Consider the following 65161-nt stretch of genomic DNA (forward strand, 5'->3'; position numbering starts at 1 on the left):
TTTCCAAAAGATTTTCGACACATAAAAATATATTTGGGGGCCCCTCTATTAGTTTATATTAGTTTATGGATTGTTTAACTTTAAAAATCAATTAAAAATAGTCTTGAGTCCTAAAAACTAGTAGGGTCACATTCAAAGGTCTTGCATCATTTTCCTTAGCTCCTATGCAAAATATTTTAAAAAACAAAAAATTTCATTTTTTTTTTCACAAAAATTGTGAGTAATAACCCATGTTTTCAAATCCATTTTGAAAATGTTTACAAGATTTATTATAAGCCAAAATTCAAGTCATTCTCAACGCACCACGTGTTTTCTAAAATTAAGTTAGGATATTCTTAAGATTTTCAACACAAAAATATATTTGGGCCCTCTATTAGTTTATTTTATTTTTCTATATATTTTCAACTTTAAAAATCAATAAAGAATAATCTCGGGATCAAATAAAAAGTAGGGTCACAACCAAACGTCTTGCAACATTTTCAAAAACTAAAACTCTCATTTTTTTTTCACAAAACTATGATTTATAACCCACGTTTTCAGATCGATTTTTGGAATTTTTACATGATTTATCATAAGCCAAAATTCGGATCATTCTCATCACACCACATCTTTCCTAAAATTAAGTTAGGACACTCCGAAGATTTTGGACACATAAAAATATATTTGGAGGGCATTAATATTATTTTCTCTATTTTTTAAATTTAAGAATTAATAAAAAAATAGTCTCGAGAACAAATAATTAGTAGGATCACCTCCAAAGGTCTTGCAACATTTTCCTTAGCTCCCATGCAAAATATTTCCAAAAACTAAAAATTTCAATTTTTTTTCACAAAAACTGTGAGTTATATGTTATAACCCATGTTTTCCAATCAATTTTGGGAATATTTACAAGATTATTATAAGCCCAAACTTGAGCAATTGTGGTTGCACCACATGTTTCCTAAAATCAATAGAGGATATTTTGAAGAACTTTGACACATAAAAATATTTTATATATATTAGTTTATATTATTTTTCTATTTTCAACTTAAAATCAATTAAAAATAAGGCTTTTTAGCCAAAATGGTCTCTGAGATTTACAGAACATATAACGTTGGTCCTTGAGATTGAAATCAATAGAAATGGTCCCTGAGATTGTCCACCATCTATTATTTTGGTAATTCTGTTAAAAACTCCGTTAAGTGTCCCGAAACTCTTGGCCGAAAGTTTGAGCAATTTTCAAAGCTTCGTAACTCAATCGTTTCTTAATCAATTTCAACCCATAATATATCAAAATGAAGATAAGAAAGGGTAGAACAAGATTATACCTATTTGGAAGTCCAATGCTTACTAGAGATGGCCAAAAAATAGCCTGAAAGGTGATTGGTCCGTGGGAAAACTAGAAAACTCGCCGGAAACTAGGTAAATTTTAAACTTTCATAACTTCTTCAATATTCAACAAAATCGAGTAATTCAAAAATAAAAATCATACTTCTTAATGAGATGAAGAGAATAGTACATTTCTCGATGGCTAACTCACCCTTTTTTGGGCGTAAAATTGCTCGAAAGTGACTGTTTTGGTTTTGAGTTAGCCAATTTTGAGCCGTTTTCAGGCCAAACCATTGCGAATTATCCATTGAGAAAGGTACCATTCTCTTCATCTCATTGAGAAGTATGATTTTTGTTTTGAATCACTCGATTGCGTTGAGTATTGAAGAAGTTATCGATGTTTAAAGTTTACCCTGTTTCCGGCGAGTTTTCCAATTTTCCCTCGGACCAGTCACCTTTCAGGTTAGTTTTTGGCCATAGCCGGCAACCATTGGGCCTCCAAATAGGTAAAATCTTGTTCTACACTTTTCTATCTTCATTTTGATATATTATGGGTCGAATTTGGTTGATAAACGATTGAGTTACGAAGCTTTGAAAATTGCCCAAACTTCCGGCCAAGAGCTCTGGGACACTTAATGAAGTTTTTAATGGAATGACCAAAATAATGGATGGTGGACAATCTCAAAGACCATTTCTATTGATTTTCAATCTTAGGGACTAAAGTGATGTGTTATGCAAAATCAGGGACTATTTTGGCTATAAGTTACGTGACCTAATAAATTGTAGGATAGTATCCAAAGATCATTTAACATTTTCCTTAGCTCCCATGTAAAATATTTTGTAAAACTAAATTTCAATTTTTTCACGCTAACTATGAGTTACAACCCATGTTTTTAAATCAGTTTTGGAAATTTTTACAAGATTCATTATAAGCCAAAAATCGAGTAATTCTTCTCACACCACATGTTTTTTAATATGAATTTAGGTCATTTTGAAGATTTCGAAGATTTTTTGACACACAAAAATATATTTAGGGGTTTTCAAATTTCAATTTTAAAAATCAATAAAAAAATTGTTTCTAGACCTAATAAATTGTAGGATGTCACGGCCCCTCCCGAATAATTAATTTTCGATGACGTGAAATGACAATTTTTGCCCTTGGACGTTAAAGTGTATCGTGTGATTTAAGTTGGATTTGGACCCATTTATTATTTTCCCTAAGTTTTTGGACCCAATTGGAAGTAAGGGAATGGTTGGTTTTGATTGGTGGCTTTTGGACCACACACATACCTTTTCTCTCTCTCTCACGTGGACTTCACTCTCTCTCCCTCTCGGCATTTTCGTACAGGCAATCCAGAAACCATCCCAAACCTTGCAGATCGAAACCAAGGTAAGCATTTTTGTGTTCCTTGAAACCTCAAGAATCCATTGGTACAAGTTTTAGAACCTAAAACCTTCGAAAACCCCGTGAAACCTAACCCTCGATTTGTGCACTGTTCATGCACACATAAATATGTTGTTTTCAGGGAATTCTAAGCTCATAGTGAGCTTTAGGAGGTCCTAAGGAAACTTGGGGTAGTTTGTTGGAAGAATTTGGACGTCCGGATCGCGAGAAACGAAGAGTTACAGGTTTGGTCAGAATTTCGAAGCTTCCCCGACTTGATTTCGTGAGATTTGAAGCTTCAAATAGGTATAACGCCATTCTTCTCACTCTAAGCTTTCATTTGGTTCAAATTTCGAAGAAAATGGTTGAAAAACGAGTGAGAATAGACAATTAGAAATTTTCCCAGCTTTTCGGCGACCAGCGACTCGCCGGAGACGAAGACAAAATATTTCGTCAGTTTGGACGGAATATTCTGATGCCGCCAGTTAGGAATGACGGTTACCGTTAGGATTTAACGGAATATTCCAAAAAATATTCTTGACGCCGTTTGTAGAATCCGTCAGGATCCCATGCGCGTGGCGGCGCGTATTGCCGTGCCTTGGCCGGCGCGTGCGGGGTCAAAAAATTATTTTGAAAATTTGGGGATGATCCTGAGGTTGTGTAGATCACTGTGGTATATTCATATACCCAAATTGAGCATTGTATAAGAAGTTATTAGCTAGTTTTTGCCTATGTGCTTTAAAATAACGTTTTTATAGTTAATTTGCATATAGGTGAGGCTTATCCCGAGGACGAGCGTATCCACGGACGACTCGGAGGCTACGACCCTTTGACATAACAGTGAGTGGACTTTTGTTTTCACTATACACTTATATACTTGATATAATTCCCAGAAATGCATTTTTTTAAGGAAAGTATGCTTTGAAATAATATGGCAAATGCTTTTATATTATGAATATGCATTTCATGGTTGCATATATATATATATATATATATATATATATATATATATATATAAATGTGGTGCTGTGGAGGCACATGTAAGTTCAGGTAAGTTATGTTTGGTTATGTAAATCATCGATGATGTGATATGTGATTGAATAATGTTGAGCTCATAAAACTGCATCTAGGGTGATTGTGATTTAACCAGGATATGAAGTACATGCCTGTTTATTTACGTCACCTCCCGCCCTATATGCTCATATTGGATCCAACTTAAGTGCACAGTCTTGTCGTACAAACCTTATTTATGGTTCCGACTCGTAGATGACTAGCGATTTATCGCCCGACTATTATGAGAGAGTAAAATTGAGCATTGTCATACATACCCCTTTTTAGTGGTTCCAACTTATATGCAGTATATTGCCGTATAGGTCATTGTAGTGACTCCGGCTAGATTGATTTTTGAGCTATGAATTCAGCCGTACAGACTACCACAGGGGTTTCGGCTAACATATCATATTTCTACGAATTTATTCTTACCTGAATTGTTTACTCAGTTATATCTTGGCATGTCATACATTTGAGTATAATTATGTGAAGCATGAATTGAATTGATATGATTTCATATATATATATATTATGTATATATATATATTATGTATATGCTTATATCTTGATTTTGGGAAGACTTATACATGTTTAGTACATTGATAAATGAAATGGTTTTGTAAAGCATTTGTTTTTGCCCACTCACGTTTTCTGTTTTGCGCCCCTCCATGTTTTAAGTAAGTTTGTTGTTGGTGGCTTGAGGACGTCGGCAGTTCTGACCTATCTAAATAATAGTAAGACATTCCTGGTACTATATAACTAGTACTTGTCTTACTGGATTGTACCTAGACTTATTATGCTCTAATTATGAGTGTTTACATTTGTAACTAACTCCTATCACTTCCTGTTTAGTAGTGCACTCTAGTAATTTGATTTTTGATTATTCGTATATTTCTTTTTATTATTGCTTCCGCACTATGCACATGGCTACGTCACTCGCACGTGACGGCTAGCATGCCTTGATCTTGGTCGGGGTGTGTCATAGGATCCATTAAAAGGTCTTTGTAATATTTTTCTAAACTGCCCCATTAAATATTTCGTAAAAATAAAAATTTCTAAACTCACGTTTTTAAATCGATGTTGAGAATTTTTACAAGAATCATTATAAGTAAAAATTCGAGTTATTCTTGTTGCACCACATGTTTCCTAAAACTAATTTAGGACATTCCATAGAATTTTGACGCCTTTAAATCACTTTGGGGGCCTAAATTAGTTTATATTATTTTCTCTATTTTCTAACTCTTAAAATCAATAAAAAATAGTCTAGGGACCTAATAAATGGTAGGATCACATCCAAAAGTCTTGCAACATTTTCCTTAGGTCCCACGCAAAATATTTCAAAAACTAAAAATTTCAATTTTTCTTCCTTCACAAAAATGCGAGTTAAAACCACTTCAAATCGATGTAGGGAATTTTACAAGATTCATTATAAGCCAAATTCGATTCATTCTCGTCTCATCACATGTTTAATAAAATTAATTTAGAACATTCCGAAGATTTTTTACACATAAAAATATATTTGGGGGACAGTCTATTACTTTTTTTTTTCCTCTCTCTCTCTCTCTCTCTTTTTCAACTCTAAAAATCAATAAAAAATGATTTCTGGACCTAATAAATTGTTGAATCGCATCCAAAGGTCTTTGTAACATTTTTGTTTATTTATTTTTAACTCGCACTTCGGATTTGAGGTTTTCTACTGACCCCGGGTCCGGGGCGTGATAAATTAAGCTCACAATTCTCACTATTCTTATGGAGCCCTCTTCCCAGATTAGATGGTCTCCGCCTAATGGTGCGTCTCTCAAGCTTGACTTTAATGGGTCTGTTATCCTCAATTGCCAAGCTGCCAGTGCTTTTGTTATCCGTGATGCGTCCGGTTCCCCTCTGTTGAATTGTAATATTGTCTTGGCCCAAGATAATTGATCCAGTCTATATACAAAGAAATATCCATGCGCATGCTAGAGAGTTCTAGCAAAGTTCAAGTTTGTGGGATTCATGCATAAATATCGGTTTTTTGTAGAAATATCTAAAATCTTGTAAAAATGTGTGGTTGTTAAGCATTAGCTAGAAAGTTCTAGCAATGCCAAAGTTGGCAAACCTTGCCTATAAATAGGTGAGGTGCTAAGCTATGTGATGTAACAACCAAGATAGCAAGTAGTGAGAAGTGAGAATGCCAAGTGAGAAGTGAGAATAAGTAACAAAGCTTCCAAGAGTGTTTGAGTGTTTCCTCTTGTACTAAGTTTGTGTGAGAATAAAAAGTTTGTGTAATACTTTGAGTGTTCTTTCTTTTTCTTGCCTATCAATTTCACTGCATTACATTCTTTTTTGTGAGATAAACATTCCAAAGTAGTGAAGTTTTTTTTTAAGCCCCAACACCCTCTACTTGCTGGAGCTCAAAACGTTGGTACGGCTAATTAATGTGTTGATTGCGTAGGGTCAAGCTTTGCTAGACGGGCTGCATGCAGCCCTTATTACTGCAGGCTGAGGTACATGAAAGTTGATTCTAAAATCCTGTCCCCTGGAGGCTTCGTACTATTATTTGGAACATCCAGAGTCTTGGTTGTCGTTTCGTTGCTATTGATTTCCATCATGTGTTCCGTGAGGCCAATTTAATTTGTTGCCCATGCCCTTGCTGCTGTGGGTCAAGCTTCTCTTCTGAGTCCGGTATTTGGTTGAATTCTCTCCCACCTGAAGCCAGGGCTGCTTGAGTTGAGACTTTGTTGGTGTTGGCTGCCCGAGGAGAGAAATTTTTTTTGTAATTTCTTTGTTCTTTTTAGAAAAAAAAAACTTTATGTTGCATGTTTAACTGATGTTGCGCGTAAACAATTATCGCAACACAACCAACCTAAAACTATTGGCAACATTACAACGATTCACAATGTTAGTTGAATATCAGAGTGCGTAACAAACAATACTAACAAAGTAAAAGAAATATTATTGATATCAAACGAGAATGCCGAAACGGCTACAAAACCCTAAGAGACTACATTGTGAATGACTTGATTTCTAATGAATAACAAAACACTCTATTTATAATAAACTAACCCTAAACCCTAATGCTAACGGGCTAAGCCCAGAAAACCAAACATTAAAGTAAACCTAAATACTAATATTTTCCAACACCCCCCGTCAAACTCATGGCGGTATACAACATGAGTTTGCAAACAAGCAGATGTGGATGCAAGCTCCATTAGGCGGACAAGACAAGACAAAGCGAACAAGCGAGCAAACAAACGAACGAACAAACGAGCAAACAAACGAACGAACAAACGAGTAAGCAATTTCCATACTACCAACTCCAATCCTCGCGGGCATCTTCTTCAAACGTTGAAGAAGCGGGTGGATGCAATTCAACAAATTCCAGTGCTAATGCCAATGCCGATTCTGATGCCGAACAAACAAACAAAAAATTCAACCAAATATACCATATTTCTTTCTTTCTTCTCTTTTCTTCTGGGCGAAACCGATTGCAGCAAACAAGGCTTGCAAAACCAATTGCAGCAAGCTTCAAAACTTCTAGTGCAAAGTCAACTTGCAGAAGGGGACTTCATTGGGTTGTGACAGATCCGACTGGTAGGAGTCGGTGCGGGTACCGTGAACAGGTGGTAGCAGCGGAGATGGTGGTGCGGGTTATCTGGACATATTGCAGTGCGGTGGTGGTGACAAGAACGGCTTCGACTACGGATGAGCGGAAGACGACGGACGAAACTAATACCCAGTAAACTGACAAACAAAACTGATACAAACAAATTGACACTAATCAAGAACAGATTAAATCCCAAAGGATCAAACCTGCTCTGATACCAAGTTGAATATCAGAGTGCGTAACAAACAATACTAACAAAGTAAAAGAAATATTATTGATATCAAACGAGAATGCCGAAACGGCTACAAAACCCTAAGAGACTACATTGTGAATGACTTGATTTCTAATGAATAACAAAACACTCTATTTATAATAAACTAACCCTAAACCCTAATGCTAACGGGCTAAGCCCAGAAAACCAAACATTAAAGTAAACCTAAATACTAATATTTTCCAACAAAATAATTATTACAGTTGCCAATAATGATTCAAATTGTTAAAGAATTATCGCAGCGCTGCCAACATAAAATGATTCAAATGTTAAACATTTATCTTAACGCCGCAAACTTAAAACGATTCACAATGTTAAACAATTATCACGGCACCGTCAACTTAAAATGATTCGCAACATTATACAATTATTACAAGACGTGAACTTAAAATGACTCGCAAAATATAATTGTCACAATGAAGGTACAAGAGAAATTTATTGATATGAAAAAAGTAGTTACATCTAGTTAGGGAAGACATAAACCTTTACCCCTTTTGAAAGTAAATATCCTATAGAAATGCAATTAGTGGACTCGAATACGTATATAGTGATAGTCACATTACCTTCCTTCCCAAAGTTAAGTACCATAGGGAAGATAATTCTATTCTTGGCAAAAAAAAAAAAAAAAAAAACTAATAAAAAAAAGTTTGAAAACTTTGAGTTTTAACGATCAGGACAAAATAAATGGTTAAGTGAATAGTACCATGATTGACTTTTTAGTGTACAAATATGGTTTTTCATTATAAAGTGAACAGTACTGAGAGTTTTTCATTAAAGTTCCAATAAAAAAAGTACCATAGGAAAGATAATAAATCGATGCTTGTTTATTATCGATTAGCAACAGGAAAAGAAACAGATTTGGAAAATGGTTCTGGAAAAAATCATGACCTAATTGTGGTTTTGCATTGAAAATTGTTAAGAAATTTAAAATTTCTGTAACTAAGGTTTCTTCTTGCACATTGTCATATGACTTTACGCAAGTACGTAGTTTTTTTCGTTGTACTAGTTTTTCGATCATAAAGTTGTAAATCTGTGCGGGAGCTTTAATTAAGATGTCATCTAAATGATCTGCAGTCCAGACCATATTTTGCAAAATATTACAGCCAAGATATATTTCCCGTTAAAAGGAAGAAATCGATGCACCGGAAGTTAGGGAGCACGAAGCTAATAATCCTGATGTTACACCTTCATCATTAGGAGGATGCCGTTTTTCTGCTGAAGAACCTCTGGAAATAGATGATTCTACAGAAGATTATCCAGTGAGCTCCTGCGCATCCAATGACCTCTCAAAATAAGTTGCTAGTAAACAGGGGTTGGGTTTTGATTAATTATGTGTGCCTTATCTTAGCTTTTATGGCTTCTAGATTAAGCACTTTTTTGCTAAAAGTAATTAGTCCGATTGATGAACAGATGGATGACTGGATTGAAGAGTAGCTCAAGAAGTGCAAAGCAGGCAACATGATCCAAGGATTGCAAATTAGGGTTTTGGCGTCGGAATTAGGGTTATAATATGTCATTTTCAAAAGAACGGTGCGTAGGTAGATTTGCTTTTGACATAGGGATAACTTTGGCAGTTTGTTAATTGTTTATTTTGTTTTCTCCTTAACTTTTTGTTATGGGTTTGGTTTTATGTTTTGGATGTATAAAAACACCTCTTGGGTGTTAGAATTGTCATCTTTTTCGACTATTATTCAATAAACTTGAATTTACTCAATTTCCTTGTGGATTCTAACTTTGGAATATCGTTCGATTTCTCTTTCTTATAAATCTCACTGCATCACCAACATTCAACAGGGTTGAAAAGCCTTCCCTGACCTTATCTTCAAAGTCATCTTACATTTCCAACGTATTCAAGGCTATATATAGCAATTCCTTGATAATCTATTCACAAAATGGCCGGGAAGTTCAGACGATGATCTGTGTTTTGGCCATGGCGGGCAGTGCATGGGGACAAAGTGGGACGAATGTGAGAGCGACAAGTTTAATTTCCTAATAATCCACAGCAAAACAACTACGACTTGTGGGCGGTATTATACAATCTTAGGTAATGTATGTATGCATCTGTATGTATATATATATATATATATATATATATATATATGTGTGTGTGTGTGTGTGTGTGTGTGTGTAGGTGACAAGCGCCGGGACTGGAGCTCAAGCAACAGTGAGGAGTGTTGATCAGTGCAGCACCAACGGAAATGGCAATGCCAATGCCACCTTAATACCTTATCGTTAAAACGATTCACACAAAATTAGCATGTTATAATGAATAGAGTCACTTTTGTTTGCGGAAATAAACTTCTTCTTTGAATAAGCATGCAATAAAAAATGTTTAACAACATTAAACAATTATTATATCGTCGCTAATTTAAAATAATTCAGAACGTTAAAAACTTATTAAAACGACTCCAACGTAAAACGATTCAAAAGATTAACAAATCACATGGTATTACTGTAACAAAGAACAGAGTCACCATTATATGTTGGATAAGCATGCCACCTAAAATGGCAACAAATCCGTCATTTTCCCAAAAAAACAAAAAAAACCACCTTATCCTAGAAGAAAATGTTTGAACCTAGACCTATTGGGTGCAGGGCCTACTCACTGCTACGTGTAACGTGTATACAAGAGAGTTGGTAAAACCAAAATCACAGGCAAAACTCTCTCTGTCCTCTCACAGATCACAGACACACACACACTCTCTCTCTCTCTCTCACTCATGTTTTTTCATCGAAGCTCGACTTTGTCCAAAAATCCCCAACAAACCGAACGTGTTTTTCCCGCAAGCAATCACAACCCTTCTCTCAATTTCGCCCCAAAAGCCCGCCACTTTCTTCACTCACCTCAGATCCGACACCTCCAACCATCCGACACGTCCGATGAAACCCAAGACAAAGCCCCACCCTTTCCTTAGTTTCCTCACATAATCATACGAAAACCACTGCGTCTCTGTCGGGTCGGGCGTTGAATGTGGTTTGGGGGGGTGGGGGAGGGGAGCGTAGACACAGAGGTTCGGAGATTATAAGGACTGAGGAGGTGGAGGAAGAGATGGCGGCTGGTGATGGTGGTGGTCAGGTGGTGAAAGTTAAGAGGGAGAAACTGGAGGCATGCATGACGTGCCCTCTTTGTAATAAGCTGTTGAAGGAGGCTACAACTATTTCACTCTGCCTCCACACGTGTGAGTTTCCTTTTTAATCTCCTCTTCCCTTAATTGTTTCATAATTTTCTGCTAATTTTATGATCTGGGTCTGTTCTTGTTTTTCCATTTCTGCATAATTTGTGTTTTGGTTGCAAATTTTCGATTTTTCTGCAATTTGGACACTAAAATGTGTGATTTTCTTGTTTGTGTTGATCAACACCTGAGCACGTCGTGAAATTTTCGTGTCATTCCTTGAATTTTTGTTTAATTTGCTTCTATCGCCATGCCTTTCCATAGAACTGAATAAGAAGGTTTTGTTTTCGTTGAATTTTCTCGATTATTTCGGTAATTCAATGCTTACTTTTGTAAAATGTTGAATTCGAAACCAGTTTGCAGGGTGTGCATTTACGAAAAGTTATCTGATGAGGAGGGGGACTGCTGTCCCGTCTGTGAAATTGATCTCGGAATTTTACCTGTCGAAAAACTCAGGTAAATGTACCTATGTTCTGAACCGATGATGCTTCATCTTCCCCTGAATTACAATTTCACATATTGGTTAGCCGGTTTTAGGTAAATGCATGGTGTTGCTGGTAACTTATAGAAGTGAAGTTAGTGGACTCCTATACATATGTAGTGTTAGTCGCATTGCCCTGCTTCCCAACCTACCATAGGGGAGATATTAAATCGACGCTTGTTTATTATCGTTTAGCAATAGGGAAAGAAAGTAGATTTGGTAAATGGTTCTAAAAAAATTAACGACGTAACTGTGGTTTTGCTTAGAAAGTTGATGTTTTATCAATCATCAGAATAATTTGAAACTTTCCAGAAGGCTGATTTTTTTTTTTAACTCATGATTAATGCTTTATCGAGATACCAATATCTGTGATTAGGGTGCCTACTTGCACGCTGTCATGTGATTTTATACAAGTCAATAGTTTTTTTTGTTGTACTAAATTTCCAATCACAACATCGTAAATGTGCGCTGGAGCTTTACGTTAAAATGTTTCACACATGCTTAGGATGTCGTTTGATGATCTGCAGGCCAGACCATAATTTGCACGATATTATAGCCAAGATATTTCCCGTTAAAGGAAAGAAAGTTGATACACCTGAAGCTAACAAGCCCGAAGCTAATGATCCTGATGTTACGCCATCTTCGTTGCCAGTGAAAAGGAAGGAGAGATCATTATCTTCATTGGTAGTCAGTGCCCCCAAAGTTCCAGTGCAGTCAGGTATGACTGGAAAGAGGTCAAGAGCTTTGTCAAGAAAGGGTGCTGCTTTACGAGGATGCAGTTTTTCTGCTGAAGAACCTGCGAAGAAGGATGATTCTACAGAAGACCATCCAATGAGCTCTAACTCAACTGGTAATCTTGTTGAATTCGCACGAAATAAGAGCCAGGTAAAGGGGGGCAGGATTTTGGTTATTTGCACGAAACAATAGCATTTATGTTTAGTTTTATTGCAAAACCAAACAAGTCCAATGCTTAATGTTGAGACAATAGTTAGAAAATACTATACATCCATCATAACTCTAACACAAGTAATTCACTTCGGAAATCAGGTCACACTCGTACACGAACTAGGAAACCCTGTAAAAAGAAAGGAAAACCAATATTCTTTTATGCTAGGAAATAAGATTTTCTAGCTGGTTTTAGTTACTTTATTCTTCAACATTCTCTCTCAAGCTTGAATGAAAATGATCACGCTCAACCTTTTTCAAGTAAAAAAAACACCGAAGATCTTGCCAGGTGCCTTTGCATTTATCAGTTGGTTTATCTAACTGTTGCATCATTCTGTCTTCCATGCGGATTTGGGTTTCTCATATTAATTGGAAGGTAGTCAGGTAGCTGATTGCTTATCAAACTTTGGTGTTGATCATACTAGGGTTTGTTGGTGGGATTCTTGTCCTCTGTGTGTTGGTGCAGTTTTTGGTCATGATCTTTTGGGGCCCAAACGTTCACTTCTTTTAGGAGTTGTTTCAAGTGATTTCTCATCCTCTAGATTTGACTTTCGCTGTTGGTTTGAGCAGGGGTCCTCTTTTCCCACTCTCCCATTTCCATTCTCTGTTTCTAATTGGCTTTCCGACACTGTTTTAGGGTTTTGCTTCATGTTCCCCCTAACTTATTGCACCTTGAATTTTACTTTATTGATATATTCACAACATCTTTACATGATAGCAATGTTGGAGTGGATTTGACACTGTTGTTTAATAGAAATAAGAAAAAGTAAAAAACACCATAGAATGATGAGACACCTGCACAGTTAAGGTAGATGATGTGAGATGGTGATCCATGGCCTACAGTCACAACATGAGTAATGAACTACAATTGTTCCGACCAATGAGGCAACATACATACAATGTGAAGTAGTGTCTGAAGCAATTTGTTGTCTGGTAGTATAAATGGTTTTGGGGGACCTGATTACATTTGAAACCTGTTAACGATATATATTTTTGCATGTTTATTCATTTATGCAGGATTTGCTTGAGCATTCATATGAGCAAAATCCTAACAAAGTTATGAACAGTGACGTTGAAATAACAGAAGGGAAAGCTGACCTGTGGACGCCCTTAAACTGTCTTGTAGAGGCTGCTAATCGAACCAAGTCCTCAAAGTCAAATTCACAAGGGTTGCATGCCACGTCAGATCCAATCAATTCCATTGATAATGAACTTTATATGTCTCAAAATAAGGCTGAAGGAGAATCACCAAATGCTCTGGACTGCATCAGGAATGCATATACGCCCAAAACCAAAAAAAAGGAGGCCAACCAGAATGCAAGAGGAAAAAATAATAGTAACGGAGCAGGGGCATCAGGACCGGTGAAACGTAAAAGGGTGCGCGCAGCTAATCAGAAGAGGGTAGCAGCATCTGGGGAAGCAAGTGCCTCAACTCAACCTATGCTGGATATATGTGGGGCTAAGTATAGAAATGTTCCTGTTTGGTTCTCCTTGGTAGCATCTGAAGACTGGTGAGATGTTCAATTGATTATAAAATTCATATGGTTTTTTATATTTTGGGAGCTCAATTTTGATTCTTTCATGCCGATCCCTGATTTTGATGGTAAATTTCTTCAGGAAAGGAGAAATTTCATTGCCACAGATATCAGCATGTTGCTTGAAAATAAAGTTAGTTTCTGTATTCCTTTTACTTCCCTTGATGTTATGGTAACGTTGTTTTACACTGATCCGTTGTCATATCTTAGTGATTTAATCATCTGAAACATGTATAGGATAGAGCAACGAGTACCAAAATGTGTGTTCAGCTTTGTGTGTGTCTGTCTATGATTTTTTTAGGGTTCTAGGTTACAATTTCTTAATCTTTTACCGTGTGTAAACTTGTCACATGATTTAAATATATCATCATCGGGTAAGAATGGTATACACCAATGTAAACAGAACAGTGTTGAGTCAGTCAACTGCCCTTCCCAAATATATATTTGAACCACATATTTTCCCCAAGTCTTTCCAAATCCATTCCAATTTGTGAATTTAAAAGAATCACGATTGTGAAGCGAGATTGAAAATACTTCATGATACTTTCCTGTTGGTGAGGACAATAACTAACTGGTTCAAGATTTAGATTTAAGAAGTATTTGAGAACTTATTTCAATAAATCTTCATCGATCCATGATAAAATATGGTTTTGGTTGACACAAGTATTAAATCTTGCAATATTTCTATTTTTGAGTGGTTCATACTTGTTATTCTGGATTCCTGCAGTTATCTAGCTTGTTATTACAGCGTGGTTCGTACTTGTTATTACTTCTGGTTTCGTAATAATAAAAAAAATTGGGACTTACTTGTATTGACTCTTCTTTTTCTTTAATTTGCAGGGATGGTAAAATGCCCGTATCAATAATCCAGAAGTACCTTGCAATGAAACTTGAACTTAGCAGTGAAAATGAGGTGAGTATATTTTTATTGTCTTCCTACAAAGCTGAGAAGATTTCGAACTTTTGACATTACTATGGCTGCTCATGAATACCTAGAAATTCATTTTCGCTTTCGATATATCAAACCATAGTTTGACACCGCAACCTGAGCTCTCTTCTGTTTCCTGTTAAACACAAAGCCAGCATTTTCCCTGACATGGATGCTATGAGTTAAGTGCCATAGCATTTTTCTACGCGATGCATCGGAACACTTTGATGTTTATTGCATGCATTTTGAAACGAATATTTCTCTTAATTTTCAATAAAAGAAGCAATAGGGCGTGATTTCATTTCCACTTACGCTTCAAGCCTTCAAGTTTTAACCTTTTTCCTTGTAGGTAGAGATACTGTGTCGGGGTCAGCCGGTGCTTCCAACATGCCATCTAGAAACCCTAGTTGAGATGTGGTGCCGAACAGCACCAACAACGAAAAAGGTACCGGCAACAGTTGGCTCCTCGGCTAAAGATTTTGTGATGGTCCTCAATTATTGTCGTAGGGTTCAAAATCCCTGAAAGAACCAATAAAACTTTCGTTTTCTTGGTAAAACAATGAAAGTTTCTCTTTTGTTGTTGATCCTAGGGTTCGAAATCTCTGAAAGAACAATTAAAATTTTCATCTCATGTTGTCTTCCTCGTTTACCAGTTCAATATGTATAGTACCTGTTGTCAGATTTTACTGGTATTTTAACTAAGTTTATCTGCTAGATCATATGTTCGTTCTATATATTAAATTCTTTGTTTTTTTTTTCATATTCATATTCTTTCAGGAAGTAATTTCCGCTCATCTTGTTTTTCCAGGTGCACACTTCCTGTTTATTTCTAATTTTTGGATTAAATAAGTCAAAAAGAGAATCAATGTGGTGTAGATCATGAAAAGAGCGTGTGGAAATTATTTTCCTTCTTTTGAACGATTTTCTACAATGAGAAAATGAAAATTAAAAGAAAATTAAAAAGGCAAGTGTAAAAATAGGAAAAGTGAATGACAGTAGAACTACTCTTTCCATCGCCAGTACTCTTTCCATCGCCACCACTCCTGCAATCGGTTGGCTTGAAGGAGACCATCATTCTTTCAAGGTCGAAACCGACCCAGAAATTCGACTGAGCGTTGCTTCCATAAATAGCAACATTAACGTCTTCACTTGCAACTTCGGTGGCATTCATCAACATAGAACACAACAGCTTATATCCATCATCTTCGGTATGGAAGAAGGCTTGTTCCGGTGTTAATTTCACTTTACCACCGCCTTCAAAATGCACTGTCAATGTCGCTCCTTTGAGATGATCCAACGTGCTTGTATTGTAGCAAAACCGAGTTCCGTTTTTCGGGTCACCCACTAGAACCGGTTTCAGATCAACTGCCTTCTTTACTTGTTCCATCAATTGGCCATAGAAATCCTGTGGTAGCACTGTCACTTGTGTTCCAGAGTCAAGAAACATGTTCCCTTTCGAAACCGACCCCGATGAGTCAAAAGGCACAAATGTGGTTCCAACACTGATTCCTTCAACTGTCACATGATATTGGTACGCGTACCTGTCGTTTTGATCTTTAATGATCAAAGGCGTCGAAACCGCTCCTTCACCAGTAACCTCACTTCCGTTCCCAAAGCTCAACGTGCCTGCAGCATTCGGGTGATCAGGATCGAATGGCACGAGACAATGGGAGAACTTTCTGCCTCCGACGTAGGGAGCGATTTGAGAAACAAGTGATGTGTTCCCAAGGCCAAGCCCTACCATTCCCATAAGATTTTCAGAAAAATTCTCCCCGGTGTTGTTATGTCCACAACCAAACACAACCTCTTTGAACGAAACCGGCTTCCCTGATCCGGACTCCAACGTAATCGTGTCTTTTGCGACTACTCCTTGTGTCTTCGACTGGTCCATGTAAACGTAATTGTAACTGCAAACATTTTGATCACCACTTCTTGAGCACGAGAAATCATCAATTGTAGCATTATATTCTGGCGCATAACATGGGATGATATGATACGTGGAGGATTTCCGCGGGTCGAACATGGGTTTTTTCTGCTTGTAGCATCCTGGGCACGGCTCGCATTGCGTCCATATGAGCGAGCTGCCAGTATCAGCCACGGTGTAAATATCAAATGGCGGAGTTCCAATTGAGAGTTTCATAACGTGTGCACCCTCACCGTCTATGGTGTCCCGTGTTACTTCTGATTGTGGGGTGTTTTGGTCACCGGATGGCCCCATGAGACGCCGAAAAACTTTGTTACGATTGTATAATGACGAATTTGGGGAGTTTCGGCGAGTAAGTGGTACGCTAAACCCGCCATTAGTACTAATACCACTGCATGCTGCTACTCTAGATGTAGCTGAATTATGGCATAGATAAATTAGAAAAGTGATCAAAATCATATGATTGTATAAAGTAGTAGTGCCTGCAGCTGCCATAAGAGAGATTAGGAAAGGGATTTAGATTGAAGAAGAAAAGTACTGCAAATTAAGATGGGTTTAAATTTTTTAATAAGAAAGTAGCTGCCAATGCTTGTTCTTAGAAAATTTGCATGGGAGAGGTTTTCAGGCCACGCTTTTCTGGTCAAACCATGCATGCGCAAGAACCTCATTTCTTTGGTTTCAAGTTCTTTTTTTGGTAATCAATTTTTTTTTTCTTAATATCACAGTAATAATAATATCCATATTAATTACATTTTACATGAGTAAATACTTGGCTCCTGGCTTGGAATATTACTGGGTCTTCTGCCATCACCACCACTTGATAAAACCAATAAGATCTAATCTTAGTCCTATGTGGCATAGAAATTGCACTTGAGATATTTTTCAGTGTGTCCAGAACACGGCCGTGTACACTAAGTGTCATTATAAAGTGGTCAGATACTTAACAAAAAATTTCAACCACTTGTAATATAACATTTGATGTAACAGACCGTGTTCCAAACACACTGAAAATTTTCCCTTCAAAAGGAATTGAATGAGGATAGAAAATAGTGCAAGAGTGCATATGTAAGAGAATATGGCTAAGAATACAAAATACAACAGGACATAACTTAAGTGATTAAGAACATTAATTTATCCATGCATCCGATCAAGGTCCTAAGTTGACTCCCCACTTACACACTATCGATGTCTTGCATGAAAAGAGGAAAGGAAATAGTAAATTTTTTGCATGAAAAAGAGGATATAGGAACATTGAAAGTTCAAAACTACGCATGAACTATTTTGGCCATACTACACAAAGTTATATCTTACCAATTACAGACTTGGTAGCGTGCTCCTTTACTTATGTAAAAAATGCACTCTTTGAATGGTACTTTATGTTGGAAGTATGCCCACAAAGCCACTCATTAGATGTAATAGCTTTTTGGAATACTTAATGTATTAAACTTTTATATGTTTAATGAAGGGCAAAGCTTATTGTTAATCACTATTTATTGTATCATGTGTTTAAGCAATAAGAGAATCCTAGGGATGTATTTGATCTAAGAGACAAGTGATCTAAGTGAGTTAGATTATCGAGACCATTCTCTTATGTTCATTCCTAAAACGTTCCTAGCCATAGGATTGCCAATTGGGCATTGACAATCCGCTAAGGTTAGTATGTGTTATGTTGACTCAAGCGTGAGTATGACTAGTCTCAAGTCATTTGGTGTTGGACACTAAGACAAACACATAGGTGCTCGAAAGAGTAATCGAGTACACTGAACAACGATCAAAAGAGAGTTCGAACATACATGTCATGTAAGAACTCGAAAGTTGCAATATGCAAAGTAGTCATTTGACCTGAGGCATCATAGATGTCTAATGGTTAGGTCCTTGATCTTTGATCATGTCAACGGCATTCCATCGGAGTGTCCACGACATTGTTGGGGTCAAGCTATCTAGTCATGTAGGCATATGAATGCACAACAAGGGATCTCTAACCTTCCATGGTGGAAGGAGAATACTCTAAGATATGATTCTAAAGTCTTTGGCCAAAGCATATGAATATGACTTAGGAAGAATGTTCCAAATCATATTCAAGGGAATCATATAGATAAGTATCACATTGGATAGTAGACATGAAACAAACTATCGCTTAAACAATGTGATTAAGAGTATTGTATTAGAGAATGACCGTATTGCATTGTAGTTGTAACTGGATAGGTTCTCCAACCACTTCTACTTAGCTTGGGTAACCATGACATACTGCTAGGTGTCACTCATGGTTTGTGGAAGCCCTAAATGATTAGCAAACACTAATCATTAAGGGAGAATTGAAATGTGGTTTCAATTCACAATCGATCGTTAAGAGTAACAATCGCCCACTACCTCGCTAATTGGAACCTAATGGATCGTACACCGAGTAAAGGCGATAGTGAAGAAATTAAATGAAATGGATATGCAATTAAATGGTTTAATTGAAGAATGGTCAAGATTAATTAATTAGTTAATTAATTTTACGAAAGGTTCGTATTGGGCTTTTAAGTTGGTTTTGGGCTTCGGGGCTCAAAAGCGTTTTGGTCCACAAGGCCCATTATGTTTAAGTTGTATGACAACTAAAACAAAATGGGCAATTAGCCCAATAACAAAGGTAAGGCCGGCCATAAGGGTGAGGGTAGCAAACTTGGATTAATTACAAGTTTGCCACTCACTTGAAATGAAGTATAAAATTAACTTTATAGCTTTATTTCTCATTAGGGTTTTTCTTGGTGAAATGAGGTGAAACACTTTATCTCATTTTCTCTAAAGAGGCCGGCCACTTAGAGAGATTAATCTAGCAATCTTTTCTTCTCTAAGTCATCCATTTCATCTTCACACTTAACCCTTGGTGTGGAGACTTAGAGACACCAAATCTTTGGTGTTTTTGGAGATCCTTTCCTTACATCCTCAAGGACCAAAGGAGCACAAAAGGAGAAGGAAATCACAAGCAATATCCAAGGAGCTTGGAGGTGACTTGAAGGCCCTCCACTTGGGTGAATCCCTTGTGTAAACAAGGATGAGCTTCAAGGGTAAAGAAACTCTAAATCTTTACTTCTCTTTAATGTTGTTAAAGAGTTTATTGGTTCACCATATACTAGGCTTTGAAAGTCATGAGTTTTATGAATTGTTTTTTAATGCATGCCTACTTTAAAGTGTTAATAGTTTGCATATGTATTCAAATGTTCTTACTTGTTCTTAGTTAGGACAAAATTTTTCCTTCACTTTATTCATAAGAATTAATTTTTTTTTAGAAGTTATACAAACTTTATAAAAGTAAATACCACGTTTCATATGTCACAAGATATAGGATGTTCTACCTCTTCAAGAACGAAAAAGCCGACCACCCTACTATATTCCAAAGAGCAGAGACTAGCCGCGGAGCTTGTAGTTTCTCGATTGGAGATCCATAAGGGCGAGTAAAAAAAAGAATTTATGGAGTACATCTGCAAGCCTTTATTCAATCAAGCTTTTGTAGTTTTTTATTTTCCTTCCAAATATTGGGAGAGCTTCGAAGTTCAACTCAGCCCGGTCTCGTTATTAAAAAGCACAAAAAACTAGTTATATTTTGGTTTTGCTGTTGTACGTCTTATATTTTTGGTTGGTACATTAAGTTGCGACTTAATATTTTTCTTGAAACATTATATCTGTAAAGGTGAAATGTTTCTTCGTCATGGGATGCCTTTTTTGGTCTCCAACACCCAGGAGGCTGGAAGGCTGACTTAGGATGCTAGTTCAAGTACGTTTTAGCAATAATCATAAAAATTTGGAAAAGAAATGCTTATATGCTCCTTCAACTAATTAATTCTCAAAATTACAATCAAAATAAAACTGAAAACTTGGTTGAAGAAATAAGAAATATGAATAGCAAAAGCACTATTAGGACTAGCTAGAACTATTAGTACTGCTAGTTTTTCTGCAATCAGCTGCCTTGAAGGAAACCAACATCTTTTCAAGATCAAAACCGATCAAAAAATTTGACTGAGCATAGCTTCCAAAGAGACCAATTCCTTCACCTATGGTATGACTCGAGTTAAGCGTTCCAAAGCAGTGTAGTTTATGTTGTTTGTTTTGATAGAAAGTTTGTGCCAGTGACAGCTGCAATTTAGCACCGCCTTCGAATGAACCATGAATCATGGTGCTTTGAGATTCTCCGTGGTGTTGTAGCACAGCAAAGTTCCAGACTCGTCATTTACTTCGACTGGTTTTACTGACGAATTCATCGTCTTCTTTACTTGTTCTACCAATCTGCCGTAAAAATCTTGTGGCAGCATTGTCACTTGTGTACCCGAGTCGAGATACATGTTCCCCTTTGAAACCGAACCTGATGAGTTAAATGGCACAAACTGTTCTCCGACGCTGATTCCTTCAACCGTGAAAAAATATTGGTTTTTGCCATGTTTGGTGATTAATGGAGTCGATACTACACCTTCACCCGAAACCTCACTTCCCTTTCCGAAACTCATGATGCTTGCATCATTGGGATGATCCGGATCAAAGGGCACGAGACAATGTGAGAATTTCTTGCCTCCAACGTAAGGAGCAAGTTGAGAAATAATCGATAAATTCCCAGCTCCAACCCCTACTATCCCCATTTCGTTTTCGCCGAAGGTTTTCCCAGTATTGTTGTGTCCACAACCTATCACAACATCTTTGAACGAAACTGGCTTCCCGGAGCTGGATCCGAATGTGATTGTCTCTTTTGACATCACCCCCTGCGTTATTGAATCATCCATGTAAGTGTAATTGTAGTTGCAGACCTTTTGATCATCCTTTGAGCAAGAGGTGTAGCCAGTGTCATTAGTATGACTACATTCTTGTGCAGTACATGGAAGGGTTGCATATGGTGAGGACTTTTTCGGATCAAACTTGGGATTTTTCTGCTTGTCGCAATTCGGACACGGCTCACGTTGCGTCCACAACATCGTACTTCTGCATAAATCTCATAGGGTGGAGTTCCAAGAGAGAGCTTCATAAGTTGTGCACCCTCACCGCTCTCCTTGTCATACCTTAGTTCTGATTGTGGGGTACTTTCGTCCATAAGACGTTGAGACATTTTATGATTTTGATTGTAAAGTGGTGAATTTAGAGAGTTTTAGCGAATAAATTTGATACTAAATCCGTCATAATTAACATCAGAATTCATCACTTCTGTAGCTGAACTATGACGTAGGATTAGATAAATGATCAAAATCATTGTCACTACATCTGCAGATGCCATATATTACATGCAATTTCAGGAAAGAAGATGTAAGAGAACAGAGAAGGTGTGGAATTAGTGCTAAAATAGAAGGTGCCTAGGGGTTGTGTTAATGGCTAAAAATGCATTAGTAACACATGGAGTTCTTATTCTAATCTTAGAAAGAGGTGATATTTTCAATTTTAGAAAATTTGGAAGAGGACACAGAGGCCACGTTTTTGTGTGAAAAGCTCCATGCCACTTGTTTTATTAGGTTCTGTTGTTACTGTCGACCCTGGTCAAAGCTTGAACCTCATTTTTTGGGTTTTCAAACTTTTGACTTCTCCAGGTCTTATGCCATATGGAAAAATTCTATTTGAACTTAAAACTTTAATCTGTGCACTAAAATATTAAACAAAATTTACAAAAACTTAAAACTTTGAACACGTTTATGATTTCATTTGTATGAATTTCTGATACATCTGCGATGGATTTCAAACACGTGCGTGTTAATTTGTGTCTATTTTTAAGAATTTCATCGATCCATAAGTTGTAGGCTTTTTAGCTAAAATGATCTTTGATATTTGCATAGTTTCTTACTTTAATCCTTGAAATTTAAAATCGATACAAGTGGGTCTAAGATTGTACACCGTCAATCATTTTGATCATTCCGTGAGAAGTCTCCTTTAAATTAAGGATATTTTTGTCAAATCAATCATTTCACTTAAACTGGTGGTTTCTTCAATTTAACATAGATTTGTGATAAAATGACTAAAATGATTGATGATGGACAATCTCAATGATCAATTCTATATATCGATTTTAAATCGCTGAAACTAAAGTGAAGAATTACGAAAATCTCAAAGATTAAAAGCCTAAATTGCAATGCACTTACTTAAATATGACTTGTCTAACATGCATGCACTTGAAATGTTAAAAGAGTGGAGAAATACACAAAGTTAGTTGAAAAAGGTAAATAGAGAAAATATTCACAATACACCATTTTTTCTAATTTTCTAGAAGGTCAAAATTACAAATAAGAGAAAATTCAAAACATAAGTGGAGGATAAGGAAAAGGGAGTAGCAATAACACTGCTACTACTATTTGTACAATCAGTTGGCTTAAACGAAACCACCATTCTTTCTAGGTCGAAACCAATCCAGAAATTAGACTGAACATAATTCCCATAAACAATAAAATCATCACGAGTGACATAACTTGAATTCTGCATTGCAAAACAGAAATTCTGAAACTCTTGGTGGTAGAAAAAGATCTGATTTGGTGTCAACTGCAACTTAGCACCACCTTCAAAATGCACGGTAATTTTTTTCCCTTTGAAAATGTTCTTGTTGTTGTAACAAACAAGTGTCCCAAAAGTTGGGTCCATTATTTCACTGGGGCTCATCGCAATCTGCTTCTTCAACTCCGCCACCAAAGGATCATAAAATTGTTGAGGCAAGTACGTGTTTGGTGTTCCGGAATCGAGAATAGTATTCCCTGGCGAAGCCCCATTACCGGATGAATTGAAAGGCACAAACTTGTCTCCAACGCTCATGCCTTCGAGCGTGACGCGATAAGCGTTATTGTCAAGCTCGGAGATCAACCGCGTTGAGACCACCCCTTCACCCAAAACCTCACTCCCATTCCCGAAACTCATCTTGCTTGTGGACGTGGGATTTGCATGGGATGGAACCAAACAGTAGGAGAACTTTTTGCCTCCAACTGCAGGGGAAATTTGGGAAATAAACGACATGTTTCCGATTCCAAGCCCTACTACTCCCATTTGGTTCTCCTGAAACGTTTCTCCTGTATTATTATGTCCACAACCAAACACAATATTTTGTAAGGGAATCGGTTTCCCGGATGCGGCCTTCAACGTGATTGTTTCTTTCGCAAGTAATCCAATGGTAGTTGCACCGTCTACGTAACTGTAATTGTAATTGCAGAGCTCTTGACGATGATCAGAAGATGATGAGCAAGAGTTAGGGCCAGAATCTATGAGTAAATTACATTCTTGTGCATCACATGAAACGTTCCTATACGTTGACGATTTTCTCGGGTCGAACTTGGGATTTTTCTGCTTGTAGCAATCAATACACGGCTCACATTGCGTCCATATTAATGTGCTGCCTGTGTCTGCAACCCCATAAATATCCACAGGTGGAGTTCCGATTGAAAACTTCATGAGATGCTCGCCATCAAAGTCGCGTCTCACTTCTGATTGCGGTATGTTTGGATTGGACGGCTCCAAAAGATGTCGAAAACGATTGCTTAAGCTCTTTGGACGAGATGTATTATGATTGTAGAATGGTGAATTTGGTGAGTTTCGGCGAATGAGTTCGACGCTGAATCCGCCACCATTTACATTGTTTGCTGATGAAGAAGAAACTACAAGATAAAAGAAAAGATTAACAGTCACTAGATGGGTAGTCTGATGTGCAGCTGCCATGAGTTTTTGCTAGCATGCATGCAATTTTGAGGCAAAATTAGGTCATGAAGTGGAGAACTCTTTCCAGAAACAGAAGGTGGTAAATTTGCAAGAATGGCTAAAATTAGATGATGTTATACAGAGTTTTATGTGATTATTTTACTGGTGGCATTTTTGTTACCACTTGTTTTCTAATTGGATGCAGTTCTTCAGGTCAAACCCTGAATTCTAGGGTCTTGTTTTATTGCCCACCAGATTAAGTGAAAAGAGATCCTCTCTGGATCTCTCCCTTCAAAGCCTAGGAGTTAATCAAATGATTCGAACCTTTAAAATTTGATTCAACGGTTAAAAATTATTATAACATTTAAAAGTTTTTACTAACCTCTCTGTTTTTAACCATTGGATCAAATTTTAAAGGTCCGGATCACTTGATCTCTGAGCTTTGGAGGGAGAGATTTAAGGAGGATCTCGTTCCTAATTAGGTCATGCATTGGCATTGGAATGGGCTTCTTAAAGCTCTAACATAGTTTGCTCAAATGAGGCCTAAGAAAAAGATCACTCTAAAGTTAGAACTATCAGGTCACGTGATAAGTGTTATATAAAAACTTCACTGGTCAAACTACAAAAAGAGTATTAAAGAGATGGGCATTTGGGCTATATTTGGGGAACAACTCTTTCAATACACGAGGTCATGGGATAGGCGTTGCAGGAAGATTTGAGAAGAAATTTGGAGAAAAAACTTTTTTATCACGTAAGTCGTTTAATGAGTGTTCTAAGAAGAAATATTGAAGTTATATTTGGATTAAGACACATTAAGACACATAATGAGTGTTTGTAAATAAACATTGATGCGATATTTAGAGGAAAATAATTCGTTACGGAAAATCACATGATAAGTGTTGTAGAACGATATATGTAAATTGTCAATTCATCACTAAAAGTCCCAAATTATATTTCCTCTTTTTACTTGGAAGGCCCACAACTGTAGTTGTGTTGTTAACAGCCCAATTCGTTTACTAATCAGGTATAAGTACGGAAATGCCCACAGTACCCGTTTGAGTTCTTGACTGACTTTACTCTTCACCGTTCACTGAGCTTCTTCTTCGTGTTCGTTCAACGCTTTGAATCAAATATGCAGCAGGTGAATTCGAACCCTAATATTTAATTCGAAAAATTAATTTCTCTGTACTTAATTACTTCAATTTTCCGTGCAAAAAGTTTCGTAATTTATATTATTTTACTTATGAGTTTTTTGTATTGGGGCAAAAGGGTGGAGGATCTGAGACGGAGGTGACATGGGAGGACCAGCAGAACATCAACAAATTTGGCAGATTGAATAACCGGTTTCACGAGCTCGAGGACGAGATCAAATTTGCCAAGGTAATTAATTTTTGGCTTTTTTATTTTGTTTTATATTTAATGGGATTTTGTTTTGATTTGTTGCATTTCTTGAGATGGGGTTCGAAAATTCGTCCAACCAAGTTGTGATTTTGGCTCAAATTTCATGGGTTTGGGGTTGCTTAGTTTTTTTCTTCTTATTTTTGTTTAAAGATCAAGTCTTTTGTTCCTATACTTGATGTGATTGCCAAAATTTGTAGAATGCATATTCTGTTTGTGTCTTGAATCTAATAAAATCAGAATGGCACTTGTTTAAATGGATTCATGTCGACGGTATATAGAACTTGTACCGTGTTTTGAATTAAGGGTGCGGGAAGAGAGGGCGATTGCAATCTGAAAGTGCTAAACAGTGAAGAGAGAAGCTAACTGGCTGTTTATTGATTAAAACGAAAAGAAAAGAGATGGTACCGATTGCCTCACTGCTGCTAAGCTAAAGACGGATTGATTTGTTCGTTAGTCTTCTAGGTTTTGCAGGATTGGTTTATCAAATGATTTCTTAAACTACCTTGAAAGCAACCAATTTTATGTTGTACAACCGGCAGTAAGTTCAGAAAGTCGCCTCGAAGAAGGTTGATAGTGGAATTGCATATGATTCTATGGTTTTAGTGGGTGGTTTAACATGAAAAAACTTGTTGGTCAGCGTGGAATAGGGTTCCTGATATGTGCCAACTTACTATTCATCAACTTTCTTCAGTAAGCCTCCATGCCGGGATTTTGTGTTATGATAATTTTGCGTGTTTCTTTATGTCAAAGTTTACTTTGGCACGATTGATTTTCCATGGGAGGATAAAGGCATATACCTGACTGTTCCATTGCCCCGAGTCTTGTGAACTTGGTGTACTTTTTCTATTTTCCTTGGGAGTCTTATTGTAGATCTCTAGTCCATTGAGTAGTCGGTCATCACTTTGCGACATTGATTGTTTTTGGATATTGCCTTTCTCCTCTTAAACTTTTAACGTGTAAATTTTTTTTTAAGAATTTGTATCAGGTTGGCTCTCAACACTCAGCCATAGGTTTTACTGTTAACAGTTGGACTTGAACGTCATTTCTATTGACCAGCGCATTTATTTATTTGTTATCCTGGTATTTTGTAAGATGTGCCTTCTTCTTGATCCAATGTTTCCGTCCAGGAATCAAAGGATAATCTGGAGGATGCTTGCAACGAGTTGATTCTGACTGACGAGGAGGTGGTCCGGTTCCAGATTGGTGAAGTCTTCGCCCACGTGCCAAAAGAAGAAGTGGAGAGCAGGATCGAAGAGATGCAAGAGGCGACGAGCAAAAGTTTAGAGAAACTTGAAGAAGAGAAGGAATCTATTCTTGCACAGATGGCCGAGTTGAAGAAAATTCTGTATGGAAAGTTCAAGGACTCCATCAATCTAGAGGAGGATTAAAAGCTTGACTCTTGTTTCCGTAGTTCTGTATCCTGAATGATTTGTTGTTGATACGAATTGCGATGTTGAATGTTGTTATGAGAAGGAATTGTTCGCTTATATGTTTAATACATGAAGAAACTTGTTCCTACCATCTGGATGGTCTCTCTGTCTTCATCATCTTCTTTATTTCAGAAAATCGATTAAGATTTTGCAGTAAAATCTTGAAATTCGGCAGACGTGAGTTAGGTCTGTTGGCTGATGTAATTCGCCCGCTTCTTGAATCACCCTCCATATGGTGGCCAAGGTTTGACCAACTTTCAATTTTTGGGCAATGAACTTGTAGCTCAAATGGTCGAAGTTCTAACATGCTTAAATCAAGGACTCAAGAACACAAATAATGTTTCACTTGTCTTGAAAACTTTGAATCAAAGTTGTGGTAGTCCAAATGCCAGAATCATAATTTAACTGCAAAAGCTGTTATAATCAGGATAGTTTGGTATTGCTGTGTTTTGCTTAAAAAAAACTGCTGGTTTGGTATTGCTGTGTTTTGAAAAAAAACTGTTTCTGCTGTGCTATAAGAATAAGCTCATTATAAGAATAAGCTCATTTTGCTGCTTCATGTTTTCAGCTTTTTTTGTTACAACTTTTTATAAAAGCATCTCAGTATCAAACCAGTCCTTATTAAGGTTTCTCATCCGATGTAAGAGAGGCTAAATATACCCCTTCAAGTTCTGGAACCGTACAACATCGGCACAACATTTTATCTTTGATCAAACAACAATTCAAATGAAAATTCTACGGTACTCCAGAGTATTCTCGAAGTATAAAATACTCCGAACATACACTAGAAAATACACCATAAACTGTTACATAAGTAGTAATGAAACTCTACCAACCATTTGATATCAAAGAAAAAACAAAAAATCCAAACACCTTTCCCACTGCAATCGCTACATTTTCCCTCTGCGATTTGCATAAAAGCCCTCCAAAAACCGAAAATTTCCCAAAAATCCATTTTCTCGGAAAAAAAATATCCAAACCCCTACTGTAAATCCAAATTTATCCCGGAAACCCGATTTAACCGGGTTCAAATCAAATCCGGGTGTAAGAAGTCGGCAGGCGTAGGGACTGCTGGCTGGCAACAACCGAGGCCAACCCGTTTTCCGCGGCGGTCTCCTCGTCGAGAAACAAATCTTCCGTGACTCGAAACGCCGCGTGGAGCCCCATAATCACGACGGCGACGATCAGCGCCACCAGCACATTCAAACCCACGTGAGTGAATACCAGCGCCACGACAGTGACCAATCCCAGCGCGATGGCAACGACCCTGTCGTCGAGGCTCTGGTTGTACAGAGCGACGGGGGTGGTGCGGAAGAAGTAGAGGGCGAGCCAGGCGACGAGGACGATGAGGAAGACGATCATGGAGATCGGGTGCCAGAGGAGGCTGAGGAAGACGATGAAGAGCGCCGCCATGGTGTAGTTGACGCGGAAGTAGGCGGTGTTGAGCTTGATTCGCGCCATGGCGTCGGCGTAGTTGGATGGGACGGAGAAGGAGGTGAGAGAAAAGAGCTCGGGCCATGGGCGGCGCGTCGGGTACACGGATTGGGAGGTGATAGTGGGGTACAGGGGTTGGAAGGAGGTCTGGGGTTTGGGGCGGGAGGTAAAGGTGAGGTCTTTGGTCGTTTGGGGGTCGATTTGGGCGGCGGTGATGGTGGTGGTGCCGTAACTCGACTGTGGTTTTAGCGGCATGTTGGTGGAAATCGGGGAAATTTGGGCGGCGGAGGGAGATTTTGACCTCGATCGATAGAAAGTTCGAAAATGTTAGAGAAAGCTCGGAAATTTAGTTTATTTTAATTGTTTGTAGCCTTTCTGTTTTTTAAGTGAGAATATTGTAGTTTTTGTTGAAATACAACTGGAATTTTGCTTAACAGTGGTACCCTTCTGTATACAGTCAAGGTTTCAGGTTTTTATTTGTTTTATTTTCAAGATTTTTTTTAAAATTTATTATTATTAAGAGAATGGAAAGCGTTCCAGAGGAAAGCAAGGAGTTTCAAACCCGAATTGCATTGATGGAAACCCAAGTTATGCATTAGTTTAGGCCGCAACTTAAAAGAGAGTGTTGGCGTAAATTCATTTTTTATCTTATTTCTTAGAAGATTTTATTTATAAAAAACACTTAATTCATTCAGTGAACATTGATAGATTCCAATGAACAATGCCAAATACATCTCCACCCCTAAAAAAATGCGCTGGCATAAACGACCTCTACCCTTACAAAATGCGCTGGTACCCAGTCCATTTTAAATATTTTAATTTTTTTATAAAAGAATAAATAAATAAAATAGTTTTAATTTTGAATAGAATTTTTAACCAATTTCGTCACGTCACGTGTCATTATCCAAACGTACTATTTTGTAAATAGATTTTCACTAAGATTTTCAATCAATCCCGACGTGCCACGTATCACTATCTGTTTACAATAATTTAGCTAAGATTACGATAAGATTTTCAACCAATTTTGTTACGCCACGTGTCATTATCCGAATGTACTATTTTGTGGATAGATTTCCGCTAAGATTTTCAATCAATCATAACGCGTCACGTGTCACTATCTGTTTACTATAATTTAGCCAATATTACGATAAGATTTTCAACCAATCTAGTCACATCACGTGTCATTATCTGAATGTACTATTTTGTGGATAGATTTCCGATAATATTTTCAACCAATCCCGAGCGCCACGTGTCACTTCATGTTTACAATAATTTAACTAAGATTTCGATAAAATTTTCAATCAATCACGTAATGCCACGTGACATTGTCTAGAACCCCATTCTTTATTTTTTTGTCCATATAAACCCTGCATCCCTACATTTATCCTCACACCAAACTCAATCCTTCTTTTTAGCGCATAATCCTTCTTTATCGTTTTCAAATCTTGAGTTCTTACAATGACTTCTTCAAGAGAGTGTATAAACAGTTTGAGGAGCAACAGAAAAGATTGTTGGCATAACAGGAAGAATTGGTCAATCTCGAGAAAGGTGGAGATGGAGATGAGGCTTTCGTAATGGAGGAGGATGAGGATGATGACCATAGAAGGCAGAGGGTCTCACATTCCCGCGTCATATAAGTCATATAGGAAATACCAACCGCAACAGATGACAACAAAGGAGTAATACTGTCATCATTTTCAGCATTTGGCTGCAAAACAAAAATAACCACACAATGAAATAATATAATCAAATCTCACCACATATTTCAGTGAGATAAAGAAAACCCTTTGTTCTAATATAATTATCAAGGAACGCTTTATCAGAATTAGTGAACCAAATATTAAAACTGAAGGTGAACAAATCCTACACAAAAGAGAGTTGTAGACAAGAAATGCTGCATAAAACGAGTGTCCTATTGTTTATATGACAAAACTAGAACAAAGAGAGGCCCTAAAAGCCTGAAAGTGGTAACAGCAAACATAGGCGAGTTGCTGCTATCTTCACCGAAGGCTTGCAAGCTCAGGAAAGCCTTTAAAGCCAAAATACCTAGTCTGCAAGACAAAGGTAGGAAACTGCACAATCCGTGCCTATCTATGTAGGAAAGAGAAATGGGAAGGACAACATCCCCAACCAGGAAAGGACGATGCTCAAAGGAACCCTCTCTGCAGAACTACCAAGCAAATAAGCAAAACAAGCATCTTCATAAAAGCTTACATTAGCATGGTGTTCGAACAAAATTTTCGTGGCATCTTGTTGTCCATGACCAGCAGCCCATATCAAAGGACTTCCAGCGTCACTTTGTGAATTAACATCAGCACCTTTGGAAATCAAATACCTCAGCAACTCAATGTCTCCTGTTGTACAAGCACAAACCATTATATAATTCATACAATTTGATTGAGCCATAAATGCGGGTGCAATTTGAAATGCTACTGAGAGCTTAACATCCTCATCCAATGTCACGCACAGTAAAAGTTTACAAAACCAAAAATGAGTTTTCAAAAACTCACCTAATCCAGCAGCATGATGAAGAGCTGCGGCTCCCAATTCACTAGCTGTACCAAGACTGGCACCAGAATCAAGAAGGTATTTTGCAGTATCGGTATGGCATTGCCGGGGCAGCATGAACAAGAGCAGTCTCACCTGTAAAGCAGTAACAATATTTAAAGACAAGACTTGTGAATCTATGATATATCAATAAATGTAAAACTCTAGCTAGACTTAAGTTCTCTATATTACTGACAGAGATTCTAAAGTCGCATTCTAGTCTCGTTGAACAAAAACACACGATTTATAACAAGAAGCACAGACCGTCTTCGTCCTTTGTATCAACATCTAAGTTTCAGTTCCTCCAGCAAGTACTTGCACACTACTTGCCCTCTCTAGCCGCGAAATGAAGGGCCCCTCGCTTGTTGGCATCCTTAATATCAGCCACAGTTTTCGCCAAATCCTTCCCTTCATCAAGCTGCCGGGCCAAATCTACCCGAAACAAAACCCCAAGAAAAAAATTAAAAAATCATTGAGAAATTGTTGAACAATTCAATTACAACCACAGCAAACTGAAACAAGCAAAAATAACCCAATTCGTCACAAGAAAGACAGAGCATTTTTACTCGCTCTTTAAGAGATCAAGATTCCCAGTAACAGCAGCATTGAGAAATTGTTGAACTTTATCAAAGAATTACTTTTCTATTTTTTACGTAAGAGTAAAGGGGCAAACTTGAAATTTACAAATGAGACTAATTCGAAAGAAAATGGAATTATACAACAATATATACACATATATATGAATTGAAAATCATGGGCAATCATAAATTAGTGAACTTTTTGCCTCAGATACCAGATGGTATTCAAGGAAAAAGGGTGACTGGTGAGTGATAAGAGTTGGAGAAAGAACCTGCAAGGGCAGCAGAAGCGTCAGATGCCATGGGAAGGGTAAAGAGGAATAGTAGTTCGTCTCCTTAGGTTTTTGAGGGTGTGAGCGGAGAGAGTTCTCAGTGAGAGTTCAACTCTCGGTTGGGTTGAGACACATAGAAACGCAGAGACAGCGGAGGAGGAGGATCCGAGTGTTTCTGGGGTTTATGGTTTATGCCTGCCACGGATAATTGGAAACGCGAAGAAAAAGGGTCAGTTTTTGCGGACGCAAAATTTACTTTTTAATGAGTTAATTATTTTCACCTCAAAGTACCCAATTCTATCAGATTTTTTTTGGGAAATTTTATTTGAACCTTAAAAACTTCTTTCTATACCCAAGTTAAATATATTTGCCATTAAATCCTTCATTTTACCCCTAAATTAATGTGAGATAAGAAAAATATATTGAAAGGAGATGAACCCATATCAGCCCCACCAACGCCCGCTGCTTTCCGGCATCTTCTTCATTGAGGCGAGTGAATCTTTTGTGTCAGCATCTTCTCTTTTCAGGCTTTTTTTTTCCGTTCTCTCTATTTCCATCTTATATTCTCCTCCTCCTCCTCTTTATTGCTCACTTCCTTCAATCGACAAATGCCAAAAGCAAATCGGGGCCTACACAATTTTCGAGTGTTACAGAGTCGGCAACGTAGAGAATCACGACCAAGGGTACCTTTGTGTTGTATGGAAGGCGTTAGATGTCAAAGCTTGTGGAAGGTAAATGGACTGCCATGGATGGCAAAAGTTGCCTTGAAAAATCACCAGCAGATCTCTGGTGGGGTTTGAGGTGGAAGTGACAACGGGTGTAAAAAGACATTTTGATTTTGTTTTTTATTTTTCAATTTTATACAAGGGTGAATTAGGAATTTAAATAAAATATTTTTATAATTGGGTGTAAAAGGAGGTTGAATGGGTTTTAATAAAATTTCTCTTTTTTTTCTTGAACAAACGATATTATTTAGGTGGACTAAATCTTACAATGAGCTAGTAATAATATGGTTCAAATTTACCTATAGCGATAATCGAACCTAAGACATTTCATTTACAAATAAATAATACTAAGTGTCATAAAAAAAAAATTTGGTAGTGTTTTCCAACTAATTCATATGACATTTTTAGAAAACACAAATACTTTAATATTTTAATATGACTTGATACTTTACCGGGAACATAGCTCGGTCTCTCAACACAATTAGTTGAAAGTTTTTTATTTCAAGGATCCAACCAATTGTTTTGTGACACTTAGTATACTTGTTGTATTTTTGGTACAATGAAAAAAAAATCTCTCTTCTAATAGAAGTAGGGATCTTTTTACCACAAGATCTAATTATTTTTTTCAAAACAAATAGTTTGGATTAAACTATAATGTTTAAAATGCAAAATACTAATTATATGATCATAGATTGTCTACAGTAATAGTTCATCCATAGTATGATAGCAATAATACGAAATTCTCATATTTCATATTTTCTTTTACGAATTATAACGATATTTTAATGATATTTTTCTTCACAAAGATGGAAGAAGCTCAACGTCTGAATCATCCGTTCCATTTGACAAATATTGGTATGAAAAATATTGTAATTTATGATCATTGCAATACGTCTTTACAATTAGCATCTATATCTAATAAAAAGTAACAATCCTTAAGAAAAAATAATAAAAAGTAACAAATATTTCTAAGAAGAGGTCTATTTATTAAAGGTAATTGTTTCATATATAGTACATTCCTCCAATTCCACTTTCATATTTGATCGATGATGCCGGATGTGCTACTGGTGTGGTTGCATGTTAGATGTCCCCAATATACATCATCAACTCTCTCTGTGTCCCAAAAAAGATATCTTACATGATAAACGTGCTGTGCAGGGCACCCAAGAGAAATTTAATTGGATTATAAAAGTAATTAGAAAATTAAGCACATTAATCCTCCAACCAAACCAACCAGAAAAGTCTGATGAGTGCCAATAGATCCTTCTAATTTGCAGTTTTTTGCATACATGCATGCTGCTTAACATGTTCCAATCTCTCTTTAGATGGTAACTAGTAGCACAAATTAATCAAGAAACCCCACTTGAGCATAACCTTAAGCCGACCTCGATCGATCTTCTTCCTCCTCTCGATCTCCTCTCTCCTTTTTTTTCCTGTAGAATTCTATCTCTCTCTCTCTCTCTCTCTAGAAAGTATAAGTAGTTTCCTCTGTACAAGCAAAGCCATCTCACACTTCAATTTTCTTAAACTGCACCACTCACTCATGAACAAGAACAACCTCTCTTTTTTCATGTTTTTGCTTTTGCTTTTTAGTCCTTTGTACAAGCAAAGCCATCTGATGATGATTCCACTCTTCAGGAAGACTGGATCACTGAACAAGCCACAGCTTGTGCCCAATGCCTCAATTTGGTCTTCACCTGTTCAGGATTATCACCTACAAATCCACAAAATCAAATTAATATTTTTCAAAACAAACAGTTCGGAGTAAATTACTCTAAAAAACTAATTCTATGACCATCAATTGTCTACAATATCCACGCATAGTATGGTAAACAATAATATTAAATTCTCATATTTCATATTTTCTTTTATGAAATTCTCATATTTCATATTTTATGAATTGATAGTTTAATTATATTTTTCTTCACAAATATAGAAGCAGCTCAAAGTCTGAAACATCCTTCCCATTTGACAGATAAAGTACTAAAATATTGTGTATATTTATTAAAAAAAATGTTCTCTTATCATACTTTTGTTATGATAGAAAGTCGTCATACCTGGACTGCATATCTTCCATGCATCGGTATCGCTCGTAGGGCTTCCAAACGACAACGAATGTCCACCCATTGACGAAGTAGAATGGCGGGAGCTAGCGCTATTCGGTGTGGACACGGGGCTCAGGGAATACTGGCGGTTGACCGCGAAGTAAAGGTCAAGAGCGGGCAAGGTAGCGCTCAACCTCTGACCTTCCTCCTCATTGAACCCAAACCCTAGCTCAATGCACCCTTTGAGTTCATGCAAGTCCTCGTCCGTCAGATGCATGTCTTCGGAGTCTCTGATCCCGTGCATCCTCCTCTCCTGGCTGAGAATCTGGCGCCGCCGCCTCTCCCAGGCGATGTCCCTAGGCGTCTCGCACATGGACAGCTGCTTGCTCAGGCGCTTCCGGTTCAACATCTTGGGTGGGGCCAGCGGCATGTGCTGCAGCTCCTCGGAGGAGGATGAAAGGGATAGTGATGGCGACGATGACGACATCTTCCTTCGGTGTAAGTTCTCGTCCTTCATTTTTACGTAACTAAAAATTAATTAAACAAACGATGAGTTTGCTTGATTAACCAAATGCATGCACGTACGTACGTGGTGGTGTATGGTATTGAATGTATGGTATAAGGTTTATGTATGTGTATATGTGTGTGTTCTCAATACGGAGGTGGTGGTGGTGACAGCGGCAATAGAAGGAAGCCGCCGCACCAATCAGACATAGGTCTTTCGATCTGAGTGTGGTACGGGGCCGGGTTGGAGGGTTGGGGTGGGGTGGCGGTGTTTTATTTCTTCCCCAAAAAAGATAATCAGAAGGAGAAAAGGATCAGAGGAATTTAGGGTTTCTGAGGTGCATGATCTCTCACCAACCCGACCAGCTCAACACAGACGTTGTGTGAAGGCCTTTAATGGGGACAACGAGGGTGGATGGACCTGCGGTGGCCGCGCACATCCGTTGCCATTTCCACCATCCATTTCTAACTGTCACTAAACAAAACCTTCCCTAATTAATTTGTTAATTTTGGAGGGTACATAGCACGTACATATCTTCTCATATTCTAACAAATATCTTGTGCAGGCATGCTCCCTAAATTTATGTACGTCATGTCTTTGGATTTTTAGCTGGTGATACTAAAAAAAGAATGATAATATGATCAATGGTTACCTACCTTTGACAACAGTATCATTCTAGAAGTTACAATTTTTTAATATTGTGAATAATTAGGATTTTCGGACCAATTTGCTCATGGAGGACAATTTATTTATTTATTTTATATTCTGTAATTCTCTTTTGATTTATTCACTCTAAAATTCATAAGCACAACAGGAAGAAAAAAAATGTGCACAAATCACTTCTCTTTACACACGAGTGCTACTATTTGAACTAATTGTTGACAACCTCTGTATTGCGGGTAATGTGATAAGTAAATGTAGTTTAAATAACAATGAACAATGTAACACATCTGAATAATCTTTTAATTTAAGGATTTGTTAGTAGCACTCCATTAATAGTACTCCAAAATAGTCGTCATACACTCCCCCAAAGAGGAGTTGCAACTCATGTAGAGAGCCGTTATTAGCACCAAAAAATGTTACCCTCCAATCCCTTTGTGTGCATTTTCTCTTGTAAGTGTTTTAATTAAGGAATAGTTTTGAATGATCTTTTGAAATTAAGGGAGTTGTTAGTACTAGTACTCCAAAACAGTCATCATACACTCCTCCATACCATTCAAGAAATAAGAGAGAGTAGTGCCAGATGTTTACTATTCATTGCTACTAAGTTTCTTAATTTAACATTCATGTAGAGAGTTGTTATTGGCACAAAACAAAAATTATTATCCTACACTCCTTTGTGTGCATTTTCTCTCGTGTTTTATTAAAGAGAAGTTTCAAGTGATCTTTTGGAAGTGTCAAAATAACATCTAATTTATTATAATGTCTTTTGAAATTCTACTTTGTGATAAGAAGTCTTGAGTTCGAATTTTATAGACAACACTTAGTTGATCAAAAAGTAAAATCTTTTCCCAAATTCAACTTTTATAGTCATTACGTGACACCATCTTTTTTAAATGGTTGAAAGCGTGCTTTCTGCAATTAGCGTTTCTTGCGAGAAGCACTTCAAGTGCTTTTGAAACCCAAAAATATTCTCTCAAAAACACTTTCAATCATTTTAAAGTATCTTTCACACCAGCCCTTAGTCATTGGCTTAAAGCTTGGGCAATGCTCCTGTTCTACATTGCAGGAGGTCGTTAGAGTAGTTTCTCCAGCTTTTGGGGTACATTCATATAGAAATCAATATACCGATTGAAGTCAGCTCATAAGTCCATGAAATCAACGGTGGATTCCTTCCTTCAGATTTCATTGGTTCAACAAAACATTTTTCCAAATTATGAAACAAAAACATTATAAAGAAATTGCTAAATTTAGCATGTTCTTTTACTACAAACAGAAACTTCAAACGTTGTTACAACCAACCAAAACCTGTACAATCTTCGATTCTTGCTCCGAACCATTGGTTTCCAACTACATTCCCGGCTGTCAAACAACAACGGACATCTCAGAAATGGAAATCGAAACGAACTAAGAAAACAAAAGAACCCACATTTTACAAAAAAATAGAAGAGTACCAAATAATCAACCCTCTGCCTATGTCTTCGTCTTGCCTGGTCTAGTCCTTGAGGTCCAGGTAAGACCGCTAACCGTTTTTGCGTTTGGTTAGGTATGGCTTAGGTTAACACCATCATCCATAGAAGAAGAATACAAAGAAAAACCAGAGACCAAAGAAACCCTTGTCGTTTCTCCGGGCGTACAGGAGAACTTCTTGTACTTCTTCATTGATCAGAGTCCTCCGTTTTCCTGTACGCCGTTGACAGAGCTATCGGTCTCTGTCTCTCTTTTCTTTTTCGTTTTCTTTTTTTATTAGCTAGCAATGTACATCAAAACCCCGATTCTTCTCTTTCTCGCCTTTGCATCCGTGTTCTTGAACGGCCTCAATGCTGAAAACCCGGGCTCAGATCCGCTGATCCTTGGCTGCGGCGCTGAAAATGAGGCCAAAGATGCAGATGGGAGGAAATGGCAACCGGACTCGAAGTACCTTGCCGATTCATCAAAGACAACCTCGGCACAAGCGCAGTACCAGGACCCTGCGCTTCTTTCCGAGGTTCCATACATGAAAGCCAGGATTTTCACCGCGAATGCCACATACAAGTTGCCTGTGAACCCGAAGCAGCGGTACATGCTTAGACTTTATTTCTATCCGGCTGTGTACGGCAGCAACAACGCTGAGGGGTCCTATTTTTCGGTTGTCGCCAATGGAATCACTCTCTTGCAAAACTTTAGCGCTTCAATCACTTGCAAGGCCCTTACACAAGCTTATATCATGAGAGAGTATCTGCTGGCACCCCTCAACAAGGATTCTCTAGAGGTCACCTTTTCGCCTTCCTCGGGGTTTGCATTTGTGAATGGCATTGAGCTGATTGGAACGCCTGACATGTTCGGCGACGCTGCAATAGTCGGGTCTTCAGACCAGACTTTTGACGGCAAGAGGTCAAATTTGCAGACCATGTTTAGAGTGAATATTGGGGGGCAGTTTATTTCCCCAACCAATGACTCCGGCGCCCTAACAAGGACATGGTACGATGACTTTGCTTATGTATATGGTGCGCAACTTGGGGTCACCAATGAGGCCGCCAAGGGTGTAAAAATCGACTACAAAAATATGCCACCATACATTGCTCCCGTTGATATCTACAGGACCTCGAGATCAATGGGTGAGAAGAAGGACATCAACCTCGGTTACAACCTCACATGGGTGTTCAACCAAGTTGATGCCAAATTCATGTACCTTGTGAGGTTACACTTCTGTGACTTTTACCTCACCAAAACCAACCAAATAGTGTTCACAATCTACATTAATAATCAAACCGCCGAGGCTGAAGCAGATGTGATCGGATGGACAGGAGGAAAGGGGGTGACTACATACAGAGATTATGTGGTAGCGGCCGATGAGGATTTTAACGGTGACCTTTGGCTAGCCTTGCATCCTTCAACGAAATCAAGTCCAGAGTTCTATGATTCGCTCCTCAATGGGGTGGAGATATTCAAGCTCGAACAAGCTAAAAACTTGGCAGGCCTTAATCCCAAGATTTCCAACATGTTGGCAAAGGATATTGAGGAAAAGCAGAGAAGCTTTCAAAGTCAGCAGCAACAGGGAGAAAGCGGAACCAACAAAGCTCACGTGATTGGTGGTGCTGCTGGAGGAGCTGCAGCCTTTGGCATAGTTGCTGCATTGTGCATTGCTGTGTACCAACGAAAGAAAAAGGCCCTGGGAAGCGATACACACACCTCTAGCTGGCTACCAATCTACGGCAATTCCCATACCAGTGGCACCAAATCCACAACCTCAGGCAAGAGCAATGGTAGCGCCCACCTGTCATCAGCTGCTCAAGGCCGTTGTAGGCGTTTCACCTTCCCTGAGATGAAACATGCTACTAAGAATTTCGACGAGTCTAATGTCATTGGTGTTGGAGGATTCGGAAAGGTGTACAAGGGTGCCATTGATGGAGGAACAAATGTGGCCATCAAGAGATCCAACCCACAATCAGAGCAAGGAGTTCACGAATTCCAGACCGAAATTGAGATGCTTTCAGAGCTGAGGCATAAACACTTGGTCTCTCTAATTGGCTTCTGTGAAGAAGATAATGAAATGTGCTTGGTTTATGACTACATGTCACGCGGCACTCTACGAGAGCATCTGTACAAGGGCAACAAATCTCAAGGTCAACTGTCATGGAAGAAAAGGCTGGAGATCTGTATTGGAGCAGCAAAGGGACTTCATTACCTTCACACCGGGGCTAGGTGGACCATCATCCACAGGGATGTCAAGACGACAAACATTCTCTTGGACGAGAATTGGGAGGCCAAGGTTTCTGATTTCGGGCTCTCGAAGACTGGTCCCAACATGGATCAAGGCCATGTTAGCACAGTGGTGAAGGGTAGCTTTGGTTACTTGGACCCCGAATACTTCAGGAGGCAGCAACTGACAGAAAAATCCGATGTCTACTCGTTCGGAGTTGTCCTCTTCGAGGCATTGTTCGCAAGGCCAGCTCTCAACCCTAGCCTGTCGAAGGAACAGGTCAGTCTAGCGGATTGGGCTCTTCATTGCCAAAGAAAAGGAATTGTGGAGGAAAACATTGATCCTCACCTCAAGGGGAAAGTCAACATGGAAAGCGTAAAAAAATTCGCAGACACAGCTGAGAAGTGCTTGTCCGACTCAGGACTCGACCGCCCCACTTTGAACGACATCTTGTGGAACCTTGAGTTTGCACTCCAGTTGCAGGACGACACAGATGGCTCGAGTCACTCCTCAAGACGCGAAAGAAGTGACTCTGACGACCCCCATCTGAGAAACCAAAACATGATGGCAGTACACTACAGCAACCTGAGCCTCGGAAGCGATAGTGATTTGGGAGAAGAAACCAACAACAACAACAACACCACCACCACAAATGAGAACACCGACGACACCAGCGCAATCTTCTCACAGATTGTCAATCCAAAAGGTCGATAAACGTAATGCTCTTAGTTCATGATTTGCTGTAAGAGAAAGCAATATGGGATCAGACCAACTCACAAGATTAATTGCTTTCGTTGTATGTAGTACTTTGTCTACTTTTTGTTCCTATATATGATTCTATAGCAATCTGTACGCTACTCAAACAAGTTCATGCAGAAGTCGAGTTTGTTCTTCCCGGTGTGCTATATGATAAAGTTATAATTTGTATATTAGTCTCTCATCTAGTATATAAATCTTATATACACGATATATTATCAACTGTAAATTGTGGAAATCGGAAAGAACATAGAAGGAATCATTTTGTTAGATTCTTCATGTTTTTACCTCTCTACTTTGTTCCAATGAGTAAGAATCGTTCAGATGCTTTACACTTTCCCGTCTATTTTCTCGAGAAACAAACAAAGATTTCTGAGTTTCATACACTGTGAGCCTGATTATATTTTCTAAACCCTAAACCCCAATCCATAAAACTAGAACGTAGCATAAAAAGATGGAAATTTACAAACGGCACAGCCGGCCACTGATCTAACACCGATACTACCCCAACGTCGTTGTAGATCCGTTGCGCTATTTGGCTGCAACGTCTTGCATCCATCCTGCAGAAAATAAATTGGAAAATATGTCAGGGCAGGTCTTCGCCTAAGCCGATCAAAGACAGAATATATGGAGTGCAAGTTCAGTGCAAATGGAGGCCAAAACGAGTTAGGGGTGAGGATCGGAGATCAAGAAATACCAAAGAGCGACCGTTTTCGTTACCTAGGATCTATCTTGCAAAAGAACGGAGAATTAGATGGAGATCTCAACCATAGAATACAAGCTGGATGGATGAAGTGGAAGAGTGCATCCGGCGTGTTGTGTGACCGCCGTATGCCACTGAAGCTCAAGGGAAAATTTTATAGGACGGCAATAAGGCCGGCGATGCTGTATGGCACAGAATGTTGGGCGGTGAAACATCAACACGTACACAAAATGGGTGTAGCGGAGATGAGGATGCTTCGTTGGATGTGTGGGCACACGAGAAAGGATAAGATTAGGAATGAGGATATCCGGGGTAAAGTAGGAGTAGCCGAAATTGAAGGAAAGATGAGAGAAAATCGGTTACGGTGGTTTGGACATGTGCAAAGAAGGCCTACTGACGCTCCGATTAGAAGATGCGACTATGGGACAGAGGTTCAGGGCCGAAGGGGTAGAGGAAGACCTAGGAAAACTTTGGAAGAGACTCTAAGAAAAGACTTAGAGTACTTGGATCTAACGAAGGACATGACACAGGATCGAGCACAATGGCGTTCTAAGATTCATATAGCCGATCCCACTCAGTGACTTGGATTTTCCAAGTCTCCAACCAAGAAGTTTTCCTCACTCGGGAAATTAAGGGAACACTACCCCAACCTACATGCTCCACTCAGAAAGCTTCAACATACAAGCTTCAACAAAAGAAAATTCAAAGAACTTAGCGAAGAAGGCTTTGGTGTATTTAACACAATACGTTGAAATGAAGGAAAGCTTATTTATTGATATCCCCGATAAGCTACAAATATGTACATATACATGAGTCAAAATAAACACACAAGAGGGAGCCTTCACAAAGGTTGCTTAGGAGAAGTCTCAGCAGTCGGTAGAGCCCCAGAAAGAGAAGGCACCGGAGGGGGATCATTTGGAGCCTCAGTACTGGACAGAACCCTAGGAGGAGGAGGCATCAGAGGTTGATCATTTGGAGCTTCATTACGCGGTACAGCCCCAGAAGACGAAGGCAATAAATGCCTTTGGAACAAACCCACAAATCTCTGATGATCAAGTAAAACCTGACCATCAGTTTCCTTCATCTGGTCAAGCTTCCTCTTCATGTTTGTAGCATAGTCATGTGCGAGCCGGTGCAACTGTTTATTCTCATGCTTGAGCCCTCTAATCTCCTGTTTGAGACTCATCACTTCAGCCGCCAATGATTCAACTTGGCGGGTTCGAGCAAATAGGCGTTGGGCCATATTAGACACAGAACCTGCACACTGAACACTGAGAGCCAGCGAATCCTTAACAGCTAACTCATCAGACCGTTTGGAAAGTAGTCTGTTATCTTTGGGAGTGAGAAGGTTCCTGGCCACCACCGCAGCGGTCATATCATTCTTCATCACGGAATCCCCAACGGTAAGAGGACCAGTTGGGGAGACGAAGGATGGGCGCCATATGTTGTCTGGAGAAGGCGGGGCTGCCTCTTCAACAAGGTTCAAGTCAAAACGACGGTCGGAGGGGCCAGACATTTTCAAAGGTGTTGAAGAGAGAAGAGGTCGGACAAATCAAGATATTAGAAGTGCAAGAATGAAGCTTCTACTGGTGGAGATTCAAGTGTGCTTTGGAACTTAATGCCAGCCTCTATAAAAATCTGCACTCGACGGAGCTTCAGAAATCAAAGAGGCGCCTGCTCAGAAATCGAAGAGGCGTTTGCTTTCTCAAAAGTTGGGCTGCTTAGAGATCACGAGGGTTGATCTCAGAAATCGAAGAGCCGTTTGCTTTCTCAAAAGTTGGGCTGCTCAAAGACCACGAAGGCCGATCTCAGAAATCGAAGAGGCGCTCGCTTTCTCAAAAGCTGGGCTCCCTAGAGACCACGAGGGCCGATCTCAGAAATCGAAGAGGCACCTACTTTTCCAGCCTTGTCAGCACCTGTCACACGCACACTCAGCTTTGCGGAAATTATGGGCATTCTGTCAAAGACTTCTGGGGAAGTAGAAAACACATGAATCTTACTGTTCAATCACCCACTTCCCACACGCAACAATAGCTCATGGGTACCACAGATAACTTTGCCAAAGTTCTCTGCCAAAGTTGAGCACGTGAAGCTTGCAGCTCCCACTACATCGCTCTGACCAAGAAGGGTAAAAGAATAGCAAAGAAACAGCACTAACAAAGTTTAGACCCATAAATTTTGAAGGTCTAGCTACCATATTATTACCCACAAGGGTAAAGGAACAGTACCACTGCTGGATAATTGGAAAGTCCATGTATGTCAACCTCTGTGCTTCGTGGCAAGGTAGACTAGCAAACATGCCCAACCTTTACTCACATTCGAGAAAACACTCCCAATAAGATTGCTTGCTCCAAAATCGAAGAGGCACCGTCCTCCGAATCTAAAGAGCCAGACTCCTAACATGACTACTTTCTTAAAAATCGAAGAGCGGGTAAAGGAACAGTACCATTGCTGGATAATTGGAAAGTCCCTGTGTGTCAACCTTTGTGCTTCGTGGCAAGGTAGACTAGCAAACATGCCCAACCTTTACTCACATTCGAGAAAACACTCCCAACAAGATTGCTTGCTCCAAAATCGAAGAGGCACCACCCTCCGAATCTCGAGAGCCACTCTCCCAACATGATTACTTTCTCAAAAATCGAAGAGACACTGCTCCCCGAATCTCGAGAGCCAGACCCCCAGCATGATTGCTTTCTCAAAAATCGGTGAGGCACCGTTCTCCGAATCAATCGAAGAGGCGCTCGCTTTCTCAAAAGCTGGGCTGCTCAGAGACCACGAGGGCCGATCTCAGAAATCGAAGAGGCACCTACTTTTCTAGCCTTGTCAGCACCTGTCACACGCACACTCAGCTTTGCAGAAATTATGGGCATTTTGTCGAAGACTTCTGGTGAAGTAGAAAGCACATGAATCTTACTGTTCAATCACCCACTTCCCACACGCAACAATAACTCATGGGTACCACAGATCACTTTGCCAAAGTTCTCTGCCAAAGTTGAGCACGTGAAGCTTGCAGCTCCCACTACATCGCTCTGACCAAGAAAGGTAAAAGAATAGCAAAGAAACAGCACTAACAAAGTTTAGACACATAAATTTTGAAGGTCTAGCTACCATATTATTACCCACAAGGGTAAAGGAACAGTACCACTGCTGGATAATTGGAAAGTCCCTGTGTGTCAACCTCTGTGCTTCGTGGCAAGGTAGACTAGCAAACATGCCCAACCTTTACTCACATTCGAGAAAACAGTCCCAACAAGATTGCTTGCTCCAAAATCGAAGAGGCACCGTCTTCCGAATCTCGAGAGCCAGACTCCCAACATGACTACTTTCTCAAAATCGAAGAGAGGGTAAAGGAACAGTACCATTGCTGGATAATTGGAAAGTCCCTGTGTGTCAACCTTTGTGCTTCGTGGCAAGGTAGACTAGCAAACATGTCCAACCTTTACTCACATTCGAGACAACACTCCCAACAAGATTGCTTGCTCCAAAATCGAAGAGGCACCGCCTTCCTAATCTCGAGAGCCAGACTCCCAACATGATTACTTCCTCAAAAATCGAAGAGACACTGCTCTCCGAATCTCGAGAGTCAGACCCCCAGCATGATTGCTTTCTCAAAAATCGAAGAGGCATCGTTCTCCGAATCTCGAGAGCCAGATACCACAGACCACTTTTTCAAAGTGCTCTGACAGAGTTAAAACATGTGAAACTGGCAGCTCCCACTACCGTGCTATGACCAAGCAGGGTAAAGGAATAGCATTACTACTTGTTGTTAGGGAGACTCCTATATATGTCGACCTCCATCCCCAACGGACAGGCAGACTTGCAAAAATGCTCAACCCTTCATCATATCTGAGAGGGCACTCCCAACAAAGCCTTTCGAAATATTCAGCTTTCTTTCCCCCCGATAATACCTCTGCAAACAAGCTATACTAGAGCAAGAATATCTCATATCATCAGGGTTAAAAGCAAGAGTATCCCATATCATGCTTTTTCCCTGTTTTTTCTTTTGGCCTTGTTTTTACCTGCAAGACAAGGAGAAAGAGAGCAATCAGTCAGTACTTGGAATCAAGCTTCCAGCCAGGAACTGACTGCCTGGAACCCCTTACCTGATTACTTACCTGGCATTGCTCTCGAGTACTCATCTTCATCATCTTATGTTTCCAGGGAAGATTCCGCATCTGCTTGAGGAACAGATAGGGCAAGTGCGAAGGATACAAGGAAGCATGTGGAGACAAGCGTAACAGCACACGTGCCGATACATCCATTACTCTGTCAAAAGCAAAAGTATCCCATATCAGCAGGGTGGAACGTACTCTAGATTTGATGGACTTGTTTTGACCCTCAAATTCTTCAGTCGGCCTTATACTCTGGAGGAAACCAGAAAACCCTCCAGCTCAGTTCAAGAATAAACCTGTGGAAAGTTACTTCTTCAAAAGCAAAAGTATCTCATATCATCTCTTCTCATTTTTCTTCTCTTTATCCTTCATGCTGCTGCAAGATGGGGAGAAGGTGAACAATCAGTCGGAGCTCTGATTGCTTACCTTGTCTGTCACCTCTTTCAGCAGACCCCCTAGCTCGGCGACTTGGGGGACTCCTACTACATGGTTTGTATCGCGCTTGACCAAGCCTGAAACTACAAGTAAGCTTCAAGTGAAATTGATACATTACCTTGTGCATCTCCACCAGTTAAAGATACCACCCCTGGATGGAGGAAGAGTACTTCCAGAGAAGATGCCACATCTACCTATGAGACAGATAAGGCAAGTCAAGACGACACCACACTCCGATACTTAGAAGTTTCATGATTACGAGATCATTATCCCACAATATTTCCTAATGTCATTTGTACTAAATCATTCACTCGTACTCACTAAAGGAGAGCTTGAACCTATGTACTTGTGTAAACCCTTCACAATTAATGAGAACTCTTCTATTCCGTGGGCGTAGCCAATCTGGGTGAACCACGTACATCTTGTGTTTGCTTTCCTATCTCTATCCATTTATATACTTATCCACACTAATGACCGGAGCAATCTAGCGAAGATCACAAAAAGCGACCGTTTTCGTTACCTAGGATCTATCTTGCAAGAGAACGGAGAATTAGATGGAGATCTCAACCATAGAATACGAGCTGGATGGAAAGAGTGCATCCGGCGTGTTGTGTGACCGTCGTAGGCCACTGAAGCTCAAGGGAAAATTTTATAGGACGGCAATAAGGCCAGCGATGTTGTATGGCAGAGAATGTTGGGTGGTGAAGCATCAACACGTACACAAAATGGGTGTAGCGGAGATGAGGATGCTTCGTGGGATGTGTGGGCACACGAGAAAGGATAAGATTGGGAATTAGGATATCCGAGGTAAAGTAGGAGTAGCCGAAATTGTAGGAAAGATGAGAGAAAATCGGCTCTGGTGATTTGGACATGTGCAAAGAAGGCCGACTGACGCTCCGGTTCGAAGATGTGACTACGGGACAGAGGTTCAGGGCCGAAGGGGTAGAGGAAGACCTAGGAAAACTTTGGAAGAGACTCTAAGAAAAGACTTAGAGTACTTGGATCTAACGGAGGGCATGACACAAAACCGAGCGCAATGGCGTTCTAGGATTCATATAGCCGACCCCACTTAGTGGGAAAAGGCTTTGTTGTTGTTGTTGTTGTTGTTGATGTGCATGCTTGTGCTCGCTATAGCTCAAGCTGATATTGATGACTCCATCACCACCGCAAATATGGATTCCAAACTTGCTTCTGCAGGTATATATGTGTTTAAGTTGTTAAACTATTTACGATTGTTTTGCTCGACTTTGTAGATACATCGCGCTACACGGATGGCTTTGCGAATTCTTGTTGTGAGAGCTACTCCAAGATTAAAAGGGTGTAATTTGGTTGCAACGTCTCGCATGCATGCTTCAGATAATAGATTGGGAAACATGCCATGATTCCCAGTAGCATTAGTAGCAAATAAACATACTTCATAAGCTATTTGATTGCAGATATAACATCTAGAAAATGAGACGTAAAATAGTTCTTTCATGATTTTACTGAACTCCCCGTTGTATTTAAGGGGAGGAAGATAAATATCTTGAAGAAAACAGAAGCAAAAACACTAGAATCAGCAGAAAGTTAGCAAGTCTAAGTTTAAAATGACGGTTTTGCATCTATTGCGGCGATTTTGTATTTTTAGCGGCGACTTTCAGACTTTTTGTGACCATTTTAAAGAAAATCAGCCGGTGCAAAATTTGTGGGTGTTAAAAACAAGGTTTAAGTCAATTCCATGGAGACATAAGCCTCATTGGAGGGTAACTTATTTTATTTCAAAGATACGTTCTCATATAAGGGTGGATATGAAGAACTCAACTACTGAATTTAATTGCACAGATAAAAAAACTTAAAATATCTTTTACAACGATATAAGTTGTCACTAGTCGTCCCAAAATAGTTGTTTTGCAGCGGTTAAGAAAGTCGCCGCTAAAAGTCGAGCATAAATTATAGCTTCCCCACCCCCCGCCCTCCCCCCTTAGGTGATATTTTGCTGTTTGGACCAAACCATTGAGTTGATGGTTGTCGTCCAATAACCTAATTTTAGGAACCTCTTCGAGGGCTCCATCTAACTCTACAATATTAAGCCTTACTGTTCATTTGGCTCTGGTCATTTGGCTTCCAAATTAGTTATTGTACGTTCAATGTTTTATTACAACCATATTAAACGAAATTGTGTTATGATGACTTGATCGATCCAGATGATTCAAAATGCACTGCTATGCTTGGACGATTGGGACTCAATAAACTGGACATTGATCTGCGACGGTGACGTTGAAAACTACAAATTCACCCGACCAAAGTTCCATCAAGCATCTCTTCAGAACAAATCTAAACTCAGAAATACGTAACAAAAAATCTTCACCAAAAAAACTACGTAAAAAATACAAGGACATTGAGAAAATACGTATAAAATTTCAGGGCGTTAAGAAAATCGCTGAAACAACCAACAAAATGAAAATGGAACAAAGACGTATATCGCAAAATATCTCCGATCAAAACCAGTTAGAATTTATTTTCAAATTAGCATTCTCAAAGGACTAGGGTTCCAAACCCACATAAGCATGTAACCAGTTTCCAAATAACTCCACAGAAGGTAAACCAGGTCAAGATCTAAGACTGATTTCAGAGAATCGATACATAACTTAAGTAGACTATACTCCGCAGAAAGCAAACTACATGAGGAAAAAAAAAAGGAACTTTAACGAAAAACTCCTGGTACTGTTCACTTTAACGAAAAACCACATTTTTACACTAAAAAGTCAATCTTAGTACTATTCATTGTACCCTTTATTTTGTCCTTATCGTTAAAACTCAAAGTTTTCAAGCCCTTTTCATTAGTTTTCCTATAAAAAAAATCTACTGAATAACTGCTCAGAAAACAGCTAAAACACAACTAATAAGAAACAGAAACTAAATCCTCAACTCCCGAATAAACATAAATTTCGTGACACCGCATTAAACAAGAGAATATTGCACAATTTTTTTGAGAAACAAAATTATTGCACAAATACAAGGAATTTAGATTTAAATATAGCAGGAAACGGAAATGGCACAAGTGAGTAGTAACTCACTTACTTAGGAGTCTAGGATACATCAGCATCCGAGGGCACCAGAACACCAAGTGAATAGAGCCCCAAAAGCTATAAATAAGACATGGCACACCATATTCGACTGATATCAATACCATGCCAAATACAACCAAACTGAATGAAGAAATCTCAATACGCATTTGCAATGAGATGCAAACTCGGAGTCCCGGACTAAAATTGATGTTTAAGTCCTAAATAAAAAATGGGTGACATGAAGCTCAATTGCCTCATAAGAACCAACCAAAAAAAGAGAAAATGCCTCTGAAATGTAAAGGCTTAAACATCTGCAGAACTTAAAACAGACGCCACGTACGGGGTCACCAGGACACTGCAAAAGTTCATGTTTTCCTAGTTGCAAATACCAGTGCTTGTGTTATTTTATGATATACTGTTTTTACAGCATTTATGCTGATACATTGATGCAAAATGCCTCGCCTCAGACTAGTGAACGAAAGAGACCATATAGACGCAAAATACATGTAAATCACATAAAAACTCCATTAACATGTAAATATTTTCGCGTAGCACTTTCGTGCAAAATTGAAGCCGGTGATCCAAATGTTAAAAGGAAGGTAGAATTGGTCTCAAAGGGTGTGTTTGTTGCGTCGGACTATCTCGGACTGGATTAGCTTTGGGGACTAAGCTGGACTGGCTTAGACTAGACTAAGTTAGACTAACTTAGTGAAGCGTTTGGTGTAGTGTCGGACTAAAAACTAAAAACAATAACAAATTCTAATATTAAATTATTTAATTCACTAATAATTATTATTTTATATTATTAATTCAGATTTATTATTATTTTATTCCTACTTTTGACTATATTTTTCCTCTCTAGAAACCTCCGTCTGTAGTGCTTCCTATTTCCTATTTCCTATTTCTTTGCTCCGTCCTCTCCCTCTTTTTCCTCCCCACTCCCTCTGTTTCTCCGTCCTAATCCCTCTTTTTCTTTGTCCCTCTCCGCTTTCATCTCCACATTTTTCTTCCTATTTTTCTCTGTTCATCTCCCTTGTTTCTTTTTCTAATTTTTCTAAGACGCAATTGGCAAATCAAACCCATATCAGAGTTTGAGTCATATGGGTACTCGTCGTTCTACTTCTCCGGCGTCAACGACGATGGTCTGCGATTAGGCAGTCTGGAGTGCATGTGTAATTAGAATGGCTCTTGTGCATGTGTGAATGGACGATTGCTGTGCGTTTCATACGCACAACGATTTTGTTTTTGTTTTTGTTTTGTTTTTTTTTTTGTATCAAATTTTGGGTTTGGATCTGGGTTTGAGAATGGAAAGAGTGCATAATTTTTTTTCCTTTTTTGTTTTCGAATTTTGAGGGATTTAGGTTTGAAAATGGTATATGAGGGGCGAAGCAGAGCAGAGTTGGTAAATGGGATTTGGGTTTCAAATTTTGCAAGGAACAAGTAGGAAGAGGAGATGGGCGAAGCAAGGAGTTGGTCTTAGCAATCCGGCCGATTTCGAGGGGTCTCGTGAAGACCCTTTAGCGAAGCCGTTAGTCTTGGTTAGTCGGGGCGAGTCTCATTAAAGCTTGTCCGGGCGTGGAACAAACACAGCACTGCAGTCCCACTTAATCCAATCTAGTCTAGTGAATGCTAGTGAGCTCAAACAAACGCACCCAAACAGTATTACACAAGGACCAACATTTCACTTCCCAGTATTTCAATTCTAATATGTGACCCTATTGCCCTGGTGGATTCGGCCTTCCGCTTCAACCCACTGCATCCCGCGTTCAAACCCTACTCTCTACCCACAGTTTAGAATATAGTGTAGATTATGCTCCTATATTTAGGATCAAAAACACAGATAAATTCCATTAAATCAACTAATTAGCCATTTATCTAATTATTTTAAATAATCCACATCCAGCATCAACTGACTTCCAATAGATACATACAACTGCATTTGCAAACAGTCCAAATTGAATTTAATTAGCCATTTATTAAAATCCCCTTCGTTTTTTTTTTTCCTTTTACAATAAAACCTTTATATAGTCCCGGTTACTTGGAAAGGGATCCTCTCCGAATCTCTTCCACCAAATTCATCCAATCACCTAATCCGGACCCTTGAAATTTGATCAAACGGCTAAAGTTATTATAACTTTTAAAGGGACCCCTGATTGTAGCCGTTGGATCAAATTTCAAGAGCCCGAATTGATTGATTGGGTGGATTTGGTGGAAGGGATCCGGAGAGGATCCCTTTCCCCGGTTACTTAATAGAGATGTAGTTAAAACATATTGGCTTTGACTTAGTAGTGGAGCATATGAATTTCCATGAGCCCAATTCATGTTTACACTTTTGACTCACTTTTTTTTTTTGGAAATATTTTTGCTCACCACGAGTGGTGGTGATACTCATCATCCTATTTATTAGCATTAGATGATTTTAAATATCACAATCTGTGTAGTGGATAGACCTACATTTAAAATTTTAAACTCGTTCAATGGGCTCAACACCCTATTTGTCATTGTTAGATGATTTTAAATATTGCAATCTGTGTAGTGGATAGACATAAATTTCAAAATTTAAACTCGTTCAACAGACTCAACACCCTATGTATCATTGTTAGATTATTTTAAATATCGCAATCTGTGTAGTGTATAGACAAAAATCTCAAAATTTAAACTCATTCAATGGTCACAAAGGTGGTGAGCATTACTATCATTTAAGAATGGTGAGCAAAAATACACTTGCTTTTTTAGTAAAATTAATATTCTACGTTAATGTATACCAAAAAAGGAGGACGGTTTGAATTCAGGACGCATTAGACCCATTATTCTAAGTCACTTTTTTTATACTATCGATAGGAAGAGAGGGAAAATCGAATTGTCCTTAAGGTACCGTTTGGTACGTGGGACGGGACGGAACAGAGTGGGACGAAGCGTTCCATCCCACGTTTGGTGCACCTAAAACGGGTGGAACACGCTGTTCCGCGGGACAAATTTTGGGTGAATTTTCGTTTCGCCTCATCCCCTTGGAATGAATCGTTCCACATCCGTGGAACACAAAATTATAACCTCTCCATCTCCTTCTTCTTCCTCCTTGTTTCCATCCAAGGGCATCTTTGCTCCCTCTCCGTTCTGTCCCGTCCTGTCCCGTCCTTTCTGCATACCAAACGATACCTAAATGCAAATGGGAAATGACAGAACTATGTTGGAACCAGTGTAGTCCCGTCTAAGAACAGTTGCAGCATTATGTTGGAACTAGGTTAATTTCGTTAATGACGAATTCAATACAAATTTATTTTCACATCTCTTTAGTGTATTGGCATCTCAATCATTGCTTATTTGCCCCATTAATCATATTTTATGTGATAATTTATACATGCGACTTTTGATTATACTCCACTAACACAAGATTATAAACTTGCTTTTCATTTTGAAAGACTTCCTACGAGAATTATTATAAATAAATTAACCCATCATATCAACGATTAGAGCAAGATGACCAAATTCTTCCTCTACTAATGTCATTTCAAAATCATCTATCCACCGAAAAATTCTAAAAGGTGTGTGACTTTTGGATCACCAATAATTTACTAGGCCAGTTTTCATTTGCCTAACACCTAGATTATGCATTTCACTTTTCCATTTGATTAACAACAACTATTTTATTAAGGGAGAGATTTTTCAGTATGTCGAGAGCACGCCCCAATACACCAACTATTATATTGAGGATTCCAAGTGAAAAAAACTCATTAACTAAGCAATTAATCAATGGTAGTGCTATCCGCACACCTGTTTTACCTCCTACACGCTTCTTGTTAATTTATGTCTTTTGATCCTCTTCATTTCATTCAATCCGACAACAAAAAATTGAAAGATGTGTATGTGAAATGTAAAAAAAAAAAAAGTGTAAATAGCACCACCACTAATCAATTAATCAATTTACTAGATCTTACTTGAACAATAACCACAAGTTGATCACAAGATCATTATCTAACCTAATTGAATTTCCAACATTTGCCACTACCTTAAGCACTAAACTGTCACCTCAAATTTTATCAATTAGATAACTGAAAAATGCATTGGTCTGACAAAACTCAGTTATTGAAATGATCACTTTTCATAATTTTGTTGATATGCCGTTAATATTTGATCAATAATGTCTTCAAATCTGTCTCCAAAAAAATGTCTTCAAAGTATGATGTCCTTGTAAATTTCTCATTTCAATTCATTGAAAATTAGTTAAAAACTTAAAAAAAAAGTGTGGCAAAAAAAAGGCCAAAGACTACAAGGAGAAAATCTTGGGATCGATAGGTGGTGTTACTTTCACATGTGCAGATGATCGCATGTGCAGATGAACAGAGAAAAGCTTGTGTAAGGGCATCCTAATTATGTTGACTCATTTGTGGGAAATTCTCTGGTTTAACTTAAATTTCACTACAATCTCATTTAGTGTGAGAATTGTTTTCGTTAGACATTCTTATCGAAGTTTCGTCTCCCACAGTGATTCCGACCAAATAACTTGAGTCCTCTTATTGTAGAGAGATTCTCTCTTGCAACCCGATCAATCAATGATTCTTGTGTGTTTAAAACGTGAATTACCCTTCTAATAAAAACTTTGTTACGTAATGAAATAGTTGCAAGACATAATCGTGTAAGCGAGTACGGCAGCTAAACGATGAAGGGGTCGTATGCACCACATTGTCTCAAAATGCATCATATGCCGCCACGTCTATCGACGTCGCTGCATGCCTTACAGTCTGCAACGGCTATGGTAGATAGTGCAGCAAGCAAGAGAGATCAGATAGGACATCTATACGCGCTCAATAAAGCATGGATGGCAGTACTCGGTACTGTACTTTCGGTAAATTTTCAAAGCCACAGTAAACCCAAAACAGTAAAAACTCGAGGGCATGTACCAGGTCGTCTGATAATTATTTCGTTTTTAGTTTGGAAGCTTCTTGGAAAACTAAAACCCCCAACCTTTTCTCTCTCTTGGGTACTTCTCAATCTGGTTTTGACAAGGTTTTTAGAATTTAGAAAGGGAGAGAGAGAGAGAGAGAGAGAGAGAGAGAGAGAGAGAATGGAGGAGGTTGAGGCAGCTAACAAAGCAGCAGTTGAGAGCTGCCACAGAGTTCTGAATCTCTTGTGGAAACCAAAACCATGTAAACATTTGCAGGCGGAGACTGAGGTGGCAGTGTTCAAGTTCAAGAGAGTTCTCTCTCTCCTCAGCCATGGAAGAGGAAGAGTGAGAAAGTTGAAGAAAAACTTAAATCCACTACCTCTCCCTCACAATATCTTCTTAGATGGCCCTAATTATTCAGATATTTCACCAAAACCCCTCCAGTTACTCCCTCCTACTTTCCCTAAAACCCCTCACAAAGAAAAAGTTTTTCTTGGAAGCCCAGTTCCCAAAACAAAAACTTTGCAACAGCACCAGGAAGAGAGAACAAAATTACAGTTTCACCCCCAGCGGGTGAAATATAGGGATGAAATGGTGTTCTCTGGGAGAAACAGTGGCATCAACCTTGCATTTGATAGGTCTAGCTCTAGCTGCAAAACCTCCACGACGTCGGCCAGATCGTTCATGTCATGTTTGAGCATAGGCGGCTGTGCCGCCACCACCGGCAGAGATTCCTTTCGGTTAATAGGTGGTGTGCCTCGAGTTCCCGGTCAGATTTCCCAGCAGCAAAGGAGGTGCGTTGGTGTGGTGGAAAATGGGAGTGCGGAATGTCGCAGCAGTGGCAAATGCCATTTTCCAAAGAAGAGGCGAGTTTTGATTAAGAGACATTCTACTTTAAATTAATCAAAATTGCAAGTTAAGGGTTATAACTCGAGTGCACTCATGTTTGCGGGTATTCATTATTTGATTAGTAAGATTAATGTTGTTTTGTTAACAGGAAACTGAAGGAGAAAAGATCTTATAAGGTCCCTGCCATTAGTGACAAGATTTCAGACATTCCATCCGATGAGTATTCGTGGAGGAAGTACGGGCAGAAGCCGATCAAGGGCTCCTTGTATCCGAGGTAACGGTTACTCAGACAAGCTGTAGTTTTTATGGTGGTTTCCAATCTGACCATGAAGGGTTTTGATGTAGGGGATGCTACAAATGCAGCAGCATAAGAGGCTGTCCTGCGAGGAAACGTGTAGAGAGATGCCTTGAAGACCCTTCGATGCTCGTAGTCACCTACCAAGGCGAGCATAAGCATTCACAATCGGCCTGGTAAGGCATTGGCTTGAAATACCGCCACAGACATCCCACTGCAAGAAAGTTCTAGCCGTGAAGAGCATCTTTACAGGGCAAACATAGGCTAACAAGTATTTCTTGTGAAATGTAACTTGGAGTTGATGAAAAGCACTATTTTTAACGTTCACTTCTTTTGAAGCCTCCTTACGGAAATAAAAATTCTACTACGACATGAACTGGATAGTCATCAAGAAACACATTATTCAGAAACTAATAAACTTTATCCGATAAGATCCTACAAGCCGGTCGACTTTGTCATTGTTTACAAAATGATAGAACATTCAAAAGATATCCATGACGGGAAATCCAAATCCAAACTTAATAAAATCCGCTCAACATCAGATTAAGGAAGGAACAAGTGATCGAGGAGGTAGAAACTTCACTTAAGGGGAATGAACCTGGAAGAGTGAGTAGCACCAATACCGGGCCTTCCGTGCTTGACAGGCTTGTAGCTTATGGAGAACTCAGCCAGATAATGACTGATCATCTCAGGCTTAATCTCAACCTGATTAAAGGTCTTGCCATTGTACACACCAATGATGCTACCAATCATTTCAGGTACAATGATCATGTTCCTGAGGTGAGTTCTAACTGGCTCCGGCTTCTCACCAGGTGGGGCCTCCCTTTTCTATTCCAAAAAACAACGAAAACCAACAATAAATACAAACACACTCACAATTATAAGCACATTTTATCCGAACACTTTATACAAACAAAGATAAACTCGGTCTTAACAAAGTTACTAGAATCACCCGAACATAACGGAAGTCCAAACACAGAATACTAAGGCGAAACCATTTGTTGTAGCATGAAATACTAAGGCGCAAAAATAAACAACTTTAATGGAAAACCCTCTGGTAGAATACAAAGACAAGAATCTCACACTGGTAAGACATATTCAACTCTAAAATTCGAGAAACTGCACTGCATCAGAAGATTGGTCTTAAATGAATAAACATGGCAAGGTAATAGAGTTGGAACAAATGTTCGTAGCAGAAAAGGTAAATCGTTGCATTGTGCAATATGTACAAGAACATGATTCACATAAATTAAGGATTCTAATGAAGGTACCGATGCCGATGAAAAAACAAACAAAAACAAGTTCATCTACTCCGTGCTCATATTAAACTAATTCATATAATCCAAGATAAAATGAATTTCAATTCCGTTCATTTCTAGTTTAGTTCTATACGAACTTTTCAATCATCACAATAAAGTATTCGAAATTCATAAGCTGAGAATTAAGACAACTAATTGATCACAAATTTAAACCCGTAATTCGAAACACCAAACGGTTACTGAATAATCCAAACAATGTCTGCCAAATTAAGCGAAAAATAACTGAAACAAAGGCCGAAAGACACGAAATTTTACCGCTTTGCGCAGCTTCTTGATCAAAGCCATTGGCTTTCTCTTCAAACCTCTCTGGAACCTGAACCAATCCATCACCCACCAAAACAGAACTTCATTCAGCATAACCAAAACCAATTGCAAAGACTTATAGGTACAAATAGATACATATATACATACAAGTACAGGTATTTATACGTATTTATATACCAATGGAGAATCCGTACGTACCTTCTGCGAGCCCTAGCAGGAAAGAGCTTAACAAGCTCATCAGTCGACATGTCGAGAAGAGCATCCAAATCGACGCCTCTGAAGCTGAACTTCTTGAACGTCCTCTTCTTCGGTACTCCTGCCGCCGCAACGTCAGCCTCCACATCCGCCTAACCAACAAACAACCACCGCGAGCGGTCAGATTGATTCCCGCAAAAATCGCACAAAAAAGTTAGAAAATTGGAAGTAAATAAAAGGGTTGATTGGGAAATGCAATGTTAGAGAGAGAGGTCTGAGCTCACCATGTTTGCCGAAGACGAAGAGAAACCCTAATCCGCAGAGAGGTCGGCGACTGGTGGAGTTGCAGAGGAAGTGGATAGATTAGGGTTTTTGTGGCTGGGTATATAAAGGTCTCCGATTTAATGGATTATTTGGTGGAGCTTCGGAGGAGTCGGGTCCGCCCCGAATATCCGTATTTTAAAGTGTACTCGTATGGAGTCCGTTCTGGTCCTCCCTCGGGCTTGCCTATCAACTTTGGGCCTATTTGTTTGGTCTGCTTCTCATTAGGTTCAATACGCCTTATCGCTGGTTCGGAAGTGTTTTAAAAATAATTGAAAGTGTTTTTAAAGAAAATATTTTTAGGTTTCAAAAGCATTTGAAGTTCTTCCTACAAAAAGCACTAATTATGTGCTTCTTGCAGAAAATCTTTCAAGTGCTTTTTCAAGAATTCTTTATATTTTTAATAAAAATTGGTTTCAAAAATATTTTCACTACAAGTGGTTTCAATCATTTTAAAATCACTTCAAAACAAACCCCTTATGATAGTTAAAAACTTAAAAAGTGATTGCGAAATTTTAAAAAATTTAGGTCACATAAGTGCTTTATAAAAAAACATTTTAAAAAATTCAGATCACAGAAGTGCTTTATAAAAAACACTTGAATATTTTGCAAATTTTATAAGGAACTATTATTGGTATCCTAAAAATTCAATTACACACTCTTTGTGCGAGTATTTTTTTTTTTCAAGTATAGAAAATTGGGAATGCACATTTATGGCGCGTTTACTAATCTGTAATCAAATTGAGAGGAATGAATTGAGGAGGAATTGGATTGAGCAGGAATCAGAATCAGATTCTTGTTAAAGTTTGTTTGTACCATACTTGACCAATCCTGAAACTACTGAGCACCGGTCAACATTATACCGTCAAGGACCCAGAAAAGTTTCCCTCCGACCAGGAGGCCAATCACAGCGCGACACGTGTCGACATCAAAAGCCAATCATAGCGTGACACATGTCAACATCAGAAGCCAATCACAACACGACACGTGTCAATGTCATAATGAAACTAGAAACTCTCTTCTATAAATAGAGATCATTCTCTCACAATATTTCCTAATGTCATTTGTACTAAATCATTCACTAGTACTCACTAAATGAGAGCTTGAATCTATGTACTTGTGTAAGCCCTTCACAATTAATGAGAACTCTTCTACTCCGTGGACGTAGCCAATCTGGGTGAACCACGTACATCTTGTGTTTGCTTCCCTGTCGTTATCCATTTGCATACTTATCCACACTAGTGACCGGAACAATCTAGCGAAGGTCACAAACTTAACATTTTCTGTTGTACCAAAGTCCCCACTGATTTTGTGCATCAACATTTGGCGCCGTTTGTGGGAACGACACTTATTCCCACTCTCTTCAGCTTTGTTAAACTGGTTTCCACCATTCGTACACTCTCTTTTGACCAGGCATCCCTTTCCAACATGGGGAGCGAAGGAAGCTACAGCACACAGAATGACACCCTTCTTGCACCTGGTGCGAAGCAACAAAAGAAGTTTGCTCTTCAAGCTAAAGTCGATGAGCTGGATGCTCAGAACAACAAGATAGCGATGAAGAATGAGATCCTTTAAGAGCAGTATGAGAAGGTCTTCGAGATGTTCCACGAGGCTAGATATACTAAAGCACACGAGCTCATCACCCATGTGGAAGTCAACCATCAACTGGGTGCCCCCCAACACAGATAGTCATTTGCTATCGACATGGGTATTCCCGTTGAGGAGCGAGTTACTCATCGAAATGACGACCAACATGAGACTTCTCTCAACCCATCTATTTCGACCCGAAGCAGAAGGAGTGGAGGAATGCACCTCCTTACAGAATGAGTGAAATGATCGAAAGCCATCTTTCGCGACTGTCGAGACTTTCTAAAGCAACGTCAAGACAATCCCATCCATGTAAGCTCGAAGATCAATGACCCAAGGGTCTCTGAAAAACTCGGTCCCCTCCTATGTCCAGGGCCGACTGCCAATTTGGTGAAGGGGCAACAAGTCTTAGATAAACACGAAGGTATAGGGGACTCAGAGATGTTCCGACAGACATACCTTGGAAGTCAGTACGGCGAGTCCAAGGAAAAATCACATGCTCTTGATCAAACATTCCTACTTCCAAGCGGAGATGCAGATTTACGAAAGAAATCTCCGATAGTACATAACTCCACTCAGGACCCTCTTGTCCTACAGCTCTTTAAGGAAGTAAACAAGTCGAAGGCCGAACGACAAGCTGAGATACCTGATTGGAACCAACCTAGGCCATCCTCGACACCCCATCCAAGCAAAGACAAAGCAGAAGCTTAGCTTGCAACTCTATATTGGAAAGGAAGACCCAATTGAACATCTTAACCTCTTTGAGTCCACCATGGCATACCAGATGGACACCGACGAAGAGCGATGTCTTATCTTCCCCTCTACCCTATCTGGCGGAACTCTAAATTGGTATTGTCGTCTTCCACCTGAGATAGTAGACTCATTTGAGAAATTGAGGAAACTGTTTGTTTCTCAACACATTTTCCAGATCGATCGCTTGCACTCTGCGGATGACTTGTACATTATTCGCCAGAAGCCAGACGAGTCATTACGTATGTATGCTGGCCGCTTCAGCCATGAGTATTCCCGTTATGCCGAGGCAGACGACAAGACTGCCCTTAAAGCCTTCACGGCAGGCCTACGTGATTGTTTCTTCAAGTACATGATCAATGCCAACACTTGGAAGATTTACTTTGAGGTGATAGCACAGACTTACAAACATGCCTCCGCCGAGGCAATGACATATCAAGGGAAACCCCCAACAACCACCCCTTACCAGCAAGTAGGGAGTGGAAGCCAGATCCAACCAAATGAGAAAACCTCAACCTTCCAAACGGCAGCAGTGTCTCCCCCTGCCTTACTTAATACTTCGCCAAGTCAACAGACATATCAACCTCAGGGCAAAAGGAAAGATTTTCATCCTTACCAGTCTCACTTTAATAAAAAGAGTAAAGGACATTATCGCGATAACCAAAGGTATCGCCATGATAATGCCCGCCCTCAGGCAGTCAACACAGTGGGCCAAACACGTGTCAGGATAGGCCCTACCCCGAGATATGAGACATACACACCTTTGAATGCCACATGCGTGGCCATTTACCCCAGCATAGCACACCTGATACCGAAGCCAATGCCTAGGCAGTTGGGTTACAAGCCCATGTTGCTGCTACCACTAGCTTAACGGCCATGACGGTGAGAAGTGTATCACCCTTCGTGATCATATTAAAGCTTTGGCGCGTGAATGAAAATTTGATCAATTCATCATTCACCCTTCAAGGGATAACCATAACCAATGCCAAGTGAATGTGATTTATTCCATAAGCGGCGGCACACCCATATCTGAATCTTCCAACAGAACCATGAAAAGCAGTGAACGAGCTTTAAGGCCTGGTCACCAAGTGTTTCACGTGGAAGACATCAGGGGAGGCAAATATCAAAAGTTTAACTAGGATCCAATATGTTTCTACCCTGAGGAAGAAAGAGATATCATCTACCCTTACAATGACCCACTGATCGTGGAAGCTCACATAGCCAACTTTGAAGTACGACGAATCCTGGTAGACACGGGGGCTTTGATCAATATCATGGTTGCTGAAGCTTTCAGGGCACTTAATGTAGCTGAACACTTGCTCGATCGTTCGATTTCTCCTCTAATAAGCTTCTCCGGTGATATCGTGCAACCTTTAGGGAGCATACACTTACCTTTCACCATTGGTACAGACCCTTACACAGCTACCATTACCACTAACTTCCTGGTGGTTGATTGCCCAACGGCATACAATGTCATATTTGGACGCACATGCATTAATGATCTCAAGGTCATGATATCCACATATATGTTGTTGGTGAAATTTCCAACCCCCTATGGCAATGGTTACATCAGAGAAGATCAACTTAGTGCACGGTCATGTTACAACACTTCGGTCAAACAACAGCACATGCATGTGCCCAAGGAAACCCTTTATATATATGACCAAGTTATAAAGACCAGCCCGAACGAAGCCAACTTGGATCTTCACGGTGGCAACAGTCAACCTAACGATCCTCGAGATAACTCTTTCACCCAGCAAGCACAACCCGTTGAAGAGTTGGATAAGGTTTCTATCTCAAAAGATTATCCAGATCGCATGGTGAAGATTGGCACCACCTTGTCACCACCCATTCGGTTAGCATTGATCTCTTTTTTGCAAGAGAACACTGAGGTCTTCGCCTGGTCATACGAGGACATGTTAGGCATCTTTCCCGATATCATATGTCATTGCTTGAGTAATGACCCCAAGAACAAGCAGGTGAGACAAAAGCGAAGATCTTATGACGCTGAACGATACGAAGCAATGAAGGAAGACATTGAAAAACTCAAAGGTATAGGCTTCGTCCGCGAGTCAATTACTCAACATGGGTAGCAAATGTGGTCTTTGTTAAGAAAAATCCGACCAAAGAAAGTCTCCTGCTCCAAAAAGTCTTGTGGAAAATGTGTGTCGATTACACCAACCTAAATAAAGGATGCCCGAAAGATAGCTTTCCTCTTCCTCTCATAGATAAACTTATAGACTCTACGGCAGGGTGTGAACTTCTGAGCTTCATGGATGCTTACTCAGGATACAACCAAATCCTCATGAACCCTCCAGACCAAGAACACACAGCCTTCACTACTGACAGAGGACTATATTGCTATAAAGTCATGTCTTTCAGCCTAAAGAATGCAGGAGTGACTTATCAGAGACTGGTCAATTCAATGTTCGCCGAACAGATTGGAAAGAGCATGGAAGTTTACGTTAATGATATGCTAGTCAAGAGTAAACAGTTGACTAACACATCACCAACCTATTTGAAACTTTCATCATTCTGAAGAGGTATCGAATGAGGTTGAACCCCAACAAATGTGCCTTCGGCGTAGGCTCTGGCAAATTCTTAGGCTTCATGATAAACTAACGAGGCATTGAGGCTAATCCCGAGAAGATCAAAGCAATCATCGACATGAAAGAACCGGTAACTTTAAAAGACATCCAGAACCTTACTAGCAAGGTGATAGCCTTAACTAGGTTCATCTCTAAGGCCACAGGCAGATGTGCTCCTTTCTTCAAAGCACTTAAGGGAAGTAAGAAGTACAGTACATAGAATGATGAATGTGCCGAGGCATTCAAGAACCTCAAAGACTACATAAGTAAAGCCCATCTGATTTCCAACCTGATATTGGTGACACTCTCATTATCTATCTGTCGGTATCAGCTTTAGCAGTAAGTTCCGTTCTCATTCGAAAGTATGGTAATGTCGAACGGTCTATCTACTACGCTAGCAATGCCTTACAAGATGGGAGACACGATACTCCAACATTGAGAAATTGGCTATAGCATTGGTCATGTCTGCTCAAAAACTTCGCCCTTACTTCCAAGCACACTCCATCATCGTGCTTACCAATCATCATCTTCGACAGATACTCCAAAGTCCTAACACTTCTGGGCGAATGATCAAATGGGCAATAACATTGGGTGAGTTTGACATCTTCTACCAACCAAAGCCAGCTGAGAAGGGCTAAGTAATGGCAGACTTCATCGTCGACTTCACATATCCTGTTGACATTGTTTCTATGCCTAAAGAAGTGGTTTCATTACCCAAGAAAGCTCAGAAAATAGAACCAACAGCCCTAACATGGAGTCTATATGTTGATGGCTCGTCCAACCAACAGGGTTGTGGAGCAGGACTAGTTCTTACGACCCCTAACAAAGTGGCAATTGAGTATGCTCTTCGTTTCAAATTCAAGGCGTCGAACAATAAGGCCGAATATGAAGCCCTCCTAGCAGGCTTACATTTGGCTAAACACATTGGGGTTAAACGAATTGATATCTTCAGTGACTCCCAATTGGTGGTTAGCCAGGTCACCAACAACTTTGACGCTAAGGATAGCTCCATGGCAGCATATCTGGCACAAACATAATTGTTGCTCAAGCACTTCCACTACCAAATCACCTAAATTCCTCGAGCGGCAAACAGTCATGCTGGCTCGCCTCGCCTCAGTGGCGGAAGACAAGATTGGGAGAAAAATTCAAGTCGAATTGTTGACAGCACCAAACACCATGGCTGCGGAACTGTGCAACTTACAACAGGGGGATAATTGGATTACCTCGATTTATAGATTCCTTGCTCATGGCACCCTTCCAAATGACAAAGTCCAAGCTAAGCAGATTCGATACAAGGTTACCCATTACTTGATCATTAATGACCAACTCTATAAGCAGGGTTTTAACCTACCATACCTAAGATGCCTTACGCCCGCAGAGGCGAAAATTGTCCTTCGGGAAATATATGAAGGAGTCTGCAGAGATCATGCTGGATTTCGATCCCTAGCACACAAGGCTTTTGACCAAGGATATTACTGGCCAACACTCTACCAAAATGCCATCAGAATATCTCGCTCATGTGATAAATGTCAACGATACGTAACTATTCCTTACTCTCCTCCCAAGTCGCTCACTTCTATGATCAGCCATTGGCCCTTCGCCCAATTGAGACTTGATTTGATCAGTCTAATGCTTGTAGGGAAGGGTAAGGTCCGCTATGCAATCGTTGCAGTTGACTACTTTACAAAGTAGGCTGAAGTAGAACTCTTGGCAACCATTACTGAGGTAAAAATAAAAGACTTCGTATGGAAGAACATCCTTTGTAGATTCGGCATTCCCAATGCAATAGTCACTGACAACGGGCGACAGTTCGACAACAATAAGTTCAGGATGTTCTGCTCTAAGTTTAACATCAACTTATGTTTTGCCTCCCCAACTCATCCCCAGTCTAATGGACAAGTTGAAGCCATCAACAAAATAATCAAGCGAACTTTGAAAATCAGCTTGGACAAGGCTAAAGGTTGTTGGCCAGAATTTGTACCCCAAGTTCTTTGGTCATACCGCACTTCGTATCGGACATCAACAGGAGAAACCCCATTCTCACTTGTCTTTGATACAGATGCAGTTGTCCCAGTTGAGCTTGAACAAGCAACGTTCCGAGTCCAGAACTACGTGCAAAGCGAAAATGACAAAAAATTTACCCTCAACTTAGATCTAGTCGAGGAACGCAGAAACCATGCTCACTTGAGGAATGTCGCCTACAAGCAGCGTATCTCCAACTACTATGACTTAAGGGTCAAACCTCGTTATTTCAAAGTAGGGGACTGGTATTGAAGAAAAGATTACTCTGCGACAGAGTCCCGAGTTAAGGAACACTTAGTCCAAACTGGGATGGACCGTTTGAAGTTGTTAGCATCAGTTGCCCTGGCTCCTACAAGCTTAGAAGCTCCGATGGCAAGACCCTTGGCCATCCATGGAACACTGATCACTTGAAGTACTATTACAAGTAAACTCTCATTGTACAAGTGTTAAGCTTCAGCCATTTGGTATCCTATGTAACGAAGACTATTTAGCATGAATTCAATAAAGAGGTGATTTAGACAACTCGGTCCTAATCCTCTTACATTCCTAGCAATGAAACACTCGGGTTTAAAGCTTCAACATGAATGCTTCCAACATGAAACAAAGTCTATGTCAACAAGACTATATAAATAAATAAACAGTTTCACAGTATATTCGTTCAATAATACATTCCAACACATTCATACATAAGCCAACTGTGCTTCGAAAGGGTTCAACATACTTTATGTCATTCGAAACTTGCTACAATGTGCCTCGATACCTTACCTTTATTCTCACCAACCAGGTAATGAAATGTACAACCCGTACTCTCCTTCATGCCACAAACCAGGTGATGAAATGTACAACATGTACTCTCATTCATGCTACCAACCAGGTGATGAAATGTACAACCCGTACTCTAATATCATTTGGCAACTTGCCACTCATGCCACCAACCAGGTGAAGAATGAACTCATCTTCATGCCACCAACCAGGTGATGAAATGTACAACCCATACTCTAATATCATTTGTCAACTTGTCATTCATGCCACCAACCATGTGATGAAATGTACAACTCATACTCTCCTTCATGCCACCAACCAGGTGATGAAATGTACAACCCGTACTCTAATATCATTTGGCAACTTGCCACTCATGCCACCAACCAGGTGAATAAGAAACTCATCTTCATACCACCAATCAGGTGATGAAATGTACAACTCGTACTCTAATATCATTTGGCAACTTGCCATTCATGCCACCAACCAGGTGAAGAAGGAACTCATCCTCATGCCACCAACCAAGTGATGAAATGTGATGAAGGAACTCACCTTCGTACCACCAACCAAGTGATGAAAGTAACTCACCATTCATTTCATCTACCAGAAGACTAGTGGTAAAGCTTGTACATGTAAACTCCTAGCATTCACAAATAATCAAAAACCCTAAAGCTTAACAACTTAACTAGGGGAACACTTATGCCTAATAAGAGTTATAGTCACCAACAAAGTCTTATTGCAAGCCAACAACAACTTCAGTGCATGGCATGCGAAGATCAAGCTATTCAGC

The 65161-nt window shown here is 39.3% G+C and overlaps 11 protein-coding genes across 12 annotated transcripts; 4 read left to right on the forward strand and 7 right to left on the reverse strand.

The window, feature by feature from the left end:
• The first annotated feature begins 10248 nt into the window (after window positions 1-10248).
• LOC103451040 (E3 ubiquitin protein ligase DRIP2-like) lies at window positions 10249-15372 on the forward strand. 2 transcript variants are annotated; one of them, XM_008390464.4, is made up of 7 exons: window positions 10249-10775; window positions 11126-11225; window positions 11778-12135; window positions 13213-13706; window positions 13813-13863; window positions 14571-14643; window positions 15008-15372. In XM_008390464.4, the coding sequence occupies exons 1-7, from the start codon at window positions 10646-10648 to the stop codon at window positions 15179-15181; spliced, it is 1380 nt and encodes a 459-aa protein (XP_008388686.2). In that variant the 5' UTR covers window positions 10249-10645; the 3' UTR covers window positions 15182-15372. The 2 variants fall into 2 exon arrangements, with proteins under 2 accessions (XP_008388686.2, XP_017192046.2); XM_017336557.3 differs by lacking the exon at window positions 13813-13863 and having other exon boundaries at window positions 10250-10775.
• Window positions 15373-15480: 108 nt separating this feature from the next.
• Window positions 15481-17090, reverse strand: LOC103423678 (aspartic proteinase CDR1-like). The gene has a single exon (XM_029089934.2). It carries the CDS (start codon window positions 17075-17077, stop codon window positions 15584-15586), a length of 1494 nt encoding a protein of 497 aa, XP_028945767.2. The 5' UTR covers window positions 17078-17090; the 3' UTR covers window positions 15481-15583.
• A 3643-nt stretch (window positions 17091-20733) lies between these two features.
• Window positions 20734-21525, reverse strand: LOC103451381 (aspartic proteinase CDR1-like). Its single transcript, XM_029089935.1, has one exon. It carries the CDS (start codon window positions 21523-21525, stop codon window positions 20734-20736), a length of 792 nt encoding a protein of 263 aa, XP_028945768.1.
• Window positions 21526-22795: 1270 nt separating this feature from the next.
• LOC103451038 (aspartic proteinase CDR1-like) lies at window positions 22796-24229 on the reverse strand. Its single transcript, XM_008390463.3, has one exon. The coding sequence runs from the start codon at window positions 24227-24229 to the stop codon at window positions 22796-22798; it is 1434 nt and encodes a 477-aa protein (XP_008388685.2).
• Window positions 24230-25226: 997 nt separating this feature from the next.
• On the forward strand, window positions 25227-27130 carry LOC103451037 (probable prefoldin subunit 4). The gene is made up of 3 exons (XM_008390462.4): window positions 25227-25349; window positions 25478-25588; window positions 26737-27130. The coding sequence occupies exons 1-3, from the start codon at window positions 25341-25343 to the stop codon at window positions 26995-26997; spliced, it is 381 nt and encodes a 126-aa protein (XP_008388684.2). The 5' UTR covers window positions 25227-25340; the 3' UTR covers window positions 26998-27130.
• A 596-nt stretch (window positions 27131-27726) lies between these two features.
• LOC103451036 (PRA1 family protein E-like) lies at window positions 27727-28993 on the reverse strand. The gene has a single exon (XM_008390461.4). It carries the CDS (start codon window positions 28726-28728, stop codon window positions 28072-28074), a length of 657 nt encoding a protein of 218 aa, XP_008388683.1. The 5' UTR covers window positions 28729-28993; the 3' UTR covers window positions 27727-28071.
• Window positions 28994-29735: 742 nt separating this feature from the next.
• Window positions 29736-32440, reverse strand: LOC103451034 (uncharacterized). The gene is made up of 6 exons (XM_017336362.3): window positions 32324-32440; window positions 31871-32065; window positions 31285-31452; window positions 30984-31116; window positions 30688-30827; window positions 29736-30181 (listed from the first exon to the last, which is right to left on the reverse strand). The coding sequence occupies exons 3-6, from the start codon at window positions 31306-31308 to the stop codon at window positions 29927-29929; spliced, it is 552 nt and encodes a 183-aa protein (XP_017191851.2). The 5' UTR covers window positions 31309-31452; window positions 31871-32065; window positions 32324-32440; the 3' UTR covers window positions 29736-29926.
• A 1649-nt stretch (window positions 32441-34089) lies between these two features.
• Window positions 34090-35303, reverse strand: LOC103451035 (uncharacterized). The gene is made up of 2 exons (XM_008390460.3): window positions 34653-35303; window positions 34090-34309 (listed from the first exon to the last, which is right to left on the reverse strand). The coding sequence occupies exons 1-2, from the start codon at window positions 35155-35157 to the stop codon at window positions 34230-34232; spliced, it is 585 nt and encodes a 194-aa protein (XP_008388682.1). The 5' UTR covers window positions 35158-35303; the 3' UTR covers window positions 34090-34229.
• A 1902-nt stretch (window positions 35304-37205) lies between these two features.
• Window positions 37206-40472, forward strand: LOC103451033 (receptor-like protein kinase ANXUR2). The gene has a single exon (XM_008390459.3). The coding sequence runs from the start codon at window positions 37562-37564 to the stop codon at window positions 40199-40201; it is 2640 nt and encodes an 879-aa protein (XP_008388681.1). The 5' UTR covers window positions 37206-37561; the 3' UTR covers window positions 40202-40472.
• Window positions 40473-53549: 13077 nt separating this feature from the next.
• On the forward strand, window positions 53550-54893 carry LOC114820073 (probable WRKY transcription factor 74). The gene is made up of 3 exons (XM_029090147.2): window positions 53550-54288; window positions 54420-54545; window positions 54617-54893. Exons 1-3 carry the CDS (start codon window positions 53603-53605, stop codon window positions 54744-54746), a joined length of 942 nt encoding a protein of 313 aa, XP_028945980.2. The 5' UTR covers window positions 53550-53602; the 3' UTR covers window positions 54747-54893.
• Window positions 54894-54947: 54 nt separating this feature from the next.
• On the reverse strand, window positions 54948-56840 carry LOC103451032 (small ribosomal subunit protein uS19x). The gene is made up of 4 exons (XM_008390458.4): window positions 56629-56840; window positions 56348-56496; window positions 56141-56198; window positions 54948-55394 (listed from the first exon to the last, which is right to left on the reverse strand). Exons 1-4 carry the CDS (start codon window positions 56629-56631, stop codon window positions 55146-55148), a joined length of 459 nt encoding a protein of 152 aa, XP_008388680.1. The 5' UTR covers window positions 56632-56840; the 3' UTR covers window positions 54948-55145.
• Window positions 56841-65161: the final 8321 nt, after the last annotated feature.

The sequence above is a fragment of the Malus domestica genome, chromosome 12 (assembly GCF_042453785.1).
Source record: "Malus domestica chromosome 12, GDT2T_hap1".
Lineage (NCBI taxonomy): Eukaryota > Viridiplantae > Streptophyta > Magnoliopsida > Rosales > Rosaceae > Malus > Malus domestica.

Excerpts from the sequence above, each read along its gene's own strand:
- LOC103451035 (XM_008390460.3), bottom strand. The coding sequence starts at position 35,157 with ATGAAGGACGAGAACTTACACCGAAGGAAGATGTCGTCATCGTCGCCA. Across the intron at positions 34,310-34,652 it reads ATGGAAGATATGCAGTCCAG|GTGATAATCCTGAACAGGTG; the intron begins GTATGACGACTT and ends GTGGATTTGTAG.
- LOC103451036 (XM_008390461.4), bottom strand. The coding sequence starts at position 28,728 with ATGCCGCTAAAACCACAGTCGAGTTACGGCACCACCACCATCACCGCC.
- LOC103451033 (XM_008390459.3), top strand. The coding sequence starts at position 37,562 with ATGTACATCAAAACCCCGATTCTTCTCTTTCTCGCCTTTGCATCCGTG.
- LOC103451381 (XM_029089935.1), bottom strand. The coding sequence starts at position 21,525 with ATGTTGTGGACGCAACGTGAGCCGTGTCCGAATTGCGACAAGCAGAAA.
- LOC103451034 (XM_017336362.3), bottom strand. The coding sequence starts at position 31,308 with ATGTTGATACAAAGGACGAAGACG. Across the intron at positions 31,117-31,284 it reads TGATACAAAGGACGAAGACG|GTGAGACTGCTCTTGTTCAT; the intron begins GTCTGTGCTTCT and ends ACTGCTTTACAG. Across the intron at positions 30,182-30,687 it reads TGTTCGAACACCATGCTAAT|CCAAATGCTGAAAATGATGA; the intron begins GTAAGCTTTTAT and ends TTTGTTTTGCAG.
- LOC103451040 (XM_008390464.4), top strand. The coding sequence starts at position 10,646 with ATGGCGGCTGGTGATGGTGGTGGTCAGGTGGTGAAAGTTAAGAGGGAG. Across the intron at positions 13,707-13,812 it reads TTGGTAGCATCTGAAGACTG|GAAAGGAGAAATTTCATTGC; the intron begins GTGAGATGTTCA and ends AAATTTCTTCAG. Across the intron at positions 14,644-15,007 it reads AACTTAGCAGTGAAAATGAG|GTAGAGATACTGTGTCGGGG; the intron begins GTGAGTATATTT and ends TTTTCCTTGTAG.
- LOC103451037 (XM_008390462.4), top strand. Across the intron at positions 25,589-26,736 it reads ACGAGATCAAATTTGCCAAG|GAATCAAAGGATAATCTGGA; the intron begins GTAATTAATTTT and ends GTTTCCGTCCAG.
- LOC103451038 (XM_008390463.3), bottom strand. The coding sequence starts at position 24,229 with ATGGCAGCTGCACATCAGACTACCCATCTAGTGACTGTTAATCTTTTC.
- LOC103423678 (XM_029089934.2), bottom strand. The coding sequence starts at position 17,077 with ATGGCAGCTGCAGGCACTACTACTTTATACAATCATATGATTTTGATC.
- LOC103451032 (XM_008390458.4), bottom strand. Across the intron at positions 56,199-56,347 it reads CCTGCTAGGGCTCGCAGAAG|GTTCCAGAGAGGTTTGAAGA; the intron begins GTACGTACGGAT and ends GGATTGGTTCAG. Across the intron at positions 55,395-56,140 it reads TCAAGAAGCTGCGCAAAGCG|AAAAGGGAGGCCCCACCTGG; the intron begins GTAAAATTTCGT and ends TTTTTGGAATAG.
- LOC114820073 (XM_029090147.2), top strand. The coding sequence starts at position 53,603 with ATGGAGGAGGTTGAGGCAGCTAACAAAGCAGCAGTTGAGAGCTGCCAC. Across the intron at positions 54,289-54,419 it reads TGCCATTTTCCAAAGAAGAG|GAAACTGAAGGAGAAAAGAT; the intron begins GCGAGTTTTGAT and ends TTTTGTTAACAG. Across the intron at positions 54,546-54,616 it reads AAGGGCTCCTTGTATCCGAG|GGGATGCTACAAATGCAGCA; the intron begins GTAACGGTTACT and ends GTTTTGATGTAG.